The sequence below is a fragment of the Bidens hawaiensis genome, unplaced genomic scaffold (genome assembly GCF_021521415.1).
Source record: "Bidens hawaiensis isolate Kalapana, Puna unplaced genomic scaffold, B.hawaiensis_p1.1 tig00034388_1, whole genome shotgun sequence".
Taxonomy (NCBI): Eukaryota; Viridiplantae; Streptophyta; class Magnoliopsida; order Asterales; family Asteraceae; genus Bidens; species Bidens hawaiensis.
The window spans coordinates 5,179-76,797 of record NW_027495950.1 but is presented as its reverse complement, the minus strand read 5'-3'; the positions used below and the strand labels follow the sequence as shown (position 1 = coordinate 76,797).

At 36.4% G+C, this 71,619-nt stretch overlaps 6 protein-coding genes across 7 annotated transcripts in view; 1 reads left to right on the top strand and 5 right to left on the bottom strand.

Moving 5' to 3' along the window:
* The first annotated feature begins 33,604 nt into the window (after positions 1–33,604).
* LOC143586159 (protein IQ-domain 26-like) lies at positions 33,605–35,188 on the top strand. Its single transcript, XM_077067760.1, has 2 exons — positions 33,605–33,691; positions 34,474–35,188. Exons 1-2 carry the CDS (start codon positions 33,605–33,607, stop codon positions 35,122–35,124), a joined length of 738 nt encoding a protein of 245 aa, XP_076923875.1. The 3' UTR covers positions 35,125–35,188.
* Positions 35,189–38,787: 3,599 nt separating this feature from the next.
* LOC143586163 (profilin-2-like) lies at positions 38,788–41,317 on the bottom strand. Of its 2 annotated transcripts, none has more exons than XM_077067765.1 (4): positions 41,151–41,317; positions 39,331–39,468; positions 39,047–39,206; positions 38,788–38,970 (listed from the first exon to the last, which is right to left on the bottom strand). In XM_077067765.1, exons 1-3 carry the CDS (start codon positions 41,271–41,273, stop codon positions 39,072–39,074), a joined length of 396 nt encoding a protein of 131 aa, XP_076923880.1. In that variant the 5' UTR covers positions 41,274–41,317; the 3' UTR covers positions 38,788–38,970; positions 39,047–39,071. The 2 variants fall into 2 exon arrangements, with proteins under 2 accessions (XP_076923880.1, XP_076923879.1); XM_077067764.1 differs by having other exon boundaries at positions 38,792–38,983; positions 39,063–39,206.
* A 2,245-nt stretch (positions 41,318–43,562) lies between these two features.
* On the bottom strand, positions 43,563–44,762 carry LOC143586162 (profilin-1-like). The gene is made up of 3 exons (XM_077067763.1): positions 44,604–44,762; positions 43,894–44,031; positions 43,563–43,757 (listed from the first exon to the last, which is right to left on the bottom strand). Exons 1-3 carry the CDS (start codon positions 44,730–44,732, stop codon positions 43,623–43,625), a joined length of 402 nt encoding a protein of 133 aa, XP_076923878.1. The 5' UTR covers positions 44,733–44,762; the 3' UTR covers positions 43,563–43,622.
* A 7,840-nt stretch (positions 44,763–52,602) lies between these two features.
* LOC143586161 (acid phosphatase 1-like) lies at positions 52,603–55,895 on the bottom strand. Its single transcript, XM_077067762.1, has 3 exons — positions 55,423–55,895; positions 53,583–53,792; positions 52,603–52,911 (listed from the first exon to the last, which is right to left on the bottom strand). Exons 1-3 carry the CDS (start codon positions 55,821–55,823, stop codon positions 52,827–52,829), a joined length of 696 nt encoding a protein of 231 aa, XP_076923877.1. The 5' UTR covers positions 55,824–55,895; the 3' UTR covers positions 52,603–52,826.
* Positions 55,896–56,615: 720 nt separating this feature from the next.
* LOC143586164 (light-inducible protein CPRF2-like) lies at positions 56,616–59,627 on the bottom strand. The gene is made up of 6 exons (XM_077067766.1): positions 59,343–59,627; positions 58,735–58,801; positions 58,423–58,579; positions 58,276–58,351; positions 58,022–58,147; positions 56,616–56,947 (listed from the first exon to the last, which is right to left on the bottom strand). Exons 1-6 carry the CDS (start codon positions 59,544–59,546, stop codon positions 56,819–56,821), a joined length of 759 nt encoding a protein of 252 aa, XP_076923881.1. The 5' UTR covers positions 59,547–59,627; the 3' UTR covers positions 56,616–56,818.
* Positions 59,628–70,224: 10,597 nt separating this feature from the next.
* Positions 70,225–71,619, bottom strand: part of LOC143586160 (NAC domain-containing protein 75-like) — a 6,469-nt gene continuing 5,074 nt past the window's right edge. The window contains exon 6 of the mRNA XM_077067761.1: positions 70,225–70,648. Within this exon, the coding sequence (XP_076923876.1) occupies positions 70,553–70,648 (96 nt within the window). The 3' untranslated portion in view covers positions 70,225–70,552. The remainder of the gene's footprint in view (positions 70,649–71,619) is intronic.

The window sequence follows — 71,619 nt, the reverse complement described above, 5'->3', positions numbered from 1 at the left end:
TTACAAAGAGTACAATGGAGACAAGGCAAGTGTGATGGATGGTGATGTTAACAACTGTTGCATAGTGGAAAAGTACCAGTATAGGGTTTTCGGGTTTGTGGAGGAGCTTAGGTTTGTTGTTGTGGTTGGGGTTGGGTAACGGCAAAGTTTCGGTGATTGGTTTTGGGTATCTTTTTGTTTTTGTTGTTGTGGCGGGAAGAGGTTGAGTAGTTAATGGCTTGAGCTGGTGGGTCAACTTTGGCTTGAGGTGCGGGTTCGGTCTTGCTTTTCTCACTCGGTTTCTTGAGGGTTAGGGTACCTGCCTTCACATGATTTTCTGATAGTACACCAGCTAGAGTGATGGCGTCCTCAAGGTTCACGGGTTTGCTACTCATTACTGAGTCTAGGATTTTCATAGGTAAACCTCCAATGTATTTATCAAGTTCACGTTCGGCCGGGGTAACCAAGTGAGGGACGAGGATGCTCAACTCGTGGAAACGGAGTGAATAGACGGCATTATCACCACTTTCTTGCTTTAGGTTCCAAAATTCCTCCTCGAGCTTTTGGAGCTCGTGTTTAAGATATAATTTCTTCATCATGAGTGCCTTGAGATCGATCCATAGAAGAGCCATAGCCGTTTCCGATCCTTGAAGGTGCATAACACTACCCCACCATGTAAGAGCCGTTTTTCTAAACATGCTCGTTGTGTCGAAACACACTCTCAATCGATTCAAACCATTGCAACAAAGTAGTTGCACGGTTTGTCCCAAAGAACTCGGTTGGGTTAGCACTAGTGAATTGCTTAAACAAGTAGGATGCGGGTTTGGGTTCAATGGGTGCAACAACGGGTGGAGGAGGTTGGGTAGCTTGGATTTGGGTTATAAGTTCGGGAATCACCGCAGCCATTTGTTTGACGACGAAAGCAGCCATGCGTCGGGTTGGAGTTCTTGCGCGGGTGGCGACTTTCGGAGGCATGCTAAAAAAAAGGTTATAAAGAGATGGAATAAGTTTGAGGTAAATAGAATGAGTATGAGGGTGTATAAAAATAAAACGAAAATTTAAGTTTGATTGTGAATTTCTAGAGTTAGTGAGGAGGAGATGTTAGTGTTAAACAAAAAATATAAAACGTTTTTATATATATAACAATCCATAAACAAAACGTAAATGATTTTGAGAGGTCGTAGCCTGAAAATTTGAGATTTTGAGATTTGTAGACTCGGAAAGTCGTACATGAACCACCATGATTTGTTATTCCGACACTAAAAATATTTTTATAAAACAACATATTGGAGTCTAAACATGTGCACGTACCACCGCGTCTTTTTCATGTTTATGACTCAAATAACGATTGTAACAAAAATAATAAATCGGAATACAACGTCATGTCGAAACACTAGTCCACGAACCACCGTGGTTCTATTGTTTCAACACCGAAAATTAGCATGGACCGGAACGCTCGCATTCGACTACTTAAAGTATTGACACGTATAACACAGTTCGTTGGCCTAGAAAACGACCACTACAATTCAACCATCCCATGTAAGTAAATCACCTTCGATTCTTGGAATTATTTTTGTCAAATGGTCGTTTCATTGTGTCTCGCATTCTATAATGGCTACAAACCCGATATAAATGCAAAACAATGGGATTAAGTTAGGCTTGTAATCCATAAAACAAAATAAAAATCTATGTTTTTGCGTTTTAAGGTAATGATACCTTACGTATACTATGAAAGTGTGTGTATGTGAACATTTATGATCTTTTGTTTGATTAAATAAGTTTATAAATAAACAAGTGTAATGAACAATCAAGTAAAGTAAACATGTATAAGCACACGTATAGGGACCTTAGAGCAAAAAACTATATTAGGTCGTTACATCTAACCACCTATCTTATAGTCTTGTGACTCTGATACCAATCTGTCACACCCCGACCAAAGGCGGAGGAACATGCCGGGGTGCAACGGATTGCCCAAATACACAAGACACTATTTAAAGTGACAATATTTAATAACTCATTTAATTCCACAAAATCATAAGATGTCACATAACATGTTCATAAAATAATCATAACAAAACATAGCAAATAATATATTGTTCATTTTTGCTAATATCCTAACGGTCTTTAATAGCGTTCTCTCCAAGTCTCGAGTCAACCAAAAGTCAGACCTATAATATTGCATAAATTAAATTTTATCAACACAAAGTTTGGTAAGAAATTCATAGCTTTGAACAAATATGTATATAATAGGAAATTCCACAACTTGTATACGAAACAATAAATAATAGCAATAATTTGGATAAATGAGATCGCTAATAAAAATACATTAGTGACGCCGTCTATAAGAGAATACCAAATAGATTTGGATTTCATGTGAGATCATTAATAAGAATACATTAACGACACCGTCTATAAGAGAATACCAAATAGATTCGGATTTCATATGAGATCGTTAATAAGAATACATTAACGACACCGTCTATAAGAGAATACCAAATAGATTCGGATTCCGTGAGTCAACCATCCAAAAACGATAAACACATTAGCATATAAGCATGTAAGCATAGAACACCAAATCAAGCATTTATTTAAGTAAAGTATACAATAAACTTTGTGGTTTAAGACTCAAGTATAAAGCATTTAGTTTGAATAAATATGCAATATCACCCCCCAAAACAAAAGATGGAAAACGGGGTATGAAAGTACTCACATTCAAGTAAATAAACTTGAAAGATGGATGATTTGGAGTTTAACTGGAACGACGGGTTTAACGAACGAAGCCTAAAATAAAAGAAGTCTTGTATTATAAAGGTTGTCTTGAAAGTCTTCAGGATAAAATAAATGTTAAGAAATATAAACAATTAAAGTTTAAGGTTTAAAATGTAACTATTTGATAAATTATAATTCTAGCTCTTTAAAAATGTAAGTTTGCTCGAAATCTGGTTAAAGTATCTAGCATTAATATTTACTCAACCTATGTTAACTAATAAGGTGGGTAAAAATGCAAGAATGCAAGTCCCTTTATAATATAGATTCTAAATCGGGTTTTAACGAGTGTTCGGGTTGTTGGTTCGGGTTTTGATAATTGGTCAAACCCAAAGTTAACTTTCCAAGATAATAAATGTTATGAGATAACTCAATAAAATTTAATAAGACTTAACCAAGTATATTGTTCTATTGTTTTAGAACTAACAGTATCCGTTAAGCGAGTGTTCGGTTTTGTCGGTCCAAACTTTGTTATGAGATCAAGTTGGATCCAACATTTCCATGTACTTAAGAAAATAATTAGAATTAGTTTGTAAAGTATTTTTAAAGAAATATACAAGTCTTGATAGCTAAAAACACACTTGTGTGTCTTAAGCGAGTAAAATTGGTTTAGTTCGGTTTGGTTCTGTTTCCATCTCACAATAAGTTCACGGATGGTTTCCACACGCCCAAATATCAAAGAAATTGTATAATAATTTATAAATGAAGATACTTAAGTTTTACAACCAAAAAGTTAACAATAAAGTCTTTAAACGAAAGTTCGGTTTTCGGTTCGGATCTTGTTTCAGGTTAAGACCGAGGTAAGATTATACAAACCCATAACCATAGAACTTATAAGAATGATTTTAGAAACTTAAATCTAACATAAATCATATTTAACAAAATTAGTAAACAAGTTCGGTTTACGGTTTAGAGCTATTTACGGTTAAACTGAGGCTAGTCTCTTCAAACCTGTAACCATAGAACTTCATAACTATGATGTACAAACTAAAATGAGCAGAAGTTAAACATGGTTAATATGTATAAACAAGTTATATAAGTATATATATATATATATATATATATATATATATATATATATCAAGGACTACGAAAGTCCTCCATGAAGCATTGCCTTACGAGGCCCGACACTCAACCGACCGAGACCAGAAAAGTGAACACCAAAGGTAGAAAGGGGTGTATATTATATATATGTTGTACGATATACCTCAAGTATTAATTAAGGCTAAGTAAACTAAATAAAAATGCAAGACTTGGTCAGTTTGACTTTGAAAGTCAAACTTATCAAAAACAAAGAAAAACAACCTTAAAGATCCTTAAATTTGGGTGAGGAAATGGTTTATGAACAAGGATTAATGTGGGAGAGGGCCATGTATTTATAGGATAAGCTTAAATGGGTTAAACAAGTGATTTAGTGGTTAAAAACCGGATTTTGGATAATAGAACCAACAAGAAAACACATTTGGCAGGTGCTGGTCTGAAGGCCGTCACGCCACGCGGCCAAAGGAGGGTTCCTTCATCGCGTAGTGGGATGGGGGGTGGCCAGGAAATTCCAAAGTTTGAACATTGACAATTTTTGCCTCTGAAGTTCGTTTTAAGTGTTTTTAACGCGTTTTAAGGACCGAAAATGATGTTTTCAAGACCCAACAAGTGTAAATCAATATTGTAACATAAAATCCATCATTTTTATTATATCATAAGTTTCGGCTTACAAAATGGGTCGGTTTACATGATAAACGGTTACAAAACGAATACAAATCGGACCCGAATTTGACGAATGTCACAAATAAACTTTTATTAACTTTTGTTTTGTATTTCACTATTTTAGTTATCACTTCATTAGTTGCAAATTGTAAATTGTAAGCGGGTTGAAAGTTTCATTCAGTTTCATGTCAAAACTGTCTCAGGTAAATTTGTAAGGTATTTTTCGTACGGTTTTGTTTGCGGTATAAAGTTTCAAATATTCTCATTGTTCACTTTTTTTTCCCATTTTGTTAACGATGTAAAGAATCTAGATTTTTATTTTATTGCTTGCATGTTGGATTACAACTTGCAGTTTGTTTTTTATTCGTAATGGGTCGAATTACAACTTGGTTTTTGTTGAAAATACATCTAATACGTTAACCTGTCGCCGCAACCCGCGGGTACACATACTAGTTTGATTTAAAGTTTAAATTTACATTTTGTTGATTAACTTAGCTTATTTGATTTAAGGTGTAACTTTAAGAAAACGCAACTTAACTATATAAAGATATATCATATATAATATATTATACATTTTAACGGTTAAATAGTGTGTGAAAGGAAAACTAATTTACTCTTTCATATGTCTCAAATATTCATTCCGCTCTGGGCCTCTAAAATTGTTCATCGTTCTTGTTTTTTTTTACCCGACCCACTTTTTATTCGATTTATTTTGTGCCCCCGTAGCGAAAATTCCTGGATCCACCTCTGGAACAAGGCACAGTTTAAATCTTTCATTGTCAATATCCACCCAAAAGTTACACAAGTGGGATTCATACTTGAGTCCCCGTAGTTCATCGATCATATGTGATGTTTTCTGCAATTGATTGGTTTTCTTTTAGTGTGTTTAGGTTTTGAAGATCATTTGGTTGTGGAATAAGCCATATGGAAATGATGAGGTAATTGTTTTATTTTTTGAAATTGAAATGGAATTTACCAAGTATATTACTGAGGTAATTGTTTTATGTTTGAAATTGAAATTGAAAAGAGTGCTTCTAGCTAGCCACTACCATGGAATGCATTAGTTTCATTTGAATTGTTGGGAAAATAAAATTTTGAGATGATGCTAAGCATGTATGCTTTCATATGTTCATTATTCATACTATTTTCTTTTGTTTTATTTTTTTAATAATTATGGTAATGATTTTCTTTTGTTTTTTAGGTGATAGGAGTACTTATGCATTGCAGGGATGCCACTCGCGAGCTTGCATACATTCTACTCGCGAGCTTGCATACACTACTAGCACAGAAACACAAAGTAAGAAAATTTACTATAAAGTATAAACCTTTAATTTAATACTAATTGTTCTCTAGATTGTTGATCACTTATATCAAATTACAGATTATATAGGATGGTTTCAAATCCTAAGAAATTCTTTCAAAGTCAAAAGTATTTTCAGGCACATGTCGCGAGATGAAAGGTAATAAAGTCACATGATAATTTGTATATACTTTTTATGCAAAGTTTTGGCACGTTAAGGGTGTGTTTGGGATTGTTTATTTAAGTGAAAAAAGGACTTTTGGTTAAAAAGATTTATAAACTTATGAAATTTTGAAAAGAAGTTTTTAAAAAAATGTTTGGATTAGCTTATGTGTTGGGGAAAATCAAAATGACCAAAAAGAACACTCTTTTTTAAAAGGAGTGTAATGGACTAATGGGTTTAAGGGTTAGAGGGGTGTAATAGGTAAATCAAACTCATTAAGTTAATAAGTTACATATTCCTAACTTTTCAAAACCCCTTTATTTTGCCTTCACCATAAGTTAAAATCCATAAGGCATTATGGTTTGCCAAACACCTTATACACCTTATTAACTTTTTAAAAAGTTTATAAGTTATAAGTTGATGAAAATAAGGAATCCCAAACACCCCTTAATATTTATGTTTGGCCAATTCTAATGCTATTATTTTACTGATTCTTCGATACAGGCGTTCAGCAGTTCTTATATGCTTTAGTGATATGGGTTCATTCAACTCTATATATATAACAAAAGAATAGGATTTTAAACAGCCTACCTTAGCTATCTTTATTTTTTACTTCGGGAAGTCAAAACACTTATATCTGGTGTGTAACATAATGAATATTTGACATTATTAAACAACGATCATTTTTTCATAAGCTTCTCATGAATTTTGGTCTCTGTTCTTTTGAAAACTTAATTTAATGTTACAATTTGCGTCGGTATATTAAAATTATTTACCATTGTATTAGTTTCTAACGAATTAATAGGTTAGTGAACTAACTAGAGGAAGCTAAAGAGTAATAATTATGAGATCATCAATGAAAGGTATTAGCAGCAAACATTTTCTTGCTAATTCTCTCTTTAAATAGATGCATAAAGCCCGAGATTTGTTGCGATGACAGTAAACAAAAGTCAAGGGATTACTTAAAGATATGCAGTTTGTATGTTTATTTTAAGTTATGCAATTATTTATATCTTATGACTCATTTATGGTATATATCTTTATTATTTATTTATTTTATTTTTTTGTTATATTTTTTATTCAATCAGCGTATCACACGTGTTCTAACGTAGTTAGGGCATATCCAATGGTATCATTACAAGGGGTTTGAAATCTATGTGGAGAAGAGAGAGAGAGAGAGAGAGAGAGAGAGAGAGAAGAGAAGGGTTTGTATTTTTAAAGTAGGAGTTTATAATATAAAAGTAAGTTAGAGGAGAGACATATAAAAGAAAAGTGGAAAGATGATGATGATGATGATGATGTATTTGGAAATATAAACACCTCCAACATTGTTTTAAACGAGTTAGATCGGGTTGGAAGATTGTTTTTGTGGGGTAGGGACCTTGACCGGGCAAAGAAGAATTGGGTTGCCTGGGAGCGGGTGACACGTCCGAAGAATGAAGGTGGTTTGGGCATTGTTCGTCTTAGAGCTTCAAACATGGGAATATTGTCTCCGTGGTGGTGGAGATTTAAAACGGAAAAACATAGACTGTGGTGGAATGTTATTTGGTCGATTCACCAAAATTCTTCTTCTTGGAACTCAATTCCGGTGAAGGAGTCTATTCCCAGAACTTGGAAAATATCTTCAGAATTAATAAGGACTTGTTGAAGGTTAACATTGACATTAGGAAGCTGATTATTGGAGTTGTTGGTTGTGGTAGTGATATCCATTTTTGGCTAGATCGATGGGTTGGCGAAGAGCCACTGGCTACTCATTTTTCGTGAATTTTTGCTCTAGAGAGAGACAAAAGGATTACTATTGCAAACTGTTTTTTACATGATGGGGGTTTGGGTCAGTGGGTTTGGAGGTGGAAGCGGCAGGTAGTTCTTCCAGATGAGGTCTCAGAGTTCAATTTGATGTTGGGGTTGATTGATTCCTTACAACTTTCTAACACTGTGGATGCTTGGTTGTGGGGAGATAAGCTTGGTAATGCCTTTTCGGTTAAGAAAGTTAAAGAACTATACTCGTTGGCGGTTCATAATCTAGAGGCTTATAAGTTCTCGTGGAACAATTGGACACCCCAAAAAGTAAATTTGTTTAATTGGCGGGCAGAAATGAATCGAATTCCTACTATAGATAACCTGCTGAAACGCAATATTTCGGTGGCTTCAAATGTGTGTCATCTGTGCAGTAATCATGGTGGGTCGGTTGAGCATCTTTTCATTTCGTGTTCGGTGGCAAATTTCATATGGATGCAGATTAGCGAATGGTGCAGAATTGATCCCATATATGCCTTTTCTTTCAGAGATTTCATGGAGTTCCATAAATCAGTTAGTGGGGCAGCTTCTAAACGCAAGATTACTCAGGCCATTATCCTTATTTCTTGTTGGTGCATCTGGAATTTGAGAAATGAGGTAATTTTTTAGAAAAAGGGGATCTCTCTAACAAAGTTGTTGGCTGATATTAAGGTTGTGAGTTCTTTGTGGGTTAGACGTAGAATGAGGAATAAAGCCTCTGAGTGGGTTCTTTGGGGCCCTTTTGATGCAGGGTAGTTAGGTTTTGTTTCGGTTTTTTTTTTTTTTGTTGTTGCTCTTTCTTTTTCCTGTTTCTTGGTGTTTTAGTTTCTTGCTAGCCCTTTTTTAATAAATTTTCCTTTTGCCGTTAATAAAAAAATAAACACCTCCATCATTGAAGATGCTATTATTAGTATAGAAATGTGGAGAGCTTTGAGGGAGTAGACGACAACCTGTCTCCATAAAATGAGAAAGCCTTCCAATTTATAGAGAAATATTTATATTAAGTTGGGCTCACTAATATTAGTCCCATTTAGAATGGTCTAATGTGTTGGATTTGACACGGTTATGGTTACGAGTGTAACTCATCAATAATAGTAATTAATTAGTAAATAAAATGAAAAAAAAAACTAAGGTAAACAAATAAGAATACATGGTAACATTTGGACCAAGCGTTGTGGTTGATTTTGGGGACGCCACCCATGTTCACATGGTAATATTTGGCGCTCATACCTGGATGAAGCTTACAAGGATTCTAGCCTATTTTACCAAGATTATGAAAGTGATAGATGTGAACGCCACTATTGACGTCCCCTACTCTCCCCCATTTTAACACTTTAACACTCAGGTAGTGTTTGGTATGGGGTAATGAAAATGAGAATGAAATAACGTATTCATAGGTAATGAACTTAAACATGTTTGGTTAACAAAAAGAAATGGAATAATAAATTCCATATGGAATCCCATTCCCTCTATATGTGTAAAAAAAAACCTTCTCCTTACCCCAGTTTTGTTTTTCATTCCTTTCATGCACCCTTTTTTCTTTCAATTTTATCCTTGTCGATGAGCATCTACAACAACAATCCATTCATGATTCACCAATTAGTATGTTCATACATTTGCGTTTCTATCGTTTAAAAGTTGAAATAATCAATTACACAATGGAATTTCGTCACCATCACCGGCACCTGTTTCATCTGCTCCGTCAATGGCTAGTCCTCCTTTCCCTCATCGATTTTCAATCTTATTCAATCAATCACCGTCGTACGATTATCATCAGAAACGTATGAAGTGCGTATTTGTCTATGCAAGCCGAGCTGTGTATTTGTTAAAATAGATACACAAATTGAATCAATTCTAATTTGTAAAAGTAAGTTTTGATCTTCAAAATCAGGAATCTGGAACTGTGAATATAGTAGCAGGTTTTCAGTTTTTTAATTGGATCATTTGGTTTCTATTGTATCATTTCTTATTCGTGAAATATTAACCAATATTGCAATCTTCAGCTTCATACATCATTTAACTGATTTTGATTATTTTATTATTGTTATTCAAGTGTTTTATATTATAAATTTATTATACTTTTAATTGGATAATGATGTGAAAAATAAACATAAATTTTGTTTATTTTAATGTATGGATATTTTTGTCAATTCCATTCTATCGTCTTTTTCAGTCTACCAAATAACATAAAGTAATTGTGTTTTTCATTTTCGTTGAGTAAACAAACATGACAAAGAAATGCAATGATCCATTTAATTCATGTGTTCATTTCATTCCTCCGTTCATTCCATTACCACATACCAAACATAGCCTCGGTCATAATATTTATGCTCTTAAAACCAAATGTTTTTGTAAGAGAATGTTCTGGAAGAAGAATGACTACACTGTTTTAAGTTGACTTTGACAATGTCATACAAGCGTCTATCTACTTGTTTCCTACGTTGCTTCCCTTTGTGTTCCAACCGTGTAATAGTGTTGTCTACAAAAATAACACCATTTATTTATCTTATATATGATCCAATTAAATTCCATATTCAAAAATCAACATCGATCCATGGGCAATATTATGTATTCCAACAAACCAACGAAATCCGCTATGACTAAAAACACTTCATACTCCAACCAGCAACCCACTGACAATCCTAAGGCTGGTGATACTGTTGTCGTTGACCAAAGTCCTCCAGTCAACCATGGGCTCGGTAACTCCGGAGAGAATGTGCAGCCGCCGTCTTTTAATGTTGTGAGGCCATTTGTGCCTTCTCAACCTTTCGGAGGCGGCGATCTTCATAATAATAATAATGATAATGGTCAGTTACCATCGTCGTTTAATGATATAGCTCCACGAGAAAGATCTCAAACTACAGGCACATCTTCTAGTACTGGAGTTCAGGTGGCTGATCCACAAGCAGTAGCCGGGAAGAGTTTGACAGGAAATAATTTCAGAAAGTTTACATTCAAGGATTAAGATGAGAGTTGACTTTGAAATTTTTATATTTTGGACGTGTTAATGTGAGTTCGGAATTTTGTAAATGTTTCTTACTTTCTTACATTTATTTTTTTAATAAATGTAATATTTTTAAGTCTCATCATTGTGATCTGATTTTGTAATTTTACTTTCGTCCACAACTTGTTTTTTTCCTTTCCTGGCAGTCTTTTATGTATCAAACAAACTCCCAAAAAATAAATCAAAAATACGTAATCGTACATATACATATGGCCATATGGGTGGCCAGGTGGGATAATATGCAAAGTAGAGTTAGGGTGCCAGGTTTGCGAATTAAAGGAAAGAGAAAAGCGATGAGGTGGCAATTTTGTGACTTGAGTTGTTACTTCTCAAAATACAGATAAAATCATTAAGCATATTATATATATATATATATATATATTTAAAGAGAACTTCTGTACGCATTACTGTTTGTACTTTCTGCAGTGATTGTTGTATCTACCTTCACGAGCTTACACGTAAGGGTGTTCGTTTACACCTGTTGTTCATTTGTTAAAAGTAACAAATGGCTTTCTCTCTCTATGTTATATGAATTTGATTACCTCTCTGCTGTTTGAGATATCGCCGCCACCGGTGACATGTGATTGTTGCGGCTCCGATTCATCTGATGTCGGGTTCTATTTTTGAAATCCTAGGCGACGGCAATGCTTTGATTATTGCCGGCATCTGTTTGTGAACCCTAGGCGACGGTCACCGGCCACGGTGACATACGTTTTTTCATGGCAGCGGTGTATCGTGGTCGCAATTTCGTCTCAGTCGCCGGTTGAGTTGTGGTATTTGATGGTCGGGTATTTTGTATATATATTAGTGTATTAATTATGTAGTTTTATTGAGTATATTGTTAGAATTTTGGTATTTCATACGTGCTTTTGTATTTTAGGTAATTGATCGTTAAAGATGCTAAATGCGAGACCTGTACGAGCATGGAATGATATATCGGGAAGACCGAAGCATGATTTGATATCTTGGGAAGTGTTACAAGGATTCGGGAAGAGTATAGATGAGAAATCATAAGCCAATGCTAAAACTGAACAAGATGGGTTGACAAAATGCGACCTTGAAGTAAAACGAGCATATCCTGAGCTAGAAAATGAGTTACGGGAGCCATAATATATGAATTTTGGGTTTCTCGACGAGAGGAATCCAAATATGAGGTTTTCTTTGGTCGCGGTACGCGATGAGATGGTGATATAGCCATCGCGTACCGCGACGGGTGTGCAGACGGGAAAAATAGGTTATATCTCATTCTTCATCAAATAATAACCCTAACTCCGTTTGGACGAACCATAGACGATTCCAGCAGCTCCAAGAGGTGATTTCCACCATTATAGCCTGTGTCAAGACCTTCCACATGATCCATATCGTCCGTATCGAAGACTTGATGATGTCTAGGCTCGGCTAATCTCCTAGAATCGCACCCGGGATGTATAGTTTGTAACTCTTTACAGTTTTTCTCTTGTGATTAAGAATACTTATGTTTTGATTATTGATGACTGATATATGATTATTGATGTTTAGTATTTCTGTGTGTTCGGCCGGTTTAGGTTTACGTTGGTCTGAACGATCTGTTACCATTTGCTAGATAATTAGTCATATAACTGTTTGGTTAGATTGAATACGATAAAACATACAATTACCCTTAACTGAGTCATACTGGCAAGGACTGTTTGATAACCAGTGCCGTGTGTAAAGTAATTGTTGGCGTCTAAGGTTTTGTCTGGTTGATCAGTTTTTAGTTAATCGTTGATAATCAATCTGTTAGGTTACATGAGATACTGTTTGGTTGCTTACTTGAATTCCCGGGTGTGGTTTGCTTTCTTAACTGCTTAATACTCGTTTACTTGTTCGTTGCTAGTTCTCTTAATTTAAACTATTGCTTGTGTGATCAGCACTAAAACCGTTTACTTCATAATATTAAATATGTTACACGAATTGCATTGACCACATACTCCTTGTGATACGATACCCTACTTGCTCTAACTATTTAGAATAATTAGGTTTTTGATTGACTCAAACAACGGTCATCAAAATGGTGCCGCTACCGGGGAGTTAATGCGCTTTTCGTCTTTCGTGTTATTTGATTTTCGTGTTTAATTTAATTTTCAGTTTTTAGTTTAAACTTTATTTTATTTGTATTTTTTTCATTTTACGCGGGTTGTGTTAGTTGTGCAGATTACAGGTTTATGCGCACCCGCCATTCGGGCCGACAGTCTCCGTTAGTTTACGAGCCCGAAATCGAGAAAGTAGCTCGGCAGAACCGAGTACAAAACAGAAACTCACAAATGGAAGACCAAAACCAGAACCAAAACCAAAACCAAAACCAAAACGAAAACCAGAACCAGAACAATAACCAAAACCAAGACCCACTTCCACGAACCAACACGTTTTACCCAGACAACATACCCGACCCACCAAACTTCAATAACCAGAATAACCAAAACAACTCAGCTCATGCCTCCAGAACCCGAAATCAAAACCGAAACCGAAATCCTAACCGAAACTTAAACCTCGACTTTAACCAAGCCGGACCATCCGCTCCAAACAATAACCCCAACCGCCGAGTTCGGATAAATATTGATGATGTTCAATCGAGTGTTCCGACTGAAGATGAGGATGAGGGTGAAGACAATAATGGAAACGAAGGTTTTCGGGCAGCTGACAATGAGGTTGACAGATGGGTTAGTGATAATCGGGCAGCTGAGCCCGAGAACGAGGTTGGTGAACCAGAGATCGAGGGTGATAATAATTATGAAGATGAAGTGGATGAGCCTGTTAATCGAAGACGGGCTGAACCAGTGAACAGAAACGGAAGGGATCGAGGCAGGGTGAATCGGGCGGAACGGCCCGAAAGAGTTCGTGGTATTCCGGTTAACCTGGGCGGTATGGGAAACCCCGGGGGGGCAAAGGAGAATTACATAGCCCCGGCTCATGGTGTTAACAGTCGGTTCAGACCAGCTATCTCAGCCGGAGAATCCCCGTTGGTTCCACATGAACAAGGGCAGGGACAGCGAACTTTCAAGTCCCGGCCATCCTACATCAACATCGTTCCTCATTTCAACGGGATGGCTTCGGAAGACCCGTATTCACACTTAACCGATTTTTCGGCTATCTGCGGGACTATTGGTGACGGTACGTTTGATCAAGATGAAATTCGGTTGCGGTTATTCCAATTCTCGTTAAAATACAAGGAAAAATTATGGTTTAATTCGCTGCCGATGCATAGTATCAGAAACTGGGCCGAGATGCAACAAGTCTTCCTAAACGAGTTTTATTCACAGTCAAAGACTACCGAGACCCGTTCAGACATTCGTCACTTTTCACAGTTACCGAGTGAGTTATTCCATGAAGCTTTTACCAGGTATAAGGATATGATCAGAAAATGCCCACATCACCAAATCGAACTGAGGGAACTGGTAAAATGCTTTGTTGATGGTTTGACATACGAGGACCGAAAGCATCTTAAGGCCTCGTGTAATGGTCAGTTGTTGAATCAGCCTGAGGAAGATGATTTGGAATTTTGGAGTTCATGTGTGAAGATTCCAAGGCAGAAGCAGCAGCTGAAAGACGAAGACGGGGTAATTCATCAAGATCAGCTAAGTTAGTCGCGAGTGAGTCCACGAGAATTATCGAGTTGGAACGTGAACTGGCTGAGTTGAAAAAGGGTAAGAAGAAAGAGGTCAGTAAAGTTGGTGTTAAATTCCCGGTTTGTGAAGATTGTGGTGAACTCGGGCATAAGGCAGAAAATTGCCCCGAGTATTATGATGATGAGGAGGATGACACCGAGGAAGTTAATCATACTTACGGGGATTCCAATGGTCAAGGGTTGAATTCAAACACCTATCACCCGGGCATGAGGAATCACCCGAACTTTCGTTACGGGAACGCGTCTACACAGTTGAACCCGAACTTTCAGGGATCGAGCCAGAACAGGTCGTAGGGTAATTACCGCCAGGGCGGTTATCAGCAGCAGCAAGGTTCGTATGATCAGAATCGGGGGTATAACAGAGACGGTAACCGGGGTGGAAATTCATCGGGTAATCAGGACCAGCAGAGGGGGTCCTCGGTAAATGCGGATGAGTCGATGTACTCAAAGTTGGATGCCTTGATGAAGTTTATGACAGATCATAAGGCTGAAACGAAGAAACAATTTGAGTTACATGATAAGTCAGCAGGGGCAATGTCAAAGCAAATTGGTTAGCTCGCAGCAGATATGGCAAAGTTGCAAAAGAGTGCAGGTCAACTCCCGAGTGATACTACAGTCAACCCGAATCATTACTGCTCAAGATCCAAGAAGGGAAACAATGTGCACATCAATGCTGTAAGTCTTTTACCTCATTTTGAAATTTCTTGTGTTGAAGTGAATTCACCACCACAATTTGTTGAGGGGGTGGTGGAAGATATTAGTGGTGAGAGTGATTATGTCGGTCAAAATGAATCAGTTTTTCAAATGAATCAGAACCAAAAACATATGAAATGTCTTTTTGTGAAAATTTCACGTGTGAAAAATGTTTAAATGGTAAATTGACCAACATGAGAGATGAGGAGGTGGAGAATAATACCGCCTCAAGTAAACTCCAAGACCCAGGAGTGCTGTTTTTATCAATTCAAATCGGTAAATTTAAAACTGATCGGGCACTTCTAGATCTTGGAGCATGTGTTAGTATCATGCCTGGTAGTTTATATGATCAGTATGAATTTGGCCCATTAGAAAAGGTAAACACCACCGTGGTGTTGGCCATACACTTCCCTGGGGCATGGTGACTAATGTAATGGTTCAGGTGGAGAAATTTTTCTACCCAGTTGACTTTCTTGTACTTAACTATGCTAAACGTGGGAATAATACACAACCACAGGTCATATTGGTTAGGCCATTCCTCGCCACAGCACATGCGGTAATTGATTGTGCTAAGCGGGTTTTGGGAATCAAGTGTGGAGACCGTGATAAACGGTTATTATTGTTTGAAAATTCTACTAACCCTCTTGTTGACAAGTGTGTATCCTTAGACAAGGATCGTAGAAAAGAGGAATGTTTTGTGATGACAGGATAGATAAGAAGGGATTTGAGAAACTACAGAGTGAGAAGGTGGAAGAGAAAGGTAACCGACCAAGGAAGAAGAAGGTTAGACATCCACCCAACCAAAATGATCGAGAGTGGAGAGTGAGGATGTTCGGGCCAGATCATGGCCTATCAGAAGACTGGCAACAAATGATTGAAGAAAAACGTGCTTATAATGAGAAGGTTGCACGGGAGCGGGCCAGACGCCCACCTTGAATGCCATAAAAGTTTCAAAAGGGTGGTAATTGTACATTTTGTATATTTTTAGTTTAAATTTTGAATTTTTTTTATATTACTAATTGTATTTCAAGTGTACCATCATAGCAAAAGCTAAGTGTGGGGATACCGCACCACGAGAAAAGTTGGGATTTTGATGCGTCCGTTTAGCTACCCAGAGTGCTTTCATGTTCTTTTTGCTTTGGTTAATCCAGGTACGTGTATATTTTGTTGTAACCGAACTTTGTGGGTGTTATTCACTATAAACCCTCACGAGACCCCACTCGTCCTCCCGGGCTACCGGGGGTTTACAGGGCTTGTTGCATACGCTAAATGCAATCGTGATTCCTACGAAAGTGAGTTAGATCTTTTAACATTTTTAACTAATTTAACAGAATTTATTATGAAACGAATTAATTTGGCTCGGTAATTGTTTTAATAAAATCAACAATTATTCATTTTCGAACTCTTAAAAGACCTATGTATTACACTTGTGAGAAGCTTGCTTCTACACATCTCGAGATTTTGCAGGTTCGATTGTCAGTTTGGTATTGGATGAGATGAGAGTATACAAGTGTTACGAGAGTTCACGAGCCGACTGGTCCTTCTCCAGTCACGTTGATATCAGGTGATTTCAGTTTCATAATTTAATTTTGTTTCTGTTATTTTAAACGTTAAAAGTGTAATTGTATAATTGTTAGTAGAACCGCCACACATGAGCCCCAAAATTTTAAAATTGCTTAATAGTCAAAAAGTCAATTTCAACCCCGTCCCTCAAATGTTTATTAATCGTTCTATCATTTTTAACTTTGAGGACAGTGTTAAGTGTTCTTACATTGAGGACAATGTAAACCTCAAGTGTGGGGATGGGGGAAATTTGAAAAATTTTAGCCCGATAGTATCTCGAAGAGTGTTCAGAAACCAAAGTTGTTAACTGTTAATTATTGTCATTAATGCCAAGTTATAGGTTTCTGGTCATGGTTGGTTTTCCAGCTTCTCGATAGTCTTACTCACAAATGTTTTCAAAAAAAGAGAAGTTGAAAATGGGGTCGTTTAGGCGGGGATAACGAGTCAAGGGGACGGGTATACATGTTTCATATCGGCAGCTCATTATTCTAGACATATTGTGAGATGGCCCCCTATACTTAATACACATATTATATAATAGATATAAAACATGTCTTACACCATTGATTGAGGGAAACCGGTATGTTTTACAGAGTTAGAACTTGCTTGTCACATGCTTATCGAGATCTTAATACCACCACCTGTATAGAGATTAGGACTTTAGAAAACCTTTACATACACTTTTCCTCCACTAAATAAATTTCCTTACCCGACATTATCCCCCTAGGAGCCCGTTTGGACCTCATTCCTGTTTATTTGCTAAACCAGACATTACACACCATTTCAGCCTTGGCCTTCATTATATTTTAACCCTGTGTGATGAAATCCAGTTCGTTATCGAGTTGTATATAGTCAGTTGTTGAGCATAGTACACAATGTACGTATGTCTCGGTTTAGTTGTAAGTATGTGTTTGTCAGAGTTGTATAATTATTTGCTTCAGTGTATTATCTATTGGTAAAAAAAATGAAAAAAAAAGAAAAAAAAAAGATGTATGTTTATATTCAGTTATGTATTCTGTAGTTCGTTGAAGTTCGTTTATATATATATATATATAAAATATCAGCAAAAAGTCGAAAAGAAAGTCAGTTCTTATTCAGTTATGTAATTAGCAGTCTATTTATCTTTGATTAATTGTTTGTGTATTTGTAAAATGGGTTTCATTCACCTTAGTCACTAAATATGCCTATTCTGCACCCAACCTAAGCCTCGGCAAAACCCTATTCCGAGTCTTTATGCAACCGGTGGGTAATGGGTGGAGATAAGACTGACCTGCAAGCTTATTAAGTTGTAACTCATATTTGGTATTTGAGGACAGAGACATATACTGGCACATCTTTTGCTAGTCCAGATATTAAACCGAGAGGAGTGTTGATAGTGTGAGGGGTATGAACATGTATGCCTTAACCAAAAACAAAGTACACTCGTCTGGGCGGCTCTATTGTTTTTATAATATCATTTAACCTTATTTGTGGGATGTCAATCTAGAAAGTGTCGGTCTGGGAAATTGGGTATGACCTTAAACCTTACTAGTATTAATGGCGATAATCTACATACCTATGATGGAGGTCGATGTTTACTTTAGAGTTTTGCTTGAGGGCAAGCAACAGATAAGTGTGGGGATGTGATGGTCGGGTATTTTGTATATATATTAGTGTATTAATTATGTAGTTTTATTGAGTATATTGTTAGAACTTTGGTATTTCATACGTGCTTTTGTATTTCAGGTAATTGATCGTTAAAGATGCTAAATGCGAGACCTGTACAAGCATGGAATGATATCTCGGGAAGACCGAAGCATGATTTGATGTCTTGGGAAGTGTTACAAGGATTCGAGAAGAGTATGGATGAGAAATCATAAGCCAATGCTAAAACTGAACAAGATGGGTTAACAAAATGCGACCTTGAAGTAAAACGAGCACATCCTGAGCTAGAAAATGAGTTACGGGAGCCATAATATATGAATTTTGGGTTTCTTGACGAAAGGAATCCAAATATGAGGTTTTCTTTGGTCGCGGTACACGATGAGATGGTGATATAGCCATCGCTTACCGCGACGGGTGTGCAGACGGGAAAAATAGGTTATATCTCATTCTTCATCAAATAATAACCCTAACTCCGTTTGGACGAACCATAGACGATTCCAGCAGCTCCAAGAGGTGATTTCCACCATTATAGCCTGTGTCAAGACCTTCCACATGATCCATATCGTCCGTATCGAAGACTTGATGATGTCTAGGCTCGGCTAATCTCCTAGAATAGCACCCGGGATGTATAGTTTGTAACTCTTTACAGTTTTTCTCTTGTGATTAAGAATACTTATGTTTTGATTATTGATGATTGATATATGATTATTGATGTTTAGTATTTCTGTGTGTTCTGCCGGTTTAGGTTTACTTTGGTATGAACGATCTGTTACCAGTTGCTAGATAATTAGTCATATAACTGTTTGGTTAGATTGAATACGATAAAACGTACAATTACCCTTAACTGAGTCATACTGGCAAGGACTGTTTGATAACCAGTGCCGTGTATAAAGTAATTGTTGTCGTCTAAGGTTTTGTCTGCTTGATCAGTTTTTAGTTAATCGTTGATAATCAATCTGTTAGGTTACATGAGATACTGTTTGGTTGCTTACTTGAATTCCCGGGTGTGGTTTGCTTTCTTAACTGCGTAATACTCGTTTACTTGTTCGTTGCTAGTTCTCTTAATTTAAACTATTCCTTGTGTGATTAGCACTAAAACCGTTTACTTCATAATATTAAATCTGTTACACGAATTGCATTGACCACATACTCCTTGTGATACGATACCCTACTTGCTCTAACTATTTAGAATAATTAGGTTTTTGATTGACTCAAACGACGGTCAGTATGTTGATAGGTTGTTGCCGGTGTTTGCTTTGTTCCAATGATGCATGGTAACAAATTCTTCATGTGATGTTTTGTTAACTGTTTGATTTGGGATGGATTGTTTTGATGTAGTTGAGACAATCATTGAGCATCTCTGCTATGTCTCTATTTTAAGTGACGATTATGGCCTTAGTTTGGCCGCCGTTGAAGCAATAACGTTCTCTTGAGCTTCGACTGGCATCTACTGTTGTTATTGGTTTTTGGCAAAGCGACTTATGTTGCAGCCATGATTCGGTTTGTGGCTAGGCGACTTTTGTTGCAGCTATGATTCGGTTTGGCGAGGCGACTTTTGTTGCAGCCATGATTTGGTTTCTTGGCGACACGACTTTTGTTGCATCCATGGTTCGGTTTCTAGGCGAGGCGACTTTTGTTGCATCCATGGTTCGGTTTCTTGGCGAGGCGACTTTTGTTGCAGCCATGGTTCGGTTTCTTGGCCAGGTGACTTTTGTTGCAGCCATGATTCGGTTTGGCGAGGCGACTTTTGTTGCAGCCATGATTCGGTTTCTTGGCGACACGACTTTTGTTGCATCCATGGTTCGGTTTCTTGGTGAGGCGACTTTTGTTGCATCCATGGTTCGGTTTCTTGGCGAGGCGACTTTTGTTGCTGCCATGGTTCAGTTTCTTGGCGAGGCGACTTTTGTTGCAGCCATGATTCAGTTTTTCGCGTTGTGACTTTTGTATCGTTTTGAGCTTTTAAACTGTAATGATTTTTTAGTCTTAAAATTGTTGAGCTTATTGTTGTTTATAAATTAGCTCCAAAAGTAATTTAAGTGCCTACGAGAGTTATAAAAGTAATCAAAAAAATGTTCAGCTCTTTAAATAGTGACTTTGAGTTTTCAAGTGAAAGTAAAAAATATTTGTCTTCTGAAAAGTTGTTGACTGTGAGTTGTGTTTGCTACATCGATGCAACATTTGTTGAAATGCCTCATCTTCAAAGTATGGGCGTGGAATATATCATATGGTTTGAAAAAGTTAAGACCGGATTGACCTAAAAGTCGAAACATTTAAGGGGATGATACATAAGTTCTGTGATTTCGTCTTCCAAAAGCTAAAACGTGGGATATCGATTTGGATATGCCTACTACAAAGAAGGTGTGACAACATTTGATGGGTTAATTTTTTTTTCTAAAGTTTTAACTAATGATCTGCATTCATTATTGCCCTTAATACTGAGATGTTCCTCATCACATTACTATTAGATTATCATAAATATGATTATATATTTATATGATTTCTATTGGTGTGGCTTTTAGGCGGAGACGGTTGGTTGTGCCGGTGGTCCCGTGGCCTCTTGCCGCCTCTCTCCGTGAAGAAACACTAAGTGACCCCGGGCAGATTATGGGTAATCTGGGGGCTAAGTAATGTTTCCCACGAAGGTTAGGTCCAGCAGAGTAAGTTGTACTTCAAGGAACCTGCAAAACAGACACCGTAAGCTCGTCACTGAGAAGGGGGGGGGTTCCTCCTTGTGACCACCCTCCGGCGTGAGAATCAGTCTATATTGCTCTTTAAATATAAAAGTATATGAATACTATTAGAGCAATTATCAAGTAAGTTATACGAGATAGTAGATGATGAAATGATAATACCATTTGCTGTCTTTTATAGCCGAAGGTGGGTTTCCAAGGGGTTTAGCCGGCCCAACACGCTACCAACTGTAACCTATGCACGTGCCCTACCTGTGAGTGGTGGATAGGTAGCGGCTGACACAGAGCAGGCGTGCCGTGCACTCTTCGTCTTCTACCAACTGCAGGCTAGGCACGTGGTCTGGCAGGAGTTGGTGGGCAGGCGGCGGCTATTGGTCACAGTGCTGTGGCGTGCTGTCTGCCACGCTGCTGTCAGTGAGCTGTCGCATTCTTGGTCAGATCTTTTGTCTTTACCTCGTCAGGTATCACGCAAAAGATCCTCCATCATACAGACTGGCCCATTTTGGCGGGAGTTTTCCCCCTCCCGCCTCTGCTCATTCTTTCAGGTGACACTGAATATTTGTAAGTGTTAAGCCTTATGCGTGTAGCTATGCTGTGCGGGTAGCCTTCCCTGATGGCTTGTATCCGCAACTGCGGGAACAGGCGGGTTACTTTACCATTGGGAGGCTTTTCCCTGCATATGCAGCTTGCATACTGCGCGTAGGCTTCTCTGAGCATGGTGGGTCCTGCGGGAGTAGATGGTCTTTGCGCAGACATCCCTGTTCAAGGTGAGTCATGCGGGACCAACTGAGCCCTGCTGGGACCTACCTCTTCAAGTCCCCCCAGTCCAATGTTCTTTTCACGAATGTCTAATAAAGTGAGGTGAACTTTTGGACTTAAGCAAAGGGTTTTGAAAAGGGGTTTTTGTAAGGTTTTCCATGGGGGTTCTTCCCGCGGAAGTCCTTGTCACTTGCAGAAATTCCCGAGTTTCCTGCTTGGTCTTTGGGTATGATGCGGGTAGGTCTGTAACCTCCTCGCAAGTCAGGAGCATTGAGTCTTAGTTGTGCGGATTCTCCCTGTGGTTCTGGTAGTTTTTTGAACATAGTGATCAATTATGTTTAAACCACCAATTCCATCTTGGAGCCTCAAACAACGTAGTACTCGATGTTCCCGCTATGCGGGGATATTATTTCCGTTTTCACAAGCATTGCCCAGAAGATCCTTCCTGGTTTCAATTCTCAGCGGGTGCTAGGTATGTGAAGGGTTTTGCCTTTACACTGTACCTGCATCCGTCTTATGGTTACTTTACTTCCAAGGTATTCCTGGCGTCCATTCCCTGCGGGTGCTAGGTATGTGAAGGGTTTTGCCTTTACACTGTACCCGCACCCGTCTTATGGTTACTTGGTTGCCAAATATTTTGGCTTCAATTCCCTGCGGGTGTTAGGTATGTGAAGGGTTTTGCCTTTACACTGTACCCACACCCGGCTTATGGTTACTTGTTTGCCAAGGTAAGGGGTATTTTCCCGCTTACTTTTTTGAACCTTAGTCTTCAAATTTTTTAAATTTTGAAATTTGAAGAGTTGGTGGATGGATAACAACCCAATACCTCAAACGTCGTGCGACGGTTTCTTCTGACTGTGTCAGGACGTGCCAGAAGTTATGGCGACATGACATTATGTGGTCATTCCAGTTGCTTTTTCAGGCGCGTGGGCACGGGATTCCGGGCGCGTAGCCGCGAAATCTCTGGCACACGTCCTTTTGACAGCTGTTGCCAGCTTGCCTTTGCCACGTGTCATAGTTTCATTGCACCTTTGACTTCTCTCTCTTCCGTATTAATTTCATCGCATTAATTGCGATTACTATATAAAGGGGGAGAGGGTTATTTGCAATTCACACTTTCCACTTTCATCTCTTCTTCTCCAGTAATTTCCGGCGAATTTCTCTTTTCAGTAAAGCATTACTCTGAAATCTCTTCTTTCTTCCACCATGTCTTCTCACGATGCTGATGATCAGAAGACTGCTGGCGAATGCCAGTGTTCTCTTCCTGTCGAGCTGTACCAGTATATCGTCAGGAAGTTCATGCTCGAGTCTCTCGAGCCTGAGTTTCCTGAGCCCCACCATACTGTGTACGATGCCCCTAGTGGCAAGATCGGGGTTTATGCTGCATTCTTTGTCTACGGGAACCTTAGGTTTCCGTTGACAAAGTTTGTGTACCGTGTCCTAGAGAGGCACGGTGTGCACCTGACAGAGGTGCACCCCATGGCCATTGCCAAGGTCCGGCACTTTGAGTGGGTGTGCCGGATACTGGGCCTTGAGCCCCTCGTTGACCGCCTGATGACCTTCTATACATGGAGGTGCATCCAAGGGTGGTACACTCTTACAACCCGTATCAAGGGTTTAAAGATTTGTACCACCGAGCGGAGTCTTCGCTCATGGAGGAGAGAGTTCTTCTTCATATCCGCTCGCGCCATCCCCATCGCTATGAAGTTCAAGAATGGCCAGGCGCTTCCGAACCTTCCCGCCCTCAACTATGAGGAGGCGGAATGGTTCTCGAAGATATCCCGGGTCCAGTCCCCGGTTTTCCGTTTTCCGGAGTCGGCGATGGTGATGCTGGGGATGAGCCGGGTGTGGAAGGCGGCGAATGCGGATAAGGTTCCGATCGTCCTCGAATATGGTTCGAACTCTGTCCCTTATGGTATGTCTTGTTTCTTTTTGCTGACTATGATTTTTTCTAACTTTCTTGTTGATTTCAGAGGGTAACGATCTTCAGTCGCTCCTGAATCCGCGGGAGGAAGATGGTCCTGCGCGGATGGGTACTCGTGCTCTGGACGAGAACGAGTTGCCCATCTTAGAGCAGACCGCGGGTCGGTTCGTGGAGGTTTACCCGCCAGGCCAAGAGATCCTGAGCCACCGACGGCCAGGTAAGCCTATCTTCTATCCTGAACCTCTCAATGCTGTGCCTGCTGCTGGAGTTGACATTTCTTCTTCTGAGGAATCCGCAGAAGGTCCTCCACTGGTGCGGAAGAAAAAGGCTGCCGTCGGGAAAGGCAAGGAGAATGTGGCCTCTACGGCCGACCCGGTAGTCCTATCTGACTCGGAGTCAGATAATGCAGAGGTGGCGGGGAAGCCCGGTGGTGAGGAGACCACCGCTCCGGAGGCTGTAGGTGATACCTCCGGGGAGGCAGCGACGACGACGGTTACCGGTGTCAAGAGGCCGGCTCCATCGGGTTCGCCCCCACTCGTTCGTATGTTCAAGCTCAAGAAACCCCGTAAGTACCCCCATAATTCTTGTCTAGATTTGTTGTTTCAAATAAATTCAACACATTTGCTTGTGCAGGTGCGGATGTTGACGCATTCCAGGGTGGAGTTGGAGCAAGTATTCCCCCGCCAATGACGGTAGGCTCGGTCAGCCTTCCCGAGGCGTCGACCCAGGCGTCTGCGCCTGCCTCCGCTGGTTCCAGCCTTCCTGAGGCTGTTCCAGCTGAGAAGGTGTCTCCGCCGGCCGTGAGTGCAATTTTTACAGCATCTTTCACGGAGCCGGCGGTTACTGTTGCTGAGGAGGTGGCGCCAACAATGGCTACCACAGCGGCTGCCACTATACCTGCGCCACCGGCACCGACGGCCGGACCATCAGGTACGCGCCGGGCTTCCCGCCGATCTATGCCACCTTCCCGTCTGCCTGACCTGTTGGATGGATTTCCTTTAGGTTCAGGTGATGGGTTTGGCGGCTATCGGCCTGTTATTGACCCTACAGGTACGTAGGGTTCTTTTTCCTTTGTATATTTTTGTCATCTTTCCCTAACTGTCTTTGTTTCTTTTGCAGTATCGGATTCCAATGAAGTGTATGTTCCAAGATGGAACATACGCCGAGGAACAACCCTTCGCACCCCTGTGGAGTGCGTGGATTGGGCTCGCCATGCTGCTCCTCATGGTGCGTTGGGGGAGGCCATGGCTAGCTACCAGGAGGGTAGGCTAACCAATGAGCTTCGGGTTCTCCAAGCCCGGATGCAGCCCCGCGTCGAGCTGCTTTGTCGTGAAAACGACAAGTTAAAAGCAGCTCGCGCCAAAGAAATATCTGAGACGCGGGCTCTGCGGGAGGAGAACCGGCAGTTGGCCGCTGCTGCCGCCGAGAAGGAGAGAGCATTCAAGGCCCTCGAGGTTGAAGTCCAGGCGCGACTCGAGGCCCGCTCCAAGGCTGCCCAAGCTGTGAATGAACAGCTTCGGCTGGCTAAGGAGACTGCGCGAAACTCAACTGAGAGGGCTGCCAAGGCTGAAGCTGTTGCTGAGCCGCTTCGCGAAGAGAATGAGCAGCTTAAATGCAAATTAAAGGCTCTTCAGCATGCTCATGACGCCTTGGCAATGGAAGATGCCAAGAAGCTGCAGGAGATCCTTGACCAGAGAGGGGTGCTTGACCGTACTGAAAGGAAACTTAAAAGCGTCGAAGAGGCTGCCGCCAAGGAAGTTCAACTTGCCAACCTTGATAAAAGCGGAGCCGAACGTGCTTACAAAGAAAGTCAAGCTACCCTCCAATGGCTGCTTCGAGAAGCGTTGCCTCAGGTATCTTTATCTTTTTCTTTACGCTTTCCGCTCGTAATTAGAAAATGTTCTAATTTGTATTCTTTTGTAGGTTGTGCGTCGGGTCCTTTCAGAGACCTCTTATGACGATGCGATGAGCGCAGCCCTCAACGCTTCTCATGAGGATGGGGAGAAGACTGGCTTCCTGCTTGGTCTAGGGTTTGCTGAGAGAGGCTTTCCGCCCTCCAACTTCCCTTTATTCAATGTTAATACTGAAGCTGCTTATGACCAAGCTGTGAACCAGTACGCTTCCTTCCCGCATCCAGTGGTGGAGAAGGTGAATGAAGCTGCTGCTGCTGATGATGGGCTAAACATCCTTAAGGCTTTCCTTGGGCAGCCGCGCTCTGACGGTGCTGGTCCAAGCGGAGGTGGCCCTGAAGCCTGATCCTGAAGATCTTTTCCCACTGCTAGGATAGACTTGGCTTTGTATAGATTTCTTTTAGGCGGGTAGTTACCCAGCCATTCTTGTAATAGATTGTGAAATATTAATCTTTTTGCGTATAAGATTGTTATTTCCTTCCTTGGGTTCCTTGCTTTATAAACTTATGACTTGCATACTTAGTTTGAATTAGCAATTTTCCAAGTGTTTAGAATAAGGACCTTTGAACGTGGTTGATGATGGGTTAAAGTTTCGCCTCCTCCTTCGTGATTGTGCGGGTAAAACCGTCACTTGCACTTGGTAGGATGGCTAATCTTTACCCTCTATCTGACCTGCGTGTAGGTTTTCCTTTTCGAAATTTCTAAGGCATTAAGTTAAACCTTTGAACGTGGTTGATAATGGACTAAAGTTTTCGCTTCCTCTTTCGTGATTGTGCGGGTGCAACCGTCACTTGCACTTAGTAGGATGGCTTTAACTTTAGACCTATATCTGACCTGCGTGTAGGTTTTTCTTATCCTTTTTTAAGTGTTCATAAGTTAAACTTTTAACGTGGTAGATGGTAAGTTAAGTTTGGCTTCCTTGTTTGTGATTGTGCGGGTAAGACCGTCACTTGCACTTACAAGGATGGCTAAACTTTACCTACATCTGACCTGCGTGTAGGTTTTCCTTAGAACTTTTTAACATTTTGGCGTTGTGTTTATGCGGGTATTGCCGCCTTCCACACGCAACTACTTCTTCCCGTAAGGGAAGTTCATAGGTTACAAGCTATCAATACATCATGAAAGGAGAATCATTTCCATTAGAAGTGGCTCTAGGCCTTTTCTTTACAAGTTGGAATTGATCTACATATAACATTTGCGTAATTGAGCTCCATTCCATGTTCTAGGGATGGGAGTGCCATCGAGCCTTTCGAGCCGGTATGCGCCCTTTCCCAGAACTTCTTTGATAACGTATGGCCCTTCCCAAATCGGGGCCAACTTTCCTGGGCGTTGTTGGTTCGAAGCCTCGTTGTTACGCAGTATGTAGTCTCCTTCATTGAAATTGCAGAGTTTTACCCGCGTGTTGTAGTATTTTTGCATTTGTCGTTTGTAGTTTTCTTCACGCACGGCGGCTAAGTCTCTGCGCTCTTCGGTTAGCATAAGGTCTAACCGTCTTTCCGCATCATTGTCTTCTGGTTGGATTAAGACCCTTGGTGAGGGTAAACCGATTTCGACTGGGATCATGGCTTCAGTGCCATAAGTGAGACTGAACGGGGTTTCTCCCGTACTGGTCTTCTTCAGCGTTCTGTTTGCCCAAAGGACGTGTGGAAGCTCGTCCACCCAACCGGATCTATGTTCCAAGAGTCTTCTCTTTATGCCTTTGACGATGCTCTTATTTGCTCTTTCCACCTCACCGTTACCTTGCGGGTGTGCCACTGAGGTAAAGGTGTGGGTGATTTGAAGTTCTTTCAGCCACTGCTGTAGCTTCTTGTCAGCAAAGTTGGTGCCATTATCGCTTACCAAATTCTGTGGAAGTCCAAAACGACAAATAATAAATTCCCAAATAAATTTTTTGATATGCTTTGCGGTTGTTTGGGCTAAAGGTTTCGCTTCTATCCATTTGGTGAAGTAGTCAATGGCTACCACTAGGAACTGAACATTCCCAGCTGCTGTAGGAAATGGGCCTGTCACGTCAATGGCCCACTTCTGAAATGGCCACGAGGAAGTGACAGGAACAAGTTCATTTTTCGGGCGATGCGTGTTGGGTGCGTAAAGCTGGCAAGATCTGCATTTTCTGATGTATGCCAACGCGTCCATATGCATCCCCGGCCAGAAGTATCCCGCGTTGTTTAGCTTGGCTACCACAGCGCGGGGGCCTGCGTGTACTCCACAGATGCCTTCGTGAACCTCCCTTAGGAGGTAGTCGGCATCTTGGTTGTCCACGCATCTTAACAATGGGCCAAGAAAGTTACGTCTGTAAAGGATGTCATTGACCAGCTGATAATTCAGTGCTTTACAGCGTAGTTTTCTTGCCTGTGACTTCGACTCTGGTAACGTTCCTGCTTCAAGGTATTTTATTATTGGGGTCATCCATGTTTCTGTACCGGTTTGGATGACACAAATTTCCTTGTGCGGGACTGATGGTGTTTCGAGGAGTTCCACGCGGATGTCCTTTCCCAAGTGGGTGAAGGCCAGTGATGCAAGCTTGCTTAACGCATCCGCAGATTTGTTTTCGCTGCGTTTGACGTGTATCACTTTACAATCATTAAAATCGCGCATGATGGCTTTGGCCTGGGCAAGGTACAGGGCCATTGTGTCGTTCACAGCCGTGTACGTCCCGTTTATTTGGTTTGCCACTAGCATGGAATCTACATGGGCTTCCAAATTTTTTACACCCATTTTACGCGCAATCCTCAATCCGGCCAGGAATGCTTCATATTCAGCCTCGTTATTCGTACTTGGAAAATCCAGCCGAATAGCATAAGTATATTCCTGGCCTGCTGGATTTGTTAATTTTAACCCTGCGCCTGAACCATCGTTACTAGCTGCTCCATCAGTGTAGAGTCGCCAGACCTCATTGATTTCGTGTGCTGGGGAGGGTTGAACCTCCTCCTGGCACTCTTTCTCCCGTGAAGCGGGGACTTCTGCAATAAAATCAGCCAGGACCTGGCCTTTAATGGCTGGTCTCGGCTTGTATTGAATCGCATATTCTCCCAATTCAATTGCCCACTTGGCTAGACGTCCCGATAACTCGGGTTTGCCTAGAACATTTGAGAGTTTGAAGTTGGTGAGAATAGTGATTGGGTGACCCTGGAAATATCGTCTCAACCTGCGTGAAGCGTGAATAAGTGCCAAGACCAGTTTTTCCAGGGTAGAGTACCGGGTTTCCGCGTCTGCCAGCACGCGGCTAACATAATAGATTGGCATCTGGATGCCTTTTCGTTCTACAAGCAGGACTGCCCCGGTTGCTCTATCTGTTGCGGAGAGGTATAGGATTAACTCCTCCCCCGCTTGTGGTGCTGTGAGTGTTGGGAGTTCGATCAGGCGTGATCGAATCTCCTGAAAAGCTGCTTCCGCTTCTGGTGTCCAGCGGAAGTGCGTTTTCTTTAAACAATTTCTTAGCGTTGACACAAATGGGAACGACCTATCCGCATGGTTTGCCAAAAAGCGGTTAAGCGCGACTAGTCGTCCATTCAGTGTTTGAGCCTGTTTTATGGTGGTAGGTGATTCCATTTTGACAATGGCTTCGACCTTTTCAGGGTTCGCTCTGAAGCCATCTTTAGTAATAATGACTCCCAAGAACTTCCCTTCTTCCACCCCAAATGAACACTTGCTCGGGTTGAGCTTCATGTTTATCTTTCTGAGTGTGTTGAAAGTTTCCTCAATGTCTTTCAACATCGCCTCTGGCTCGGGGCTTTTGATGACCAAATCATCCATATAGACTTCCAAGTTTCTCCCAATTTGGGCGTGAAACTCTTTGTCCATTAGTCGTTGGTACGTGGATCCCGCGTTCTTAAGTCCGAATGGCATCATTTTATAACAAAATGTGCCATCGGGCGTCCGAAAGGCGGTTTTGTCCTGGTCATCTACAGCCATGTGGATTTGATGGTACCCCTTATACGCATCCAAGAAGCATTTAAGGCGAAATGGTGCCACCGAATCCACCTTGAGATCAATTTCTGGCAACGGATAACAATCTTTGGGGCATGCTTTATTCAAATCTTTGAAATCTATGCACATGCGCCATTGTTTGTTATTCTTCGGTACCATTACGGGATTTGCAACCCACGTTTGATATTTGCTAACGCGCACGATGCCCGCATCAAGGAGTTCCTTGACTTGGGTTCTGCACGCGTTGGTTTGCTCGGGCCCCATTACTCTGCGCTTTTGTACGATCGGCGTAACGGCCGGATCGCATTTGAGCTTATGCTCTGCCTTACCCCGGGGTACACCAGTCATGTCGGCTGGTGTCCACGCGAAGATGTCTGCGTTTCGCTGCAGTAAGCGCTTGAGTAAGGTGCGTGTTGGATCAACAATTGTCGGGCCAATGGTAACGGCCTGATCGGGATATTTCCCATTGAATGCCCACTGTTCAGGTTCAGTGATGGTTTGTTTGGCCATCTTCGGTTTGGGTTTAGAGGAGACAGATGCGATGCATACCTGGGGAATGCCCGTGATCATCGCTACGCCTTCAGTTGTTGGCCATCCCATCATGCCGTGGACTGAGGATACCACGGCGTTGAATCTTGCCATCCCGTCTCTCCCGAATAGGATGTCATACGTATGATGTGGTTTTTTCATTACAACAAAATCCACATCCTCCGTGCGTGAATAATTCCCATCGGTGAGAGTGACGGGGAAAGATAGGATGCCCAAGGGAGTGTTCATGCTGCCGTCAAACCCTTCCATTGAAGCGTAGACCGTCTCCAGGCGTTCCTTGTCTTCATCGTCGAGCTTGTCGAAGAACTGCCTGTACATCACTGTCGACGATGCGCCATTGTCAACGAGGGTGCGGGAGGTGATGTAGTGCCCCAGCTGGCTTTTAATGACAATGGGGCCTTCTTTGTTTGGGCCTCCCGGCACTCGCGGGAAGCGCACTTCTGCTTCCTTCCATGCGCATGGTTCGGTTATCGGTCTCTTTCTTCCTCTGACCTTACCATGGACCATGTTGATGCTAATGTCGACGGGCTTTCGTCCGTTACCCCTGTACCTGTTGTCGTTCCTTCCTCCCTTCTTGATAGATGCCACGAGGTGTGCGAGCCTCCCATCCTTGACGAATGTCTCGACGATGTCCCTCAAGGATGTGCACTCCTCAGTGCTATGGCCCTTTGTCCCATGGAAGTCACAAGACTTGCTTTGATCCGCATTGGGTTTCTGTCGGATCGCTGGGGCTTTTGGCCATGGCAGTTTTTCCGTGGCAAATATCTCCGTGACGCTCTTGGTGAGTGGCGTCCAACGGTTTTTTCCGGTTCGAAGGGTGCGTGTTGTCCCTTCCGCCAACCAGAGGGCGAGAGCTTGAGGGGGTGTCAAAGTTTATCCTTGACTGCCAAATACCTTGCCGCCTCTTTTTGTTTAGCCGGGCGGTTCTCACATTGTTCTCCCTTGTCCTCTGCGTGTAGAGGTTTGTATTCTGGGGGAGATCTCTTCCCAGCTGTTTCTCCGTTTCGGCAAAGCGCTTGGCTGCCGTCATTATGGCATCCCACGTGGATGGCATGCCGTCTTTACCCGTCAGAGTGCGGATGAGTTCTGGGTATTCAGCGCCCTGAATGAAAGCGGCGCGAACGAGGTCTTCACTGATGTTGCCCAGACTCAGCTTCTTGGAGTTGAAGCGGGTGATGAAGTCCAGTAAGGATTCATCCTCTTCTCTCACACAGTTGAGGATCGTCCACTGCTCCTCAGTGTGCTTCCTCTGTTGACTAAACTGTTGACTGAACTTGTTCTGGAAGTCTGCCCAGTCATAAATGTGGTGGACCGGTAAACGGTCGAACCATGCTCTGGCTGCTCCTACCAGAGTCATCTGGAACATGTAGCACCACGTGGGTTCCGTCCAGTTACTGACGGTTGCCCCCGCAATGAACCTGTTCAGATGGTCATCTGGGTCGGATATACCATCGTATGTGCCAATATTGGACATTTGTTTGGCACTCCTCGGGGCGATTGCTTCTGCAATGTCCCTTGCAAATTTTGACCTTCCTGCGTTTGTGGCAGTAGGTCTAAAGGCCTTGGAGAAGTCACGCGAGCTTTTTTCCGTGACTGGTTGGAATGCTTCCCCAAAATTCCTTTTTGGCTGGGGATCCGTTTCCTTACGCTTCCCTTTCGCCCTATGGCGAGGGTTCGCGTCGGTGTCGGAGTCTTCCCTCTCGGCGTCTGAGTACTCGTACTCACTACTCATGTTGAGGTGCTGGCGAGTACTACCGAATTCCTCAGCTTGTTGGACTGAACGCAAGCGTTCGTCCAACTCAGCCTGAAATTCTCTTTGACGTGCCTCGGCCCATGCCTTCACTTGATCAAGTGTTTGGCGAGGGGCTCGAGTTCGTTTTTCCAGCTGGGCATCAGTGAATCCCAGTGGAATATTTACTCCACTTGCCCCTACATGAGTGACTGGGGTAGTGTTCGTAAAATGTACTTCACTTGCCCCAGCTTGGGTGGCTGGGGTAGTGTTTGTAAACATTGTGTTGCCGGTGTTTACCCCAGTGGCTGGGGTTGTGGTTACCGGAATTTCTCTAGTCATCTTGGAAGTATTGAATAACTGGAGAAAGACGTAGTTCTAGCTTTATGCACGGATGGCGCCAATGAAGAAACACTAAGTGACCCCGGGCAGATTATGGGTAATCTGGGGGCTAAGTAATGTTTCCCACGAAGGTTAGGTCCAGCAGAGTAAGTTGTACTTCAAGGAACCTGCAAAACAGACACCGTAAGCTCGTCACTGAGAAGGGGGGGGTTCCTCCTTGTGACCACCCTCCGGCGTGAGAATCAGTCTATATTGCTCTTTAAATATAAAAGTATATGAATACTATTAGAGCAATTATCAAGTAAGTTATACGAGATAGTAGATGATGAAATGATAATACCATTTGCTGTCTTTTATAGCCGAAGGTGGGTTTCCAAGGGGTTTAGCCGGCCCAACACGCTACCAACTGTAACCTATGCACGTGCCCTACCTGTGAGTGGTGGATAGGTAGCGGCTGACACAGAGCAGGCGTGCCGTGCACTCTTCGTCTTCTACCAACTGCAGGCTAGGCACGTGGTCTGGCAGGAGTTGGTGGGCAGGCGGCGGCTATTGGTCACAGTGCTGTGGCGTGCTGTCTGCCACGCTGCTGTCAGTGAGCTGTCGCATTCTTGGTCAGATCTTTTGTCTTTACCTCGTCAGGTATCACGCAAAAGATCCTCCATCATACAGACTGGCCCATTTTGGCGGGAGTTTTCCCCCTCCCGCCTCTGCTCATTCTTTCAGGTGACACTGAATATTTGTAAGTGTTAAGCCTTATGCGTGTAGCTATGCTGTGCGGGTAGCCTTCCCTGATGGCTTGTATCCGCAACTGCGGGAACAGGCGGGTTACTTTACCATTGGGAGGCTTTTCCCTGCGTATGCAGCTTGCATACTGCGCGTAGGCTTCTCTGAGCATGGTGGGTCCTGCGGGAGTAGATGGTCTTTGCGCAGACATCCCTGTTCAAGGTGAGTCATGCGGGACCGACGAGGCAACTCTTTTCTTTTTTTATTATTATTTTTTATTTTTTTACACATATAAAAGCTAAAAATAATATGATAGTCATGGTTGTTTGAGTTTTTGAAAACCATGTTGTTTCGTTCTTTGTTTTTTATTTTTTTGGGTTTCGCTTTTTTCGGATTGCCAGCCAGGCCTATATATTTTTGTCAGTTGAGAACTAATTGATTATTATACATTTTTTAATAAAATATTTCGGTTACACTATTTATTAAATTATTTAAAATTCAAAAGTATAAATTTAAACCTTTTTGGTTTTAATAATTTCATGCAAAACCAATAGTTGATTTTTGTTTCGGTTTGGTATTTTGGGTTTCATGCACAACCTTATCGGCTCATATACAAACAAGTTGATTTCAATCGAACTTTCTTTGATCCGCTCACAACTTTCTGAACAACCATAATTAAAACTGAATGGGGTTATTTTTATTTCATGTTAATAGGCTAGGAAAGCATTAAAGGCACTGAAATCATTGGTAAAAATTCAAGCACTTGTGAGAGGTTATTTGGTGAGGAAACAAACGGTTCAAGATCTGCATGGGATGGAGGCTATGTTCAGAGCACGATCGAGTGTTCTTGCTCACAAATTTCGTCTTCAAAGTGATCAGTTTCACCCAAGAAGATCAACGGTAAGCACCCAATATGATGATTAATGTTTATATTCACTAGGGTTTTTCCGGTCATGTTTAGCATGGTTAATCACTTATTATAGTCTTGAGAAATGGCAAAACAAACCGGGCGTTGGGTGGGCTGGCCAGACTGTCTGCTTTTACCGGTTTGACGGTTTAAATTACCTAAATAATAAAGACGGTTCATGAATACAATATTTATACTATATTATAATACATATAATATAAGGAGGAAACAAAATATATTCACATTATTTTAAGTGTTCAAATAATTACAACTTTTTAAAATGTAGCATACAATCCTTTTAAAAATACTTTCGACTTTTAAACCAAATTTAATCCACAAAGTTTAAAGGGCCATAACGTTTTCATATATTAATATTTTTGATAACAAATTTACTTTGAAAAACAAGTATTATGGTATTACAATGGTATTTAATTCAACATGCACACACATATATGGTAATGATTATCAGTGTTTGTATATCCTGTTGCATCGCGTGAACACTTTTTTAGTATGCATAAACTAATATTCCAAAACTTTGAAAATTATATATTATAAAGGTTAAATGTTGATTTTGTTTACATGGTTAGCTCCATGATTCAAATCGAGCTGATCCGTTAAACTACTAACCATGAAAACCAAATCGTGAAACGCAACATATGAATCTCAAACTAGCAAAACCGATTTCTTTGCTTTATTTGAACAATTCGAACGATTTTAGCGTTTATTTAAACATTTAATACTCAACTTTTTTCCTACTTTTATCAAAAACTTGTAGAGGGAGGCTAGTGAAGGTAAGAGTAGAAGAATTTCATCTTCTTTTCAAATCCCTAATGGTGAAAGGCCCAACCCTATTGAGTTAGGCCATGAAGATCCCAAATCAAGACTAATAGGAGCCAACACATGGGCTTGGGCCGCAGACCAAACACCAACCCCATCGCAGACTAACCCGCGCCATCTCTCGATGCCTGATTCATTAAACCTTCATGAGTTCGAGCCTCGCTACACCACAGCCCACAACACCCCTCGTTTTGCGTACTCATGCGGGCCCGAAGATTACGGGTCGTTATATGATGGGCTTTCCAAGGATGATTCTTACGCGAGCCACCCGGGTTACATGGCTAACACCAAGTCTTTTCGGGCTAAGGTTTGGTCTCGTAGTGCACCAAAGCAAAGGCCAGAGTTTGGGCTTGGGGTCAAGAAGAGTGATGGGCCTACTAATGTTGAATGTGGGCTATTGGAGAAGTCAAAGTCAAAGTCACCTTCAATGCTTAAAAACAGTTTCAAGAATTATGTGATGGATTGGAAAGTCCTCAAAAAGCGAATGAGTGATTGGAGAAAAAAAAAGTTTTTATATTTTAATTTTAATGAGAGGAAAATTCTGCAATTTAGGTTGAATTCAATGTTGATTATGAGAATTAGCTTTTGACTAAATAACTTAATGTCATTTTAGTATTGACAAAACAAATTATCATATATTATCTTTAACTTACTATTAAAATGCAACTTTATATCGTTAGACTATAACATTTTAATTTAATATATAGTTTTTTTTCCTGTTAAATTTTTGTGTATAGGTTTTTAAGTTTGACTTAGTCTAACCTTTGCACTTTACAATTATAAAATATATGAATAACAATAGCTAATATACATAAAAGGAAAAAAATATATATCTTGATAAGAATTTAATTCATGTATAAAACTTTTGGATGAATATTACTATGTTTTAAATCTGTTTATAGATATAGATGACTGATGATAAATGATGACAGGTTAGCTTACATACTTAAAAAAATAGTGTATACAGGTGCCTAACAGGTGCCTAGCCCTTGATGATTCCTAGTATATGGGCGTATATTAGCGCTTCATTGTATACATACATATAATGCTAGGTGATTCCTATAATACATGTGTATAGCCCTTGACGATTTTTCGTATACGAGTGTGATTGTTTAATAAAGCAGGCCCTTAGCGCGTCCCATATCAAGTTAGGGTGGGATTTCATATTGTTAGTATGCACATACCTAAATGATTGTTTATAAGAGAGTTAAGAATTAATCAATTAATCAAACAACAAAACCGGATTTAAAAAAATCTTATGTTATCAGAATATGAACCCAATTAACCCTTAAAAATGTGGCAGTAGTTCTTTTGTTGTGATGTGATGATTATTTTGTTTTATTGTTTGTAAGGAATAGTGTATAAGAATGTTATTTGACTGTTCAATCTTAATTTTTTTCTATTAAAGTCGTTCAATTATTGATACTACTTTATAAGGTCATATGTAGTGGGGCTTGGATTTGGGTGATTTGGGGCGATATTGGGCGAAATGGGGTGGGGGCGGGGTGTTATTATCGCCTGGGTGAAGAAAATAATAATATTATTATTATATTATATGTTGTGTGTATATATATGTATATGTATATGTATATATGTATATATTTATATGCAAAATGAATCCTAGAAACAACCCGAACCAACCAAGCCACCCATTCCCTCCTTTCGGTCAACACCATGGTTCGCAAAACCAACCGAACGTGAACTTACAATGGAACCCGATGAACCTAAACCAACCGAGCTATCCGTTTCAATTTCCCGACCCGAACCTAAACATGTACGCCAACCGAGCTATATGTTTTTTATATTTTTAGTTATGTATTTTTTTTAGTTATGTATTTTTTTGTATTTCTTTTTTCATATTAATGCATTTTTATTTAATTATAAAAAGAAAATAATAAAAAATATATATTGTGGGCCCAACTTGTAGCCCCTACACCATTACACCCCAAAAACAAATTCGTCCCCTTTGCTGACTGGGCGTCACGTGTCACAATTCACCCCCATTTGTAGCTCCTCCACTACACATAGCCTAACCGATAAGAATATTATTTGGTTTCACTTGTACCATATTTAGAAAAAAAGTGAACAACAAATATAAAGTATATTTTTTTTTAAAAAAAATGATATCATTTGCTATTTAACTCTTAAAAAATTACTGTTAGCTTACAAAGTTAAAAAAACTGTAGCCACTCACTGAGTTTCTGTCATATCTAATCTAACTTTTAACTATACTATTAAAACAAGACATATTGTTCATAGCGTATTTAACTAGGTCCTTTTTCTTATTATTATAATCTATGACTCGTTTTTCGGCAATAAGGTGTTGTAAACTTATAAAAAATAAATTATTATGTGATACAAGTCTTGAATCCAAGGCCTCATTTCACCAACTCCACTTAAATAATAATTGTCTTATATATTTTTTTATTTTAACATACATAAATAGGCCTTCTATTTTAATAAAACCAAAATTAAATTTAATTGTTGACATTTCTATAATTCATAATATACAAATTATATAATATTCAAATGATTTATATCTTTTTTTCTTATTCTTATTGACCAAAATTAAATAATTATTATGTTTTAATTATGAAAAATTATTCGTTTTTATAAGTATGACATTTACAATTCATTAAAATATATAATGCGCGGGCGAGGGCACACACACATACACACACACAATATATATATATATATATATATATATATGACGTTTTTTTATTTTCTATCCGTGTGAAACACGGGTAACTAACCTAGTAGTTTCATTTAAGTATCATAAAATAAAAAGTGGATATGTCTAGTCCTTTTTATATATTTTAATTTCTTAATTTAATTATTTAAAGTATAAAATAAAATTAAATGTAAAATTTATTTTGTTTGTGTGTCATCCTGAGGACTCAACACCCGTTTGTTAGAAGGTATAGGCGAACTATCAAAACTCAAAATATCAAATATTAGTATATCATTGTATCACAATTGTGTTACACACAGTGGTTTTGTTAGCTAATAAACTATGGTATAATGTCATTATCACTATCGGGTCGGTCATATACAAATATATAATGACACGTTGATAAACATTCCATATTGATAATATTTCATATTATGTCAACTTTTACATATGTATTATATGTCTATCCGTATTATATAGAGTTAAATTTTTAATTCTAAGCTGTCATCTAGAACACAATATCAATATAATGCCATGTTACAAAAATGTCAAATCAAATGATTTATCGCTTATCATCATTTTTGGAACATAATGCTCGCTATGAAACAACAAACTTTACATTAGAAGTTAACCCGGTTCCGGTTCGTACCCGAAATAACCGGTTCCACCTGGTCTTAGCATTTAGTGACATGCAGTCTTTGAAAACTAGCCGTTGGAATTTAGGACCGTTGGAACCGGTTTTTGAGGTCTCAAAACTATATAACATGATTTTGAATCAATTGTTTTACCACCCAAGTCAAAAACGCCAAAAAAAACTTATCGGTTTACACTCGTTTTACAATCCCGACTTACCTACACCTCCTTAATGAACCCATTTCTCGGTCATAACACACAAGTCATAATGAACCCAAACCTCGGGGCATCTTTGTGTATCGATGGCCATAACAACATCATCGTTGGTTGCCATTGCTTGCCGGTTTAATCGATATTGCGATTTAAAGTGTGTTTTAGAGTTAGAGAAGTGGTTTATCAAGTCCTAAACTTAACATAGCTATATAGCCGTTGAAATCGGTTCCCAAGTACAAAAGGAATACCCGGTGTACTCAGATTTCGAGTATAACCCGTACCCAATTCCTACCTTACCCGGTTCCACTGGATTTTTATATTTTCTTATCGGATCGGGTCGGATCCGGTTCCTACCCCGTTCTTGACTAGAACCGGTTCCAGTTTGTACCCGATTTCAAAATATCAGTTCCTACCCGGTTCTAAGTTTTAAAAATACTCGATTTGTGCACGTCTAACCCTTAATAGTTAAAGCACAACACATAGCTATGGTTACTTAGTTATCACATTTTTATCAGTTCAATATTACTCAAACTAGAGAAGTATAAAGTTAGCTTGCAAGCTCAATCTCTTTAGGTTTCAAGCAGAATTTACATTCAAACGATTGCTATAAAGTAGCAGCTAACCCATTTTAATCAAAATTTTTTTAATAAAAATGGAAATTTGAAGGATTAATAAAACAATATGGTTATAGAACTTATAGCATATTGACCTAGTAGCCAACAAAGTGTAACCAAACCACCACCAAATGTTACACAAGCAAAGTTGTAATTTATATTAATACAAGAGATCCCAAACCAAATGAAGAGATTAATCAACATACCACTCCAAATAATAAAATACAAGGAAAAGTTTGATCAAATCAAAGATTGTTTATATTTTCAACCACCTGGTCCACAACTTTAATAATAACTAGTACTGTATCATTTTCCTGCAAGTTATTCAAACTTTTAGTAAACCAATAAGCAGTTTTTTAACCGGTAAGAAAGACGACGGGATGGGAGACGTACATGACCAAATTAAAAACCCTGATCGATGAGATAGTCACCGAGCCTTTCAACAATCATGTTGCATTGGCCCGGAGCCATGGGTTCATCATAGATACCAATTATTAAAGACATTCCTGTCTTTTTAATAGTAGCACCTCCCGGTCCCTGTAGTTAACAACAATAAAACTAGTTTAAATATAGCCACTAAAAACTAAAATGTTTTTAATGTGGTTATCACACTTCTTAACATATATGTGCGTGTGCGCGCCCAATATTATAGATTGATCACCTTTTTCCCACGAATCACAACCCCTGGCTCTCCTTGAATAACCATATACTTGGTGCCACCAAGGTATAAACCGGTTGGTGCAAGAGAACCGGGCTCATTGAAGTCGTTTATGATATAAGTTATTTCCTCGGGCTTGACCTGCAGCATTAGCCAAGAAATATGTGAACTACTTGCAAATTATGAAAAATACATAAAAAGTAATCGACTATGTCGCATTTACAAGTGTAGAAAATTATTTCAACTTTGTAAGTGTTGGGAAATAACTCAATAAGGCAACTGTCAATAAAAAACTTCATAGATTTTCGTTAAAACAGCACACAGGTCCTAATTTTGAACCAGAACTACATGAGGCGCGCCTTTTAGTCCCTAATGCGTTTTCTCGAGACACACCTTCAAGAAATCCCTTCAAACCTTACAGTTTTCCATATTTAAGTGAATGCCAAAACCAAGCTCTAGACTTTTAATATTTTAGTGAATGTCTTTTGATTTTGCATGATTAAATTCCTAAACTTTATTAGAAAACCTTTTCATTATCTTTAAAAGTCCCAAGGATTTAATCATACAATATATGGAGGTAGTAAAGTCTCTAAAGATTTAAGTAATTTGTACGCTTTCAACTTGTATGTTCTAGTGACTGGTTAAACTTTAGCTTAATCCATCCACAGAGTAACCAGATTTTTTATTCCATTTAATAGAAAAATAATTATTCTCATCCAAATAAGCTTTTCTATAATGTCTCGTTCAGTTTTACTCAGATCCTATTATTTTCGTATAAATGAAAAAAAAACTGAAACACGATTACATTGTTATGTGTCTAAAGTTGCCAATATTTTCTACCAGATTGATTAGATTTAAACAGATTATGTCTAAGGGTGTAAATGAGCCAAGCTGCTTGCGAGCTACTTGAGATCGGCTCGCAAAAAGCTCGAATCAAGCAAAACTTAAACGAACCTGAGCCTGAAAGTAAACTTGTTTAATAAAAGAGGCCGAGCCCGAGCCCAATCTGAGCTCAAAAGTTAAATGAGCCCGGGCTCGAGCTTGATAAAGTACTCACTAGCCGAGCTTTTGAAAAACATGGCTTGAAACTTTGAAAAAGAGCTCGACAATTAAACGAGTCGAGCTCAAGCCTAATCACATCAAATCAAACAAAACTCCGCCTCATTAAACCCTAACATCAACAACACATCATCACAGTCATCGATTTGACCAAATCAACCACACATAAACACCAATTTCAACAATTTTTAACCAAATTGATTAAATTCAAACAGATAGGTCTAGGGGTGTAAATGATTCAAGATCGGGCTTACAAAAGGCTCGAATCAATCCGAGCTTATATAATAAGCCCGTGGCTGAAAATAAGTTTATTTAATAAACGAGCCCGAGCTTCACTTATCGTGCTCACGTGCCTACCATTTATATCATCTTTGATTTAATATGTATTTCATTAATAAACATTATTAATTTATTATATATAAAAAAATAAAACTAAATAATATATATTGTGCAATCGATAAAACCATAATTAAAAATATCTATATAAATAACATTAAATATATATAGATTACTTGATAAATAATAAACGAGTCGAAGCAAACCGAGCTCAGCCTTAGAACTCGAACTTGAAAAACAAGCTCGAGGCTAGTAAGTTCAAATCAGACAAAACTCCGCCTCGTTAAACCCTAACATCAACAACGCATCATCTCAGTCAACGATTTGACCACACACATAACACCGATTTCACCATAACAAATCAACGGTACCAATTCAAGTCAGATCCGAATCAAAATCGGAGTTAAAACAAATAAAAACTATTAGACCTGAGGAAACGTGGCCGATTGGGCCCAAACGACGCCGTCGTGACCGAGAATAGCGGCGGAAGAGAGGTGGTTGCCTTCGATCTCGCACATCAAGTGGTCATCCACGTACGCTTGCCACGACATCTTCTTCCGATTGTTTTTCTTTTGTGATTTACAAATGCTTATTATTGTGACCAAAAGAAATGTTACAAGGTGGATTATTATAGGGTTGAGAAAGTATAGATTATTATTATTATTATTATTATTATTATTATTATTATTAGTGTTGGTATGGACTGGTCATGGCCCCGATGTAAACTAGTCACCAAATTTGGCACAAATGTCTTTTAAAAGTGTACGATATTTTATTTTAATGTTTGTGAACTAAAAGATATGCACATTCAAAGTCATTAAATATATGCATTTATATAACATTTTTTTAATGTCCAATGAAAACTAAATTAAATTCAAACAAGTTACACTCACGCCGGCATAGCAAGATACTAAAACCCGGCCCAAAAACAAGAAACATCGAAGCCTATTACAATATCGCATACATTAAAAGCGGACAGCTGAGGAGACAGCTTGCCAAACTTGTTGGGTTAAACCACATGAGATAAAATATGTTTCAATTCAAGTTTCTTTCAAATTATATCAAACTCTTTCCTCACTAAGCTTAATTTTTGAATATCCACCTAAATCTCTTTCTAAATTTACGTCATTGACTACAATGAGACTTAAACTCTCGATATAATTAGAAGATACATTTTTACACGTCATGATATCACTAAGCTAGAATTCATAGTTTCCCTCTTATTAATACAACACACACATGATTTTCTTTTATGAGTATAGATTATTATATATTTTAAAAACATGTTTTTTTTTCCGAAAGTAGAAATCATTGTGTGAAATTTTGCCTTTTATCATTATAATGCATTGGTGTCATTATAATTGTGTTGTTTTACCATTATTTTCGTGTTGTTTTATTATTACAACTGTATAGTTATATGATAAAACAATATAATTAAATTATAATTGGTAATTAACATAGTTACATGATTAAACAACACAAAACTAAATTGACTTGTATATCCGTTCATACACTATGTTAGTTCCTTTTTTATTAAAAATCAACTTTTTAGTTAACTAGCACCACTTATTTTTCATAAAAACTTATAATAATGATGATAATATATTTTGTGTTGGTTGTAATTGACCATTTCTTTTTCTAGAAAATTAACAATAGAGATTTGAGGTCCCCGTCACTTTGTAAAAGATGGATTTGAGTTATTTGAATGGCATAATCAACACCAAAATATTCCCCACACATTATTCTCTAATATATTTGTATTTATGACATCATATATTGGTTTTGATCTTTCTAAGATATCCAATCCCAAAGATTTAACATGATACTAGAAACCATATATATTATTGAAAAATATTATATCTTACTTGTTTTATAATGAAAGGCTTCTTAGTGCCCATACATATATACGTGTAGTATACAAGATTACAAGTTGATGAAAAAAGCCACCACATATCATGAATAGGATGCTGTCTTCATCATTGCTTTGCAAATGCTCACCACTACGCTACATGATATGTTGTACCTTTTATTCCTTTAATTTGAGAAAAGCAAAAAATGAATATAAATAAATAAATCAACTATAAACATATTTCATATTAAATTATATGTTTGTATTATAAACTAGATTAAAATCCGATGTATTACACCAACTGAATTCATATGACATGTAACAACCAAAGTTACTTATTTGTTATAACAAGATTAAATTAAAAAAGTTTATGTATTTATTTTATGTTCCCGTGTCATATGTTTTGAAATAAACCAAACATCAATAAAAATAAGAAAAAAAATTATACATGCTTATACATTCTACTATTATAACACATTATGATGAAACACAAACTTAAAAATAGATCGCAAACTTGTTTTATGCATTTTTTATTACAGTGATAAAAACCGGGTACAAATGAATGATTGTTGTTTGCATTATTACGGTGATTAAAACTTAGGTGGCGTATATATGCTCACGTATAAATATATCTAATTAAGATTATTATTCTCATGCTTTTCTGTAATAAATGTATCGACAACTTGTTAAGTTATAAGTAAAATATTAATGCATAAATTTTTTTTGCTTCATTGATGTTTCCATCAACCAAACAAACAACAGAAAACAAAGATATGAAACACATTTGTATCATAAAGAAAATAGAAAAAAGTACAATGAAATTTCTCTTATTTACATAATTGTCACATAGAGTAGATAATATCCAACTTTTGAACATATTTGAATAACAAGTTATTGAACTTATCGATTCGTGAATAACGGTACAAATAACCTGGCATGTAACAAGGAAGCGGAGATCCTAGCTCCCAAAAAACAGTGAAAAAAACCGTTTGTATCCTCGTATTCAAGACTATAGACACATAAGTACTACGAGTAATGATAACATCTTGAATCACATGCCCTGGTCCACGAGATAATCACCCAACCTTTCCACAACCATGTTGCATTGACCGGGAGCTACAGGCTCTTCGTAAAGCCCAAACACAATGGCTTGACCGGTTTTCTTTATACAAATCCCTCCAGCTCCCTGTAATTTTAAACATTATTTACCCATTTGACCAACTAAAGATAAAAGCTAACACATATCAACCAGGCCTGTCCCCGAGAATCCTAAAAATTTATGGGCCCAGAACAAATTAATAAAGTAAACAAGTTGAAATTACCTTCTTTCCACGGACAACAACTCCAGCCTCGCCTTGTAGCACCATGTACTTTTGACCAGCAAGAAATAAACCAGTTGGGGCAAGGGTACCGGTTTCATCGAATTCTTTGATGATAGCTTTAATTTCCTCGGGTTTAAACTGTATATAAAATGATTACATGAAATAAAAAAGACCTATAAATTCGGTTCACTTACAGTTTGTTATTTGAGTTTAAAATTTTTGGGTTGAAATAAAAAAAAAACCCAAGATAATGAATTTGGAACTAAATCATTTTGTTAACTAATTAATTATTATAATTTTGGGCTAACATTTCTGATATACACATTTATTAAATTCTTATAAATTAATTAAATAAAAAATGAAAATCTATAAATTTGGTTAGTTTCTTCAGCTTTTTTGGTTTTGGTATTTTCAGTATGTGTTCGGCTTGGTTTCCGTTTTCCGGTTCCGCCATTGGAATTTGAAATATTTGGACCGATATAAAAAATTAGCCAAAACAATGAATTTGTATCTAAATCATTTTGTTAACTAATTTATTATTCTACATTTTGGAAAAGGTATCTGATTTTATTAAATTCTTATACATTATTTAAACCATAAATGAAAATATATAAATCCGGTTTGTTTGTTTTTTTTCCAGTTTTTGTTACATGCAAAACAAAAGCCAAATAGTCGGTTTTTGTTACGGGTTTCGTAAAATGAAGACAAACCTGAGGAAAGGAAGTGCTCTTAGCCCAGAACGTGCCGTCAACACCAAAGATAGCGGCCGAGCTAAGGTGCTGACCGCTGCCATCAATGTCACACATTAAGTGGTCATCGACATAAGTTTGCCACGACATTTTAAGACAGTTTTTATTTGAAAATTGTACGATTTGTTAATAATTTGCAAGTGTGAGATTTAAAGTTGAATTTAAGGTTTGTTTGAAGAGAAGCGATGTTGTCGTTATTGTTGATGGTTTGTATTTTATTGCCTATAAATATATTATGTTTCGCCTTTGTTTAAGGACAATGTGTTACCAAAATAGATATGAAATGATCCTTGTAACATGAGTACATGACAACTAGTTGTTAAGAATAATAACTTTATATATGGTTAGCTATGTAGTTGATATCGCCGATATATCAGTGATATATCAGTTATTGATCTTTGGCGATATATAAATCAGAATATTGGTTCATAATATCGGTACCGATAATAATATCAATGATACCGATCGATATTTGACCGATATATCACCGATACACCCGATATTAGTGTTTTAAGTCTTAATTATTAACTTTTAGTGTTCAATGTTAGTGTTTTAAGTCTTAATCAATTCTTACTTTGCTACGATTGTTAGTGTTTTGCAATTTGCAAAAGGTTAAAATGTTCATGGTATGAGACTATATTGAATTATTAGTGTTAAATTGCTATATATATAAATTTTACATGATATTAAAATTAACGATATCCCACCGATATCTCAAATATCGGTCTTTGACCGATATCCGATATTTTTCCGCATTAACGGCTTAGATGGTTAGTGATGTTAAAATAAAATAATTTTATATATTTACAAGTTTAAAGTAAGGGTGTAAACAAGCCAAGCCACTCACCAACTACTCGAGATCGGATTGAGAAAAAGTTTGAAACGAACCAAGTTTTTTCAAGCCCTTGAATGGGAAGCTCACTTAGGCTCGTTTAAGGTATTGCATGAGGTCGAACTACACTTTGGTTCGTTTAAGGTTTTTCTTAAACTATATAAAAATAACTAGAAAGGTATATAAGTTAATTAATTAATAAAAATTGAGTCAAACCTGAGCATGATAAAAAGGGCCCACGATCTAAGCAGCTCGAGCTTTAGAGAGAGTTCGAAACGAGCCGAGCTCTAGAGAGAGTTCGAAACGAGCCGAGCTCGAGCTTGAGAGCTCGTAAGTCAAAATGAACTGACTTGAGTCTAGTCAAGCTCGGACTTGACTCAACTCGTTTGCACCAACAAAAATAGCTTCAATAAGATATTGAAATCGACGGATCACACCAACAAAAGTAGCATCCTCTGTAAACGTCCTTTTCTGACATACTGGAATGCGAATAGGCAATTACACTCTTCTAAGACGTGGATATCACTAGCAATACATCAATATCTGTATCTTTTTTACCGACACCTAATCTATTCTATTAACTAACACCACCTAACCGAACACTACACCATTTTGTTAAGAGAATGAGAGGAATACACCTCACCACCGCAACTGTTGTGGTTTAATGTCATGGGCACCACTACCATCCACGTCGGCATCGCACCCCCCCTCGTTATCGCCTCCTGGTCAACATCTATAGACCATACATAATTCTCCCACTCATCTATGTCACTTCAAGTGTTTTAGTTATTATGCTAGTATGCTACTATTCAAGTTCAGCATATGTACGTTTAATATTTGCGATCAAATATATATTATTGTTTTAATATTAGCTCTAATTATAACAAGATTATTGAAGTAATAATTGAACTTTATTATATCTAAGAGACAAGAGAGTGAAGAGATATATGTGAATTATTAGTTCTAACGGGATGGATAACTTCGTTACAAATACATGCTATTTATAATATCAAATCTACTATTCAAAAAGTAAATCTACCGACAATCTCAACTATTATATTTCATTTGGAGTGTTTGTGTGAATAAAGGTGTTTGACAATTGTGTCATCCATCATTCATCAATAATTCATAACACTCCCCCTTGGATGACACCATTTCAAAACGTCGGGGTCTTGAAGTACTGCCTCATTAAAAACCTTGCTAAAGGAAAACCCAATGGGAAAAAACTTTAGCTAAGGGAAAAAGAGTGCAGTATATAGCTCCCCCTCAAATTGCAGGTCGTTACATTGTTCGTACATGGCGCATGCCAATATCATGAACATGTTTCCTGAATGTTGCTGTGGGAAGTGCTTTTGTGAAAAGATCAGCTGAGTTGTTGCTGGACTGGACATATCTCATTTCAACCTGATTGTCTTTAATAAGGTCTCGAGTATACTCAAAGTATCTTGGTGGTATATGCTTTGTTCTGTCACTTTTGATATATCCTTTTTTCATTTGCGAGACACAAGCTGCATTATCTTCATAGATAGGAGTTGGAATTCGATCTTTCTCTAGTCCACAAGAAATCAATATGTGTCGTGACATAGATCTTAACCATACACATTCTCTTGAAGCTTCATGCAATGCAATGACTTCAGCATGATTTGAAGATGTTGCAATGAGTGTTTGTTTCTGAGAACGCCATGAAATCGCAGTTCCTCCATTCTTAAATACATATCCAGTTTGAGATTTTGCTTTATGGGGATCAGATAAATAACCTGCATCTGCATAACCAACTAACCCTTCTTTTGAATCGTTAGGATAAAATAAACCTAAATCAACAGTTCCTTTTAAATACCGAAAAATATGTTTAATGTCTTTTAGTAGGGGATGAACTGAATCTTGCCAATAAATTAACTGCAAAAGAAATGTCAGGTCTTGTACAGTTAGTAAGATACGTAAGTGCTCCAATTGCACTGAGGTATGGTACTTCGGGACCAAGAATCTCTTCATTATCTTCGCAAGGACGAAATGGATCATTGTCAACATTGAGTGATCTAACAACCATCGGTGTGCTTAAAGGATTTGCTTTGTCCATATTGAAACGTTTTAAGAGTTTCTCAGTATAAGTTGACTGATGCACAAGTATCCCATTATGCATATGCTCAATTTGTAAACCAAGACAATATTTGGTTTTTCCAAGATCTTTCATTTCGAATTCTTTCTTTAAAAGAGCAATTGCTTCATTAATTTCTTTTTTGTGTCCCAATTAAATTTAGATCGTCAACATACACAGCTATGATCACATATCCTGATGTTGTCTTCTTGATGAAGACACATGGACAAATAAGATTATTTGTGTATCCTTTGCTTATCAAATAATCACTCAAACGATTGTACCACATCCTTCCAGATTGTTTCAGTCCATACAAGGATCTTTGTAATTTGATGGAATACATTTCCTTAGGCTTTGAGCTTATTGCATCGGGGAGTTTAAATCCTTCGGGAATTTTCATATAGATGTCACTATCTAGTGATCCATACAAGTAAGCTGTGACAACATCCATAAGGCGCATCTCTAAATTTTTAGAGACTGCTAAGCTGATTAAATATCTAAACGTAATAGCATCCATGACAGGAGAATACGTTTCTTCATAGTCAATTCCTGGCCTCTGAGAAAAACCTTGAGCTACAAGTCTTGCTTTATATCTTGTAACTTCATTTTTCTCATTTCGTTTTCTCACAAAAACCCATTTATATCCTACAGGTTTCATTGACTTTGGTGTAATGACAATAGGTCCAAAAACCTTTCGATTGTTTAGTGAGTTTAATTCAGCTTGCATAGCATCTTTCCATTTGTTCCAATCTTGTCGATTTTTACAATCATCTACAGATTTTGGTTCAGGGTCATCATTTTCTTCCATGATATCGCTTGCCACAGAATAAGAAAATATATCATCAATATTTTCCATTTCATCTCGATCCCACATTATATGTGATTTACCATAGTTTATTGACAATTCTTTATTGGAATCATTTATTTCTTCCTGAGGAAATGTTATATCATTTATTCTTTCCTGAGGGAAGGTTTTGTCAATCATTCCTTCCTTAGGGTCAGTATCCTTCTCAGAACCCTTTCTTTTTCGAGGATTTTTATCCTTTGAACCGATTGGCCTTCCACGTTTTAAACGTTTTTGAGATTCATGAGGTGCATTATTATGGTTTTGCTTGCTTGGAATCTCAACTCGAGCTGGAGCATTAGCAGCTGGTATATGAGATTTAGTGACCCTGTTTATATCAGTAAATGCATCAGGTAACTGATTTGCAATTTCTTGTAGATGTATTATTTTTTGAACCTCTGTCTCACTTTGTTTTGATCTTGGGTCTAGGTGTAACAATGATGGCACACACCATGATATATCTCTTTCTTGCTTTTTCATTTCTCCCCCTAATGTCGGGAACATTGTCTCGTTAAAATGACAATCAGCAAAACGTGCTGTAAATACATCACCTGTTAAAGGTTCAAGGTATCTTATGATGGAAGATGTTTCATATCCAACATATATTCCCAACCTTCTTTGGGGACCCATTTTTGTGCGTTGTGGTGGTGCAATAGGAACATACACAGCACAACCAAAAATTCTAAGATGAGAGATTTTTGGCTCATTTCCAGAAACAAGTTGTGTGGGAGAGTATTTATGATTTGCACTTGGTCTCACGCGGATTAATGATCCAGCATGCATAATTGCATGACCCCAAATAGAAACAGGGAGTTTTGTCCTCATTATTAATGGTCTAGCTATTAGTTGTATGCGTTTGATCAACGACTCGGCTAAGCCATTTTGTGTGTGTACATGAGCAACAGGGTGTTCTACAACAATCCCCACAGACATGCAATAATCATCAAAAGCATGTGATGTAAATTCTCCCGCATTATCAAGCCTTACTCTTTTAATGGTATAATCCGGAAAATGTGCACGTAATTTGATAATTTGAGCAAGAAATTTTGCAAAAGCAACATTACGAGTCGATAATAAAGAGATATTAGACCATCTGCTGGATGCGTCTATTAAGACCATGAAGTATCTAAATGGTCCACATGGTGGATGAATTGGTCCACATATGTCACCTTAAATTCTTTCAAGAAATATTGGTGTTTCTTTATCGACTTTTAATGGCGAAGGCCTTGTAATTAATTTTCCAAGAGAACAAGATGTACATTGAGGCATTTTATCTATTTTGTGGATCTTTTGACCTTTCAGTGGATGCCCATGTGTATTTTCAATGATCCTTTTCATCATTGTGGATCCTGGATGGCCTAATCTGTCATGCCATAAGTTTATGATACAAGAATGGCAACAATTTTCTTTGACTGCCATATGTGCTTGAGGCACATTTATATATGTATAATGCAAACCAGAATGGAGCATTGGCAATTTTTCCAATATTTGATCTTTGCTTATGATATGCAAATATTTTTCATTACTAACAGTCCTTGACTGAGTATCATATCCATTATGATATATGTTTCTGAAACTCAACAAATTTCTTGTTGATTTTGGGGAAAATAAAGCATTTTCTATTTTGAGCTTTGTACCATTTGGTAATGCTAAATTAGCTTTTCCCACTCCTTCTATCAAGTTTGTAGGACCTGATATTGTATTGATGATCCCTTTTGTTGGTTTCAGTTTATAAAAATATTTTTTAGATCTAAGTATAGTATGCGTGGCTCCACTATTCGCTATACATATATCTTCTTCATTTGTTTGATCTTGTGCTCCGGTGATTTTCATTTTAAATCTTGAAAAATATTAAGAAAAAAATAAGTGTATAACGAAGACATATGATATTTTAATAAGAACTTTATTTAATTGAAACACAAGTAGTACATGAAAGAGGAACTACATAATTAAAAATAATGAGAACACACTTAATAACTGCATCTAATTATAGTAGTCAAGCAACTTTGTTTCAAAGTTCCACCCCAAAGTCTTCAACGCTCAGCTCAGCATTGATATTATTAAAGTTATCAACATGGTTCACTTCTTTCTCTTTTCCTTTTAGAGAGGCTTGGTACAGTTCACACAGATGTGGAGCTGTGCGACAAGCCTTTGCCCAGTGGTTTGTACTTCCACGTCTAAAACATGAAGTGCCATTGTTTTCGGACCTACCAGCTTCATTCCATTTATTTTGGTGGTTGGAATTGGTATTGTGTGGGACATGATAATTATTGGCTCTCTGGTTACGACCACGACCACGGCCACGACCACGACCGTAAGAGTTATTGTTCCATTTGAATGGATGCTTACGATCATTAAAATGGCTTTTGTCAAAATGACCACGTCCACGTCCATGGCCTCGTCCTCGACTTTGTTCCCATTTATGATCAGAATTTTTATCAGAACTTTTGTGAGCAACATGTGCTTCTGGTATTGCTAATGAACCCGTGGGACGAGATTGATGATTTTTCATCAATAATTCATTATTTTTCTCTGCTACAAGGAGTAATGCATTTAGATCAGAGTATCTCCTAAAATTCTGCAAACGATAATGTGTTTGCAAGTTTATATTTGATGCATGAAACGTGGAGAAAGTTTTCTCTAACTTTTCTTCCTCTGTTACGGGATACCCACAAAATTCTAGCTTTGAACAAATTCGGTATAAAGCAGAGGTGTAATCATTTACCCTCTTAAAATCTTGGAACCTAAGACTGTTCCATTCATCTCTAGAAGTAGGAAGTAAAACTTCCTTTAGATGACCGAATCTGCTTTTCAAATCTTCCCATATCATATATGGGTTATCATAATTAAAATACTCATGCTGTAGTAATTCATCAATATGTTTATGGATGAAAACATCAGCTCTTGCTTTATCCCGGTCAGAGCAATCATTGTGTTCTTGGATTGTGTCTAACACATCCATAGATTTTAAATGTCTTTTGACATTTGCTGTCCAAGACATATAATTTTCTCCAGAAATGTTGAGTGCAGGGAATTCGAGTTTTGCTATATTTGACATTTTGTTGCTAAACATAATAGAGCAAATAATAAGATAAATATTAGAATCCATATATATCAATCAACAATGAGATACAATATATTGGTAGAGCTATAAACATATAAAAGAAAAAGAAAATGCCGAAATCTTCAGATGAGAGATTAAAAATTAGAATGAGAAGTAGTATAAACATTATAGTGACCAACATCAAAACCGGGTGAATCATTTTGAGAATTTTATCTTGGATAAATTTAATAAGAAGAATGTTTGTTGTAAATGAAATGGGGTTAATGATTGGTTATTTATAGTGAAAATTTATAACCCTTTTATAACGGTTATATTACCGTTTATAACGGTAACATTACCGTTTGTGTGTGTATATATATATAATATATAATATTAATTATTTTAAAGTAAGATAATAAATAAGATATTAAATAAAGTTTATTTTATAAAATATATATAATTAGTATGCACAATAATAAGAATAGAATTGTTAGTGTAAATAAATCTAACTTCTAAATGAGATATTAGTGTGCATATATAAATAAAAGTTAGAATAGTTATCAAATTTTAATAACAATATTTATACACATTATTGCTATTACTCAGTATATTAGTTAGTATATGTATATGCATAGATATATATCTAATGCACATAATTAAAGAAGTGTTTATGATGCTTTTGTAGATACATTTGTGTCTATTACCTTTCTTGGTTAGGATATAAGCGGCTCGTGCTGATAACGTGTTATAATATTAGCTCTAATTATAACAAGATTATTGAAGTAATAATTGAACTTTATTATATCTAAGAGACAAGAGAGTGAAGAGATATATGTGAATTGTTAGTTCTACCGGGATGGATAACTTCGTTACAAATACATGCTATTTATAATATCAAATCTACTATTTAAAAAGTAAATCTACCGACAATCTCAACTATTATATTTCATTTGGAGTGTTTGTGTGAATAAAGGTGTTTGACAATTGTGTCATCCATCATCATTCATCAATAATTCATAACAATTATAACCTTTATCAGATTCTTTTGACAACCACCAGACTTGAATCCTTACCATTTGAAAAAATATAACCAAAACTTTTAAGAAAACAGTTATTAATAACACATTTTGAACAACTTTCAACATATTTCTTGAACCAGAATCTAACCATTAATAAGAAACAAGTCAAAACTACAGACTTAAGAATAAGAAATACAACGAGATACAATGAAACACCGCGGCCGTGGGTATAAATCTGTTTTGGAAATTTGATTGTTTTCAGGGGATGTAATACAATGGATTTGGAAGTTTAAAAGATCTGTCTGCTCTTGCAAAACCAAATAAATCACTCCACTGGTCTCCCGAGCTCCCTCATACCCGATAGCCTGCATCTACTAACTCCTGTCTCTTTTCAGACTTGTACACAGTAGCTGTTTTACCTAAATCTGAATCTCCCCTGTTTCATTAATAAACATTATCAAAACTGTGAAAACGCCCTTGTTGGACAATGATAGTTACTATTAATATATACATGAAAAGTAATATAATCATAATAATATTGTAGTGTTTTTAGGCCTGTAAACGAGCCGAACGTCAGTGAACTGTTTGGTTGGAAGTCCCTTTATGTTCATTTACTTAATAAACGAACGAACGAACAAGAACACCATGTTTCCTTCGTTTATGTTTGTTCCTATATGATTGCTTATTTTCATTCGTTCGTTTATGTTCGTTCATTTGTGTCCGTTTGTTTAATCAACCCATTTAACAATGAAATTATATAGATTTTTAAAAACAAATAAACGTATTAAGTAAATAAAAACCTATATTTGTTGATCGTGTACTTACTGTTTCATATTTGTTTGTTCATATTTAATTTAGTGTGTTCATTTATGTTTGTTAGTGTTAGTTTACGTTTGTGAACATTTCGTTTAATTTTTACGAACAAACATAAACGAACACAAACATGCTCATTTTTTAAACAAACGAACATGAACACAAATATTTGTTTGATTACCTGTTCGTCTTCGTGTTCACTTAAAGTTAAATAAATAAACACGAACATACCCTTGTTCCATTGTTCGTGTTCATTCGGTTCGTTTACAGGACTAGGTTTTAGAGATAAATTACCTTAAGAAAAGCTTTTCATAGTTGGTGTATCCTGCATACTGGAGATTCTTATTAGTAGCTTCTCTTTGAAATTCACTTCGGCCCGTTAATAAGAAAATCTTGAATCCCAACTGTAGAAGCTCTGTGTATAACCTGAAACTTGCAGGTAAGGCGGGTGCCTCGGCTAAGTCTACCCACTCATCGAAAGCCTTCTCGTTAAAGACCTCTGATCTGTTTAGAAAAAAATCAATCTAGTCAATAATAAAGGATATTATGTTAAAGCATTATATTTTTTTGCATTTTCCCTATATATATATATTAACCAACTTTGTAGATGTGCACAACAAATGAAACTTAGAGGAAGCAATGGGAATTCGAGAACCAGATAGCAACCAAGATGAAGAACTCGTATATCCAGGATTGCTACCCGGGGCGATGCCCCGGACTTGCCCCCTTGAATCCCCCATTGCCTAAACAAACTCACCTGTTTTTTTGGCTCGAGTGCTTGACCGCAGCCAGGCAGGGAGTGTCCAAAAAACGATGAATAAATCATATATCCAGGATTGCTGCCAGGGGGGCTGCCCCCGGATTCATCAAGGGAGCCCCAATAGCTTAGGGTCGAACCCGTAAGATGGAGCATAACAAACTCAAACAAGTGTGCACCATGTTCACGAGCTAATCGAGGTCGGATCGATAAAAAAAACTCAAGCCTTAAATAAAGCTCGTTTAGTTATCGAGCCCAAGCCTTAAATAAATATCGTTTAGTTATTGAGCCCGAGCCCAAGCTCAAGGCTTGTATGGGAAGCTCTTTTCAAAGCTCGAGCCAAATAAATCTCGTTTAGTTATAGAGCCCGAGCCCAAGCTTGAGGCTTGTATGGGAAGCTCTTTTTGGATTTCTATGTATGAATATTACCTCTTTTTGGATTTTGATGTATTAATTTTACACTGCATTACCAAGCTTATGCTCATTTAAGGACTAAGGTTTCTCTTAAAATATATAAAATGATTAAAATGTATATAAATTAATAAATAAATGATCCCGAGCTTGAAGAAACAACTCACGAGCCGAACTCGAGCTTTAGAAAAAGAGGTCGAAACGAGTCGAGCTTGAGCTCTCATAAGTCAAAACGGGCTGAGCTCAATCTCTCATAAGTCAAATAAGCTCGGCCCGGCTCGTTTACATCCATAATTCACATTGGTCAACAAATCAATCCAATGAACTACAATATCTAAACAATAAATCCAATCACAATTCAAAACTCATAAACAGAAACTTAAGCTATAGTTAATTTGATGCACATTCATCTAATTTTGATACCTACCCACCGAAATCCTATCGACTCGCCTACTTAATAATCATCTCCCAACTAGATTTTCAACTAACCAGGTTACACCACATGCCAATATTTGGTCGAGACACCCCGATTTAAAAATAAAAAAAGAAAAAAAGGCAGGTGGGCCCGCAAGATATCTTCAGTTCATGTTCCCAGCGGACTGCCAGGTTTCAACCGGACCAACAAAGATGTCCCCGGCGTCTCGCCGGGGACATCAGTGACAACCCGGACTGAAACTTGGCAGACCGCTGGAAACATGAACTGAAGATATCTTGTGGGCCCACCTGCTTTTTTTTTTTTTTTTTTTTTTAAATCGGGGTGTCTCGACCGAATAATGGCATGTGACGTGACCTGGTTGGTTGAAAATCTAGTCGGGAGATGATTATTAAGTTGGCGGGTCTACCGGATCTAGGGTGGACAGACTAGAGAAAGAGCCAATTCTAAATGTCATTAATAAAATGAATAAATTTATAAATATACATCCCGCACCCGACTTATTTCGATTCATAATATTATAGCTTACATACCCGTATCCATGATCAACATAATACGGCAAATTAGACACCAAGGTCTCATCAATATCAAAGACCCAGGCATCCAACCCATCACCGGAAACATTCACCGTCTTCGCAAACTCCACCGCATTCTCACCAACCACCTCCGAATCCGACCGGTACCTGTCACCATTCATATACTCCTTCACGAATTGAACACACCGCTCCGGCACAAGGTACCATACTCCGGCCTCGTTAGCTTCGATGGAAAACTTCCAGCTTTCACAGAACGTATTGTCGTTGGTTTTACGGTGGGTGTCGGAATAATAAGCCGGTGATCGGTGATACCCACGTGGCAACCGGATTAATCGTTCGGATGAAGAGACGGTGGTGATGAGGAGGAGGATTGTGACGGCGAATTGGCCGGAGTTCATGGTGGGACCACGTTCTCCGGTATGGTGGCTTCGCCGGATTTGATGATTCAATGGCCAATAATGGAATGGAATGGAATTGAATAATAATAATAATAATAATAATAATAATAATAATATGTTAGGTGTATGTATTGTTTAAGATAATAATATTATATATATATCGTGGCCCAATCTTCAACTCTTTAAAGTATGCTATATATTAATAAGAAAAATACAAATACAATAATTAATATTATAAAAATAAAGTCGAGATACTATACAATAATGCTTTAACATACGACAGGTACGCGGGACGCTCAAAGGTAAAAAAACAAGGCAAAAATACTAAAACGCTCAAAAAATGCTCAGCCGGAAACCTAAAACGCTCATAATACGCTCAAAAACGGGTTTCATAAAAAAAGTAAAAAAATGATCGATTAACGATCCAAATCTATTTTTTTCGGTGAATCGATGGTTAATTGGGTATGTGTTGAGCATTCCGAGATGTTGGGATGTGATTTCATGGATCGATTCGTGAAAAAAGAGAATCACGTACCTATTGTATGTTAAGTTATTATTGTATTGGATCTTTTGCCTATAAAAATTAAAAATATATATTAAAATACATAAAGAAAAAATCTTGAAACACAAACACACACACAAAAAGGTTGATAGTTAGATTGAACAACATGTACTAATTTTTTTTAATGATTCTCAAAGATGGCCTTGATCATATGACAAATAACTAGGTGTTGAATAGAATGGCATCATTTAGACTTTAGAGCCTCAATTTTGTATTCAATGATTTTTTTCTATAAATTTTGTCAATTTTCATAGTTTCCTTTTACAGCGAATTTAAGCGAAATAAATAACGATCTGAAATAAAGCATAATTCAAAGTTCCACAATTTATTAAAAAAAGAAAAATTAACTTCATTACATATTCGGTTTTCGAAAGTCTGACTTGTCTGATTCGTCTAGCGCTACTTTCGTCACTAATGACCCCAATTGTCGCCGCTAATTCATGTCATGTTGCTGATTCATGTCATCTGTGGATGAAGCCATAGTTGATAAATTGGATACAGGTTGAACCATTGGGTTAAATCCGGGAATAAGTCTTTTCACGCTTTCTTCAGCCATCTTTACCTGCATACATGTTTGATAGGTTATCCGGATATTAATTGCAACGAGATTGTTTGACCCAAACCCGTGATCCATATGCATGAAGTGTATACGAGCCAAGGTGCACGTTGGCTAAAAGTTCAAATAAAGCTTAAACGAGCTCAAGCTTGAATGCATGCCTAAAGTAGGAAATGAGCTCGAGTTTGACCTCCATACACCAAGCCTATTTAGACTCGTGACCCTATTCTTATATTACATATAATTTTACTTCTATAATATAATATATAATTACATAATAATATTATTATATACATAGATATAACAAAAAAAAACAAATAAAATATGCTACATTATATACAGTGGTGTGAACAAGCCATGGCTGCTTGTGATCTACTTAAAACTAGCTCGCAAATACGTCAAAACAAGCTCAAGCCCGAGCTTCACATATCAAACTCGACTAACTGCCTTCAGTCAAGTCATTTATGTGAAAATTAATTTTTATTTCGCATAAAAAATTTATAATTACATATTTACATGATAAATTTTATATATGAAGACATGATTAAAATATCTCCATGATGCATGCTTTATTATATGTTCAAAATTATAATTACAAAAACATATGAATAATTATATCTATATATTTATAAACAAATTAAATAAATATTTTATAAATGTATATAAATGAGCTGATCCGGGCCGAGCTTGTGCTTGCTTAGAGTAAATACGTTGAACTCGAGCTTATGCAAGCTCAGGCTCCGCTCGCTTACACCTCCTGGTCATTATATATATATATAACTATAATTATAATAATGTTTAAAAGATTAATTAAAATAAATACATAAAAAATAATAAATGAGCCGAGCCCATATCAAGTTCAAGCTTGTGTAGTTATCAATTTATGAGCCGAGTTTGAACTTTAGAAATAAAGCTTGAAATTGACTGCGCTTGAGCTCCAACTCATGTGAACTTTAGTTTGGCACGACTCAATAAAATCCCTACTTGTGCACTAAGGTTCTTATCGAGTAACAATTACTATCGAATACGAAAAGTTTATTTACATCACTAAGGTTCTTATCAGTTTAGAAACTAACTGACCTTGGCTTTCATAGTTTCAACATCCGCTTTCAGCACTCTATTATCAACAGCAGCTTCATTACGCTTTTGGTTAATGTCAGAAATACGCTTCAGTAACGCAGAATGTTCAATCCTCAATTGAGCAGCCTAAAAACAAGCATATAAAATGTCGTGTAATTATTATTACTCTATAACTTTTGAACTAGAGAAATATTATTATTACACTATACTCTTCTAAACTATAATATCATTTGACATTTTGTAAAAAAATAAACCTTTGCCTCAAGCTCAGCCAACCGATCCTGCTTTCTTCTTCTTGAACGTCTAGCGGATTCTCTGTTCGATATCATTCTACAAAAACAATAATAATATTTTAATAACCGACAAGAAAAATGTTGGCGAGTCAACCCAACGCAACTTACCTTCTAACACGTTTGACATCCGTAGCGTCTGCATTCAGAGTTTTTTCTGTATCTATATCAAGGTGATCATCATCTGATAGTTGTTTCGATGATCCACTTGTTGCCGATGTCACTGAGATTACATTGTTGTTTTGTATAACAGTTTCATCAACATACACTAATATTATCAACCAATACAAAGTTACAAACAAACACACACATGTATACTTTCAGCCCATAAACTTATAACAAAAAAAATAAAATGTTAAACAAACAAAGTTAAAACATATATTAGATTGCTGGTATTATGGTTTAACAATTGTTCTAACAAACCTATAGAAGGAGCCTGTGATACAATGTCTTGTTGAGTAGTGAAATCTTGAGTTCTTTTAGAAGATCCCTGTAAAAACAAATCTTGAATAAAATTATTATCCTATGAAATCTCTTATTAAAAAGCAATGCCGTAAAAGTCGCTAGGCGGACCTTAGACGGTTGGCTCGGGAGTTAAGGGTTCTCAGAGGAATCGGAAATGGTAAATATATAACAAATTAAATTTTGGAGATTATATATATGTCAAATATTATAAATTTATTATTATTAATATATACAACAAAATAAGTGAATATCAATGTAAATAAGAGAATACATTTTTAAATACTAAATAATTCAAAAAATTGCTATATGTTAGTTAAAAAAAATGATATTTTTTATTTAATATTACAGAAAAAGAAATTATGTTTTATTTTTTAAGTCAAAATCAGCCCAACTTGGCCGGCTAAATGTGATTCTGGCCAAAGTTGACCAACTTTGATCGATTCTTAATAACTAGGGGAAGTTAAAGAAACTCGCATTGGCGCCATACCTTAGCGAGTACTCGGCCTTGTAGACCTACTTTTACAACATTGTTAAAAAGTATGCACATATAAATAATATAAGCAAACCATAGTTAAAGCAACAGCTGCACAAGCGAGTTCAAGTTGACTCTTGAGGTATCTCTGGTACTCTTCCGGATCATTATGCGACATCGTCGCAGCTGCACCTAAATTATTAGTGGCTGCGAATGACTGACTTTGATCGACTATGACGACGTTGTCTGGTGGTGTCCATGGGTCTTGGAGTAAGCTATCTAAATCCCACTCGGACATGACTTGTTCTTTGATGAATAGGATGATCCAATGTCACACATATATATGTATATAAACAATATTGCAATGGAATATATATACATGCACCATTTATAAATATATGCATGCTATATTTAGAGCCTCATTTTTGAATTCAAATCATTTTTCTCTAATTCTTTTATCAATTTTTATAGTTTCCTTTTACGGCTAGTTTAAGCAAAATATATAAACTGTGATTTAAAATAATTCAGTTAATTCAAAGTTCTCCAATTTATCAAAAAAAGAAAAATTAATTTTATTAAATATGTTTCGAGTTATATAAGTCGACTTGTCTAATTCGTCAGAAAGTTATAAAAAATTCGCCGAATTTTTTTTAAATCAAGTTCAGTATTTTTAAAATGCTCTCCAAAAAAAAATACTCTATAGGATTTTGAGCATATCTAATCGAATTTTTTTTAAATCAAGTTCAGTATTTTTAAAATGCTCTCCAAAAAAAAATACTCTATAGGATTTTGAGCATATCTAATCGAATTTTTTTTAAATCAAGTTCAGTATTTTTAAAATGCTCTCCAAAAAAAAATACTCTATAGGATTTTGAGCATATCTAATAGACTTATATCTAGAACATATTTGTTACCATGTATTCATGTAATTGTAAATGAGTATTTATAGGAGGTTAATGTGAAAGAATAATCAAGCAGCAAATCATGATCTCTTGTATTCTCTATTATTAAATCAAAGATTGTGTTGACTTTAGTCAAACACCAATTTTTCCAGAATTTTACATTTTAAATATGACATAAATAGCCCCTTTACTTTTTGGTCACTTAAGACAATCATAGTCTAATATATTGCCCCTTGATTTATGGATTTCATATTAAAAAAACATATAATAACTTTTTATAACGTGTTTTTTTTCTTGTTTACTATTAAAACTAGTTTTATACCCGTCCGGTGGACGGGCGTTTAATATCATAATAGCAAAAAAAAATTTCTTTGCATTCTAAACCAAATATATAATATGTTTAATATAAAAGCTCTTCTTGTTTAAATCACAAGTAAAATCACCGACTATATTAAGAGAAACACAAAGCAATGCAAAGGAGTTTTGAATATGATCAAAACAAAAAGAAAAAAAATCTATATTTAAAGCCCAACTCCATAAATAAAATATACATAGTATAAAAAGTGTAAGGAAGTTATATATAATGCAAATTTAAGTTATTCGAATTGGGTTCGAGATACCTAAAATTTGGTCAGAATAAGGACCCTATTCGAATAAATAAAATGAGTTAAATGGGTTAAAACATAATAATAATAATAATAATAATAATAATAATAATAATAATAATAATAATAATAATAATAAACTTGTAAGCATTGACCCCGAAGCCAGTTTTTGTTTGAACCAAAAATCTAGATTACCCTTTGTATAGTTGTATACTTGTGTGTTAACAATCAACCTTTGACTACATTTGCTGCAACAATTTACAAAAGTTACAGAACTGCCCTTTATTCAAAATGTCCTTGACCCATAAAAAAATTTCTCAATACTTGTAATATGCTTTGAGTACATAAATTTAACTATAAAAATTTGACCAAACTACCACTAACTACAAGTTACAACATCAATTTCAAAAACTAACAGCAATAACTGTATTCCTTTTCATAATAGCAAAACTAATTTTCTATGAATTTTAAACGGAAACACTAATGCTATCTAATGGCTTCAATAAGACATGATTCGTCAGCTTCTCAATTTCTTGATTAACCTTGTGCCCAGCACCAACATCAAACACTTTTCTGTTGACACATCTATAAAAGGTTCCATCAGGTTAAAAAAAACCTGAAATTTTCATATAAAATAATGGAGGTGTTAATAAGTGGTAAAAAATAAAAGATAATTTGTTGATTATTGTATCAACAAAAAGATGCAGGAAGAAAAGAGATATAAATGACATTAACCCATACCTTATATAGAAGACCAAGAAGCTTACCATCATGAATTTTTTCTATGTAGCTACTTATTCAGAACTGTAACATTTAACTCAGCTTCAGTATCCTACAAATGCTCATAAACATGTAATGAAAAATATACTGGCATACCAAATCGAAATGGGTTGAACTTGCCAATAAGTAAATGACTATCATCGCAAAGCTGATTTGCATACATGGAATAATGCACCATGAACCAAAAAGTTATCCAAAACAGTTTCTTCAAAAACATGTGGTTCTGCATTCCACTGTAACTCATTAATGATATATACATATACCTTGTATTTCATTATGTTAACGATGTTAATAAATACCTGGTTAAGTTAGAAACACAAATCCAGCCCTCTGTATCTTATCATGTTAACTATGATAGAGGTATCTAGCAGTTCAAGACTTCACCAAACACAATAACAGCAGCAACCCTGTGTACCCAATAAGTTTTCTCTCCCGATCTCTGATATTAAAGCAATCGGGAATTGAATATCCATTGAATGAATTAGAACCACTTCGCAGTAGAATGATGAATATAAATAGTTCCAACTATTGAGAAACCAAGCACATAAATAAATCAAGTGAAATAATTAACTTCATTAAAATAATATAAAGTTTACAGAGTGGGAGCTACACTACATCTTCTTATATAAAGCACTTCTCCGAATCCTAGGCTGACCAGCAACGTGGTGAGAAAAAAAAGGCCCTTCAAAAATTGAAAATAACTTCTGCTTCTAGAAGGTATTTTTAGACTTTAAAGGGTCCAGATTGTATTTCAGAGTGATATAATAGCTGTAATTGTTTCAAAAGTTGGTTGCATTCATGGGGAACAATATATTATATAATTGGCAAACTATTGACAAAATATAATGACCAACACGTGACGTCTTTAATGAGCATTCAGTTCTCATAAGATGCATAATTGATGCATATGATAAATAATAGTGTATCATAGTTCTATGCTAACATACTTCAACTTAAATATATATGCTATGTTGTTGTTTAACCTTCGAATATGAGTTTTGACCACTGTTTATGCGTTTTGACAATAGTTTATGCGTTTAGACTTCCTTTATGGGGTTGACCTCCGTTTAAGCGTTTGACCTCCATTTAAGCGTTTTAACATCCGTTTATGCTTTTTGACGCCCGTTAATACATTTTAACCTCCTTTATGGGGTTTGATATCCGTTTATGCATTTTGACGTTCGTTTATGTGTTTTAACTTCATTTATGCGTTTTGACATTCGTTTATGTGTTTTAACCTCAGTTTATGCGTTTTGACCTCCGTTTATGAGTTTTGAACTCCTTTATGTGTTTTGACCTCCGTTTATGCGATTTGACGTCTGTTTAAGCGTTTTGTACTATATAACTTCGACATAAATAAAAATTTAAACAACAATTGGTTAATTAGTAAACTTCCAAAAAAAATGAAAAGATTTTTTATTTTTGAAATGCTTTAAACCGGGTTTTTATTTTAGGCACTCTTATTGACATGTAGACGTAATTATAAATTGGTTAAATATTAAAAATGAAAAGTTTGTTGAAATTTGATCAAATAATAAAAGTAATTGGGTTTTTATATGCTTTGAATTCAAATTGGCATAATTGTAAAAATAAAAGTGATACGTAATTATGCATATTTATGCATAAATTAAGCAGCAGTGTATGCTAGGCTACTCGCTTGGACTCGGGTGGGGCGAGTAAAGTATCCCGCTCACCCATAATATTTTTTATGGACAAAGTTTGCTCGAAAGCACATTTAGTGTAACCTTCTTTGATGAAATATGTGTCACTACAATTGAACAAGGCACTAGGAGATTGTTGAGTCCATACTCAATTCATGACTTTTTTTTTACTAGGAGGTTGTTCCATGAAAACATCATAGTAATTTTCCGAGCAGTAAAAATATCATGTAACTGAATTAAACTAACGGGTGTTAGAAGTACTACAAAAACAGGAGATTAATACGGGTAAGAAATCTGGCAACCTAATGAAACTATACACAACTAGTTTGAGGCCGGTGTATTACACGGGTAGTTGTTGAAAATTTTAAACTTTGACCATTAAGTGAAATACAGTCAACAAATTGATCATATATTGTTAATACAATTAAAATTAAACTAAATTACCGAAATTACATAACTAAGATTACACATATATGTTACAAATAGGTAAAAACTTCCCTTTATACTACATTTGTTATTGTATTAGCAGGTATACATTGTTTATCAAAAATCAAAATTTTTAGTCCATGTCTGCTTGTAATTCTTAATAAAGTAACATATAGACTTGCTTATAACTTTTGATATAGCTATATATAGTTGTGCGTGTGACAAAAATAGTTCTTCAAGTACATACAAACTCTAGATAAATGATATATCCATGATACTAATAAAAGAAAAATTCATACAAATAAAATGTCATAGCTTTTAATCAATTAATATGATGTCATTTGATAACATCTTCTCAGTTTATCCAAAAAAACATGATTATCCCAAAAACCATATACCTAAACTATTATGATATAATTATCCTTAGAATCTTTACAAATTTTTAATTGACTTTATATTTTACAATTAAAAATTGTATAATCAAGCAAAATAAAAACCGAAAATTTAAATATAACAAAATGATTTGTTTATTTCATATGAATGTAACTGCCAGGAAAATGAAAAATAAATAATAACATTAAAACCATATTCAAATAATAGTGATTATTCCGAGTTAAAAGAATATTATAAGATTTAAAGTTGCATAAAATGAATGTAGTGATTCTTATTATAATCTTTCAAAGTAGGGCTGCCATTGTTACCCGTAACATGAAACCTAACCCAATAAAACCCGTACCTGAACCCAAACTAACCTGACTCGAGAATCTCGAACCCAAGAAAGTACTAACCCGAACCTGAACCGAAGTAATTCGGGTTGGTTCTTGAGTCCGAATTCTAGGTTTCGGGTCAACCCGAAAATTTTTATTTTTAAAATCATATGTATTTTTAGGTATTAAAGGTTAAGCCTTAGCCGCTGACATTATCAGAATTTAGTCTAAGTCGATTGTTCTCATTCCACATATTATGAATCGAATGTTTATTATTTTGAATATAAACCATAATAAACACTTTAATTAACACTTTAAAATTCACTAATCGTCTCTTGTCAATCCATATGAAGAATACTTATTATATGTGGTAATGGATTTAGTTGGAATAAACTTATAATTTTAATCATATAATGAAATGATTTAAAGATAAGGACCATATATGAAAATGAATGAAAAAAAGGTGAGGAGGGTTATGGTGTTGACAAGTGGCAAAATTGATAGGCTTTTATTAGAATAGATAGATTAAGAATAAAGAATAAATAACTAACTCATTTATTTTGATTTTGAAAACTAAATTATTTAAAAAAAACAAATTGAAATTTTTACAAGTTACAAAATAAGTTATCTAAAGGTAATTTAATCATTTTATTTGAACAACCAAAATTTGTAATTGGTAATTTAGTATGTATCGTGGGCCATTTAACCTTAGTATTCGGGTCAAGATAAGAACTGATTTAGGCCCGAACTAGTAGTGGGCCGTTTCTAAATTCTAAGTCTTAACACTCTCTTTTAATGTTCTGTTTTGAAATTAACATTGGTTGTTTTATCCGTTTCTTTGTTTGTGTTTTATTTCAATATATATAAATACTTTTGGTATGCTTCACTATGTCTATTTCTTTCGATCAATCTATGGCTTGGAATTGTTAGTTCATCGTCATCGATGTATTGCGAATAGATGTCACCACCCTCGTCACGGGAAGAGGATTCTTCATGTGACCACTCTATCGCTTGATAATTAGTAATGACTCGTAGAGAGAAAAAATGAATGTATAGTACACAACTACACAATATGTGTGAAGAGTATAAATGAGTGAATAAGAATGCATTACCTTTCATGGAGTAGTTATATCCGGTGAGTTGAAGGTATAACCATTTTGATCTTGATACGCCACTATTCCTATTAGTGAAGATAAACATTCCTTTTGTCATGCGGTTCTTCTTAAACATGTGAGGTAACAAAATCTCAAAAGTCGACTTAGCCTAGAGTCGTTGGGTCGGATCGGGTCAAGTGGTTGGGGGTTTATGGATTGAATTCGCGTCATACATCCTCACGAACGAATATAAATATAGTTTTATTTGTGTTCAACCATTTAAAGAATCAAATAACGACCACAAACACATAAACCAACATGTTTTCTTGTTTTTGTTTATTCATTTAGGAAATGAAGTTGTTTTGTGTCTTTATGTTTATTCATAATACACTAAGCCATGACAAATAATTAAATAAAAAATAAAGGAATAACCGGCACAATTGCATACTCAAATATATAAACAACGAACGTTTACAAAAGGATTCACAAATGATTTACTTAGTGTGAAGGCAGCGTATGCTAAAAACTAGCCGATGCATAAAACAAAAAAGAATTGCACTAAAAATATATTTCGTCAAGAAAGCTAGGGGATAACATGAGCTACTAGGTTTAAGATTATTACATTAATTTAGAAAGCAAGGGTTTTATCTTAATTAGTGGAAAATAAGAGGGTATGTGGAGTAGGCAAAAATTGTAGCCATGCATGTTGTGATATTCCTTGATGCCATTCTCTCTGCACCTTCTTTATGGGACCGAATCTAACCAATAAAACACTATGCTATAAGGAGTAGTACCTTGAGCTATTTCACTTGTACAATGTCCCTTACTCCCTACTTTTATAAAGGCATCCAAATCTTCTATAAAAGGGACACATATTAAATGCCAACTTTTTTTTTAAAGTTAAACAATGCTTACTAACTTGCATGATTCTCGTTTCGATTGTTTCATGTTCCTTTTAAATATCCATTTTTTTACTAATTTTATCGTTTAGACCATCATGATAAGAAACTTTAAAACCGACTTCGCGTAAGTCCTACCCACAACTAAACGCGGCTAAAAAATTTGCATCCTGATGTGGGTCCAAGTATAGAAGATCGGGCCATTATGTTTCTGGAGGCCCAAGAACGCGCTTCAAAATGGGCTACACGAAAATGGGCTTAACTTGGGCTACGGGCCTCCGTTTCAGGCGTGCTACCAGTCAAAACGACCGTTGGAATGTGGGCCACGTTGCGGTAACATGCCGTAGGCGGGTTATCCCGTTTATTTTTCCTAAATAAGGCCTCTAAATACACTTTTGGGTCACTTTTGTGTTTTTCGTCTACTTTTTGTGTTTTGTTTTGGGCTATTGTTGGGCCTTTGGTTGTTTGTTTCAGCCCAAACCTTTTTTGGCTTCTCTATTAATATGTTATGAATGTAATCTAATGGATCATTGATCAGAATTAATAAAAAACTTTTGGCTTTTCAAGTTCTTGACGTTTTGGTCGAATTTGAGGGGTTGGGAAGAATCTTCACAGGTATTCCAAGAATCAATGTGATTAGCCTTCAGATTCTCATCATATGCTGCATCACATCCCCTCTTCTCCTTTCGCTCACAAAACTTGTTCTTTTGCTTTTTTGTACAACGTCAACCACGCCTTCACTCCCCCACATAATGATTTCTGACTTCTCTTATCTCAAAACACCTAAAATCGTCTATTGTGGATGCTCTTACATTATCTAACTGGATAAAGAGCATACAACAACCGTGCCTATTTTTCTCATGGTAGGCTGTGATCATTTAAGCTTAGGCCAAACTAAGTGGGTCTTGGTTTTTTGTATGTCCCTTCAATCGACTAATTTTTCTTTTCATTTAACACTTAAAAGAGTTGTATTTAATGTCAAGATTCTTTTAAAATTGTTGAACAAATCTATACTATATAATAAATAAAACTTATTAAGTGCCACATGTCATCACCAAATTAATCCTTACAAAAAATTTCCCTCCTCTCTCTTATTAAATACCTTTGATAATTCTCTTTCTTATTAATAATTTTGTATTTCATTTTTCTTTTACTTTTTAATCTTTCATTTTCTCTTTTTAATAATTCTTTGCTATTAATAATTTTTTTTTATTTTTTTTATTTTTTAATCTTTCATTTTGTCTTTTTAATAATACTTTCCTGATTTAAACAATTAAATACCAACATAAATATGTTTTTTTGTTTTATATAAATCTATTATATTAGCTATTAATATTAGGTTTTTTAAGTAACCAATTTTAACGTTGATATTGAATAATGATTCCAAAAATTAAGGTTTTAAATATATTAGATTAGTTAAGGTTCTATAAGAAATGGTATTATTGGATGAAGAGACAAGATTAATTTTAAAATTATATTTCTATAAGCATTAACTTATTAAATATATATGATTATTTACTAAATTACAAGTTTTTTTTTCTTTCAATCCCTGAAAAGACAAATTCACTATTGATGTATTCTTAGTATTTGTGTTAACTTAAACGATCGGGTTTCTTTAGCCGGCTAAAATATCAAACATGGTTCAAGTCAAAACAGTTTATGATTAAAATGAGTTTCGGCCACGAGTTAGTTTCAAAAAGTAGCCATTTACAACTTCTTTTTAGTTAACTATTTAATCAACCCATCATTTATGTTAAGTTCGTAATCTTAAAAATCCACAAAAATATAAACACTAGACTACATGTTTTGATTTTTCAGGTGGATAAAATTATTTATATTTGGAATACACATGTTAGACATTAGCTCACTATTAATCATATAATAAATTGACTTTGTATATTCTTCTATTATTGAAGATTTTAAAAATACAGTTTTCTTTAGCGAGCGAGTTATACTTACACCGAAAAATGTGATCGCTCAAGAAACTAGCAAGCGTTCGCTATCCATATTCTATCAGTCATAAAATGATACGTTACAAGAAAGTATTAGTTTCCTGATGTTTTAAATGACTTTTAAATATAAGGTTGTCAAGTTATAGATTAGTCCTAAAAGTCGACGTTGAAGTAATGTTGCTTGAAATATGAAACTAAACTATATGTGAAAATACAATATGATAACCGTGTTATAGAAGCCGAAATCATATCTGAAAGTAATATTGGAACTCACATTTTTATTCTTAAAAAAATCTTATACCTTTAGATAAAATGATTAATTTTTAAAGTATGAAATTTTCACTTTATTTTTGTTTTGCATTAAAGATTAATAAAAGCTAAGATCAATTATTATAGATGGTTGGTTTGTTTTTGAGACAATTTATTTTAACTCATGATAGTTATGTGTTGTATTATTTAGACTTATAAACATAAACAATGTGAAACTACTGTGTTTTTATATAGAAATAAGTTACAAATAAAACTACAAGTTGTGTACAAATAAATATTTAGAGATTTATGAATTTCTAACAACTTTTATTTTCATATTGTGTAATGTGTAATTTATTCTACCATATAATATATCTTTGAATTTTTGAACATATTTTTTGTATTTTATATGGTGTTATTATTTAAATAAATTTATTTATTCTAACGCGTGTGCTACACGGGTAACTAACCTAGTATGCTAATAAAAATAACACATGGAAGCAAATATAATAATTTATTATCTATTGTTTTTTTTTCTTCTGGATTTTATAAGTTATATATAATTTGAAACTAAAGTTAAAAAGGCATTAGTATGAAACTCAGCTTTAGAACTACATGGACGTCACTTGAAAAGCAAAGGCTATGTTACATGCACGTTCACCTATCTTTTTAGTTTATTCGATATGACAAATTCTAGCTTTTTAAATTAACCATTAATTGGAACTCAATAGATTTGGGACTACACTTACTTAGGGTGAGAGACTGAGAAGGTGTTCTACGGTACTTGGAGAATAGAGATAAATGGGTGAATCACTGGTTCTAAAGAGTCAGGTGAGATACACCTAAAGACTTTAATTTTAAAAGAGAGGTCTTCGATCACACGTGACGAAAAATAAAAGTAAATAGAAGGTTTCAGGTTGTATTGTAATTTCATTTTAAATGGGTGAGTCAAGGGTTCTAAAGAGTCAAGTGAGTCACTGGCTCTTTGTATTTATTTTATTTCAATTTTAATAACTACTTGTATTGTAATTTCATTTTAAATTTTATTTATTTTTCATTTTGTATTATAGTTTGTCCAAACTTTTGCATGTCACACATAAATATAGTTCAATAAAGGGAAAAATTGGAGCTTTAAAGAAGTATAGATATTCATTAGAACATAGTGAACTACATCATTCACAAGCTATGATGTAGCCCGTGTAATACACAGGTGGTTAAAAGAATATAATAAAAAAGTTAAATTTAATAATATATATAATAACATACCTAATGAATTCATAAGATATTAATAATGATAAATAAGAAATTTATAATTCATAAATATCTAAAACTATCATTTAATAGAATAGTTAAAGTTACATTTGTAACTTTGTTAGTAATTCTATAAATAATTATATTATTAGTTGATACCTAATTAGCTACTCTAATTGAATGACACGTGAAAAAATTATATTATTTTAATAATATAGGTAAATTCATCTTTGTTCTCCATATAAAAACACTTGAAGAAGGGGTATACAACATATTAATAGAAAGAAACAAATAAATAAATAAATAAAAAATCCCATAAGATGATAAAGTGTAATCATGTTGGTGATGATTTTCATGCAGAAAAGAAGGGTTCTTTTTTTTCTTTTTCTTTATTTTTTTTAGAGTTTGCTGTGATATATATATATATATATATATATATATCTTGGTGCCAGTAGAGAACTAGAGATGAACCTTTTCTTGATTTCTTTTCCTCTTTTTGGATGCTTCTTTTCTATTTAGCAACATGGGGGTTTTGATGTACAGTTAGTTTTTGGTTAACCTTGATTTGTATATGTATCAAAGGCCTGCAAATGCAAGGTGTTCTAGAGAGATAAAGGGAAAAAGTAAAAAAGAAAAAAGAGTGATGAAATGGGGTATGTGTGTTGGTGAAAAAGGACCAGCAACTAGCTAGGGTTCAAGTAGGGTGGTCATGATGATGAGGATAGTATGCTGTCTTTTTTTTTTTTTTTAATTTCTTTTGTTTGAAAATTTGCTGATTTCAATGATGATCTTGACTGTCAGGATCAGGCAAGAAGGTGGAGTACTTCAACCAATCTGCCTCATTGTGGTTTGAGATTGATGATTGATCATGTTCCTGCATGCATTTTTTTTGTTAGATTTCAGGATTAACAAATATTGAGTTCGATAATGGATTTAGAAGAAAAGTTGAGAGGTAACATGAAAAAAAGAGTTCAGGGATAGCTGATACGGAATATAAAGAAAAAAATTGCACCATATATGTATTTCGCCAAGAAAGCTGAGGGTAGCACATGTTGCACCTCAACGTATCTAGATCCGCCCCTAATTGATGTTGGATCTATGTTTCTAGTTATGAATCACTAGGATTAATGTGAGAATGACGGGTAGGAAACAAAATATACGTTATCCCTATGGCACGCTGGTTGAATACAATACTAATATTAAGCAGAGAACTGTAAGAACGTAATATACAAAGCTAATCATATGTTATGAAAGAGAGAAAGAAGAGGTTACTATCATCTTATGTATCATATTTAAAATAACAAATAATAATAGTGCTTAATTATACGGTTATCGTAGGTCTTTATTTAAAACTTGTGGTATATATGTTAGGATGCTCTATTAAATAACTAGAAAAAGTTTATCTGTAATCACTTTTGCTAACAATTTATAGAAACACCATCTTCTAAAATGTCTTAATCAAGAAGGGTAACATTTGTTTTCTTTATATTTTAAAGGAAAGGAAAAAGGTGGTCATAAATATGGAGGTTATATATACCTAAATTTCATGGTGCTTTTGGCCTTCAATCACATAGGGTGTTGTGTCTAGCTCTCTTTGTCCTAGGATGCCATTCCTCAAAAAAAAGGTTTTGGGTCAAACATCTTACATCATTCTATAACTTTTACCTTTCAACTCGAAATTATAAGTTGATTGTAACCTAAGTTTCATCTTTAGTTAGATAAAAATCGGTATCGGATGAATTAAATAAATTTTTCTTAAAAGTGACAAGCGTAAATGATTTTATTAAGTTGACAAGTTTTTAGTTTTTATAAATTAAAAAACTAGAAAAACGACATCATTTTAAC

What these genes read in the sequence shown, in the direction of transcription:
- LOC143586164 (XM_077067766.1), bottom strand. Translation starts at nt 59,546, where the DNA reads ATGTCCGAGTGGGATTTAGATAGCTTACTCCAAGACCCATGGACACCA. An exon ending in CAGCTGTTGCTTTAACTATG is followed by an intron (nt 58,802 to 59,342) that starts GTTTGCTTATAT and finishes TTGTTTTTACAG; the next exon opens with GGATCTTCTAAAAGAACTCA. An exon ending in TTGAAACTATGAAAGCCAAG is followed by an intron (nt 56,948 to 58,021) that starts GTCAGTTAGTTT and finishes ACATGTATGCAG; the next exon opens with GTAAAGATGGCTGAAGAAAG.
- LOC143586163 (XM_077067765.1), bottom strand. Translation starts at nt 41,273, where the DNA reads ATGTCGTGGCAAGCGTACGTGGATGACCACTTGATGTGCGAGATCGAA. An exon ending in AATCGGCCACGTTTCCTCAG is followed by an intron (nt 39,469 to 41,150) that starts GTCTAATAGTTT and finishes CTAATGCTGCAG; the next exon opens with GTCAAGCCCGAGGAAATAAC. An exon ending in TTGTGATTCGTGGGAAAAAG is followed by an intron (nt 39,207 to 39,330) that starts GTGATCAATCTA and finishes TGTTAACTACAG; the next exon opens with GGACCGGGAGGTGCTACTAT.
- LOC143586161 (XM_077067762.1), bottom strand. Translation starts at nt 55,823, where the DNA reads ATGAACTCCGGCCAATTCGCCGTCACAATCCTCCTCCTCATCACCACC. An exon ending in TATGTTGATCATGGATACGG is followed by an intron (nt 53,793 to 55,422) that starts GTATGTAAGCTA and finishes TTTTCTAAACAG; the next exon opens with ATCAGAGGTCTTTAACGAGA. An exon ending in TATGAAAAGCTTTTCTTAAG is followed by an intron (nt 52,912 to 53,582) that starts GTAATTTATCTC and finishes TTAATGAAACAG; the next exon opens with GGGAGATTCAGATTTAGGTA.
- LOC143586159 (XM_077067760.1), top strand. Translation starts at nt 33,605, where the DNA reads ATGGAGGCTATGTTCAGAGCACGATCGAGTGTTCTTGCTCACAAATTT. An exon ending in TTCACCCAAGAAGATCAACG is followed by an intron (nt 33,692 to 34,473) that starts GTAAGCACCCAA and finishes AAAAACTTGTAG; the next exon opens with AGGGAGGCTAGTGAAGGTAA.
- LOC143586162 (XM_077067763.1), bottom strand. Translation starts at nt 44,732, where the DNA reads ATGTCGTGGCAAACTTATGTCGATGACCACTTAATGTGTGACATTGAT. An exon ending in AGAGCACTTCCTTTCCTCAG is followed by an intron (nt 44,032 to 44,603) that starts GTTTGTCTTCAT and finishes TTTTATATACAG; the next exon opens with TTTAAACCCGAGGAAATTAA. An exon ending in TTGTTGTCCGTGGAAAGAAG is followed by an intron (nt 43,758 to 43,893) that starts GTAATTTCAACT and finishes TTAAAATTACAG; the next exon opens with GGAGCTGGAGGGATTTGTAT.